Source organism: Gadus chalcogrammus, chromosome 16, assembly GCF_026213295.1.
Source record: "Gadus chalcogrammus isolate NIFS_2021 chromosome 16, NIFS_Gcha_1.0, whole genome shotgun sequence".
In the NCBI taxonomy this organism is placed as follows: domain Eukaryota; kingdom Metazoa; phylum Chordata; class Actinopteri; order Gadiformes; family Gadidae; genus Gadus; species Gadus chalcogrammus.
In genome coordinates, this window is record NC_079427.1 from 14,254,425 (window position 1) to 14,326,513 (window position 72,089).

The following is a 72,089-nucleotide window of genomic DNA, read 5'->3' on the forward strand; positions in this document are numbered from 1 at the left end:
TGATATCGCATGGACATTTCCGGATGTTATATTTATTTTTCTGTTAATCCTGTCCAGTACATTCATCAACACAGTTTATATAAATTAAGAATCACACAAGTGAATCACTCTGCTCACTGTCATTGTTTGCCGGCACAATTACAGTTTCAGTAGTTGCATTGTTTAAGGACTTTCATCTCTGATCTTAATTGTATTTTGCTAGCATTATACTCTGTATAAATATCAAGCCATAACTGTCATAACGGTCAGCAAGCCGTTATAGACAGGAGAGCCAAAGTAAAACAACTGATCACCATTAGTAAACATGTACACAATGAATAGTAATAGTACTGTGGTACTAATAGTACTAATAGTGTGCGCATTAACTGTTAGTTAATGCTCACATTAACTAAATTATTGTTAATTAATATACCTTTATTGTGAATTGTTAGAGACTATGGAATCTCAAGGCACGGTCTGTGCAAACAATATATTTTTCTTCCCATACTACTAAGTTCTATTTTAATAGAACTTAATATGCATACATTCTTTTTACACAAGCCGTATCCCGGCCCTTGTGGATGGCTCTGGGGTTTGTCCCTTCGGTGACTCCGGTGCGGGGCCTTAGCGTGGCTCCTGCAACACGCCACAATTACAAACCACTTCCCGTGTCACAACAGAAAAGGAAATCAGCGCGGGCTAATTGCTCCAGCGTGAGCTGAGCTGGCAGGTGAATTTTTTGCGAAGGATGCCCCCGAGGGTGAAGGGTGGGTGGGGTGCGGCGGGTGGGGGGTGGGGTGCGGCGGGGGGGGGGATTATGTGTGAGGGGTCATCGGCTGGCTGTCGACTGAGCTCTCCTTATTGGCCTCCTCGCGTGAAGACCCGTGTGTGAACTTGACAAGATGACTACAGGCCGCCCTCGTTAATGGTCACCAGTTTGTTACTGCAGGGTGGGTGGAAGGGGGGGGGGGGGGGGGGGGGGGGGGGCTCCTTAAAGTCTGTCTTACTTCTCCACACAACAATTAGCCCCGGAGAGTTCGGCGTGGCTTGTGGAGACCTGCAGCTAGACCTCGCTGCACCGTCTTTGGCCACAACAGGTTTGTTTTGTCTGCAAGAAAAACCTCTTGCATTAATGAGCGCTTGAATAGGTAAATGAGCGGGATCAGGGAGAATGTGGCCCCCACGTTCTGCAAAATCGGACGAAGCATTATACCTGGTTCTGTTAAAAAGATAATAAATTAATCTATAAAAGAAAATATATTTTAGCCTTTTTTTGGGGGGGGGCCAAGGGTCACTCTTCATTATCCAAGAGCTTTCTCTTTTTTAGGATGTCGTGTAGACATGTGAAATATCATGAGTGCCAAACCAATAACCAATTATAAATACTAAATTAAAAATAATTGAGGACTGCACCCAGGTAGATCCACAAGTCAGAATGCATAATTGCTCTCCACACACAGATTAAAGAGCAATTCATTGAGTAATGATTACGAACCTGAAAGCTGTGTATTGTCTATTGGCTATTAAAGATACAGGTGGGGGAGCAAAACTGTTGACATTTCGACAACAGCCATAGCACAATCCAACACAACACAGGGACTTGTGCTTTGAATGCTCACACGTACTAAGGCATGCTCAGAATGTTTACACAAGGCGTTTCGGCACAGTGCTCCACACTCATGGCTATCTCGTACTGTTTGCTTAAGAAATCATCCGTGTCCGGTATCAGGCACTAAAAATACACTTAAGACTCTAACACACTCCTTTATGGTCAAAGAAAAGGCTTTAGGTGCACTGCAGGCCAGCTTGTTTGCTGTACAGATACAGTTGATAAATGTCACATTATGTAGTTCTTTGTTCTCTTGAATTTGATTTATAGTTCAATACAATAATTCATTTGTTAAGGCTTCCATCCTGTACTGCTACTGGCTGAACTCCTCCAACCTTGCCATGCCGGTTCAACTGTGTAGATTTAAACAGGCATCTTTGAAAAACCTAATGAGTTAAAGTGTAGCTCCAAATCCTTGTTGAATGTAATGACAATGCTTAATTTAAACCCAAAATATAATGACGTTTCCCCGTTTTTTAAGATTTGGTCATATAAAAGTAATTCAAAAGAAAACATAAATCATGAGATGAATCTTAGATACCATGATTACTTAATTAATTTAACCCCCAATGATAGTCATTCAGTCGAAAGCAAAATGATTGTCATTTTATTAGGTGTTTAAATATGTAAAACACACATTTGTTGTCAAAATACCATTTACTCAACACAAAAACAAAATGCCACACAAGCTTAATAAACAATCTACATAAAAAAAAATACTGCACTTTTTATATGAAAGAACCACTGATGCAAATTGTATATTCATAAGCGAAAAACAGTTTGTAATTGCAATAACCTTTTCAGTTAGTTTTTGGGAGCGACTAGAAATTGATGTTCAACTAAAAGCACTTAGAGACGGCAGATCGTTTTTTGTTGATAAAAGTCTGGCGTATTAATATGGAGCACTTATTAAAAGCCCACAGGCTGACAATCATTTTAAAAAGATTTTAAATGTTCAGCAGTTTCCATCTGTCTTTGGCACAGTCAGTGATTGATTCCCCTTGGAACCGCTGACAGCTTCAGAATCTTTGCTCGTGGCAATATAGTAATTCTGTACCACCAATCATAACACACCCCATCCCTTATAAAATACATACGGGTCAACAAGCACAACATACACTCGTTTTTCAATTGTTTTAAAAACCACAGTTGGAAAAAAAATCTAGTTTTAAACAATTATCCTAAAGACCATTATTTTTGGTTTGAAGGTATTCCATTTTATACAGTGCATTACGTTGAGATAATACATTTTTCTTGGTTTTACTTTTAAAAAATATATACAAAATGCAAAATAAATTTTAAAATAAACATGTCTCACTGGAGAAAAGATTTCCCAAAAAAGTTAAACTTTACTCGTATTAATCTGAAAATGTGTGAAATACTGTAAAAATAGACTTGGGTTTTTGGTTTCTGAAAGCTTTCCTCTGAGACAGACAAGGCACTTAAGCCATTTATTAATATCATTCTTTGGCAGAAAACAGATATATGTACATAATACACAATAGGAAGGGAAGTTATGTGTACCTTTATATAGGCCCATTCCCTATGTGAGGCTGATCTCGGGACGGACAGCTGTCACAACTGTTTAGACACTTACTAAATCTCTAAAATTATAAATATTGTTTCGTAGCTTTTCGTGTTGGACTCTGTAGTCACTTTGCTGTAAAAGTACCCCATAGCCTCGGAAACTAAATGAAAACAGCATCTTGTGTTAGGTTGTTATTCTTTTCTTTCTTGAAGGCCGTGCACATCAGTAACACAAAGAACACTGCAACACGATGGAGCAAGCTTAAATGCCTCCAAAATGTTTCCATTCGACACCCCACGACAAATGTCTCAACACCAGACCACTCTTTGATCGCTGATGGTGATCCTTAGGCACTAGTGTGTGTGTGTGTGCCTGTGTGTGTGTGTGTGTATCTGTCCAGCTGATCGTCTCAGTCTTAGGTGGCTGTGTCGGGGGCTTAGCTTGCTAAGGGGCTGCCCGGCTGCATGGGGAGGGGGGACTCATGGTGCTCCACGACCTGCATCCCGAGGGCTAGACTGTGGACGTCCTTCTCCTCCGCCGCCGCCGCCGGCCCCGTCGAAAGGCCTGACCCCACGACCACCATGCTCAGGTCCTGAGGTTCCTGCTGGGCCTCATCTCCTCCCCTCCCCCCGTCCCCGTCTCCCTCCCCTCCACCGCAGGCCAGGGCAGCGTCCCCGGCCGCCCTCCTCATCCTCTCCCCCTGCTCCAGCCTCACGCGCCGCTCCTCCGCCTCGATCTCCTCCGTGGTGGGGATAGAGTTCTTCTTGGGGCGTCCCTTGGGCTTGGTGGGGGCCTCGTGACCTCCTTTCAGCACCTGGAGTTTGCGGACACACACACACACACACACACAAATGAGCTCAGAGGAGCCTCCTCCAGTGATGTATGGCAACAGCAGTCAAAGGCAACACCGGTTATTATAGTAATTAAGGGAAGACGTATTGCCACTGGCTTCTCCTTTTTTACACTCATTCGTCTTTAGATTTAACGATTTCAGGTCTTCTCTCTCTTTTGGTTCTCGGGAGTTGATGGCCCAAATACACAACGTTTGCTCTCATTATCGTCATCATCCGTCAAGGCCTAGAGCGCACGCTCCCCTCCCCTGTTTCACTATCTCCTTCCACTTGTCCTCTTTCCCTGCTTCCCCTTCCACCACCCTTTGGCCTTTCAGGTACTCTGTCTGCCTCGCCGGCACTTCACCGCGTTAACAGCTGTGTTTGAGCCTTTTGAGTGTTTTAGATTTAGCATTAGCTTACGGGAAGAGAAGCACTTGATAGCTAGACATATACAACGTTACGGACAACATGCTGTTGACTTATGGAGGTTAAGCCAAGTTGAAGAAGCGGGTTCTCTTACCATTTTCTTCCACTTCATGCGTCTGTTCTGGTACCACGTCTTAACCTGGAGCTGTGTGAGGCCAAGCGATTGAGCCAGGTCTAACCTGTAGAAGAAAAGAAAAGTGGCACATTTAGAAATTATGTGTTTTTAAGGCTTAAGTAGAAAAACAATACGCTTATATATATATAGTATTAGTTCTATATATATATATAGTAGTAAATAGTAATATATACATATATATATTTTATATTTATATTATCTAAATATATTTTTAAATATATTTTCATTTCATGATTTTTCTGATTTATCCGATTTTTTATCTGAGGCTCCCAAGTCCATTTCACAGTGAGACACTCATAAGCATTCATCGAACACCTGCAGCCGAAGGAAGCTCTTGTTGAGCCCTATGTACAAGGGCCTCTGATGAAATAACATTGTGTTGTGCTGTTGCCGGTTGATTGTGGTGGGTACAGTGAAGGTGGGAATGCATCCACCACATGTACCCCCAACCATGACGAATGAAGCTATTGGTCTGTCGGGGTAACACTACACCTCAGGAAGGAGCAGATAAACGAACAAGGGGATCCGTTTTGTCAAGGACGAGGGGTGGGGGGGGGGGGGGGGGGGGGGTACGGGAGTACGGGGGTTATCAAGGTTCTGAAATGTGATTTCCCTTTAACTTGTCTTTGCTCCCTTCAAAGCCATCTGGAGGGAAAAAGCTGGGATTGGCTCTCACTCTCTTCAGACATTTAGAGGGAGCTCACTTTGATTTGAGGAAGTGGAAGAACCAGAAGGGAGACAAAAAAGAAAGAGAGACTTCCTCTTTGTGAAAATAATAGTGTGTTTGACCCTTATATTAAAAACACATGGCGGTGAGTGCATGCTACCCTTTAGAAAAGAAAACTCACGGACAGAAACACAATCGATCTAACCCTGTACTGCTGTATTATGTGTGTAGTAATAGTTTCGGGGGGGGGGGGACGCAGGGGGGAGATGGCTGCACCAGTGGAAATAGACTGATGTTCTTTTAACAAACCACACACTTTTGAAGGAAATATTGAATATTAATGAAAGACCCGAGCAAAACCATTGTTGAAGCTGTAATTACTGTCATTTAGAAAATACTAAAACGATTAGGACTTGGCCAAATAAATGTGGCACTTTTTTTTAACATATTTCACTTCTCTTTTGGCTCCTCAAAAGATTAAACGAATAAAGACTCGTTAGTTTCCTTAAGAGACATGACAACGTTATCTCAGATTCGCCCCCTAATCGAAGTGGAAGCCATGCCACGCCTTTAAAGGTTATGAAGTGAAGCGATAAAAAGGGGGATTTTTATGTTTTTGTGTTTAGCCGACTGCCAGGGGTTTAATGAGGGGAGTTCTGAGTGTCAGAATCAGGTATTTTGACAGGATGTAGTGCTTTAGCACTGTGGTCTACAGGGTCTCTTGGTTAGGTTTGATCACTGAGTCGTGCCGTGCCCGGGGCTTGTCCTATGAGATGAGGCCTGGCTGACTGCCATCAGCTAACAGGGTGGGCCTTCCATTGAGGTATTCCTATTGGGATTCCAGGTGGGGTCTTTCTCCCCACATATTTAGGGTCGGGATTGCGAAAGCAATGTTTTTTTGTATATATGTTTGAAGCGGTGATACAACTGTATACTGCTGTATACACAGGACATTTCTGGGTACAATAGCAAAATAAATTGTATACTGCTGTATACACATGACATTTCTGGGTACAATAGCAAAATAAATTGAGTTATACTGCATGGGGCATTCAAATGATTTAACAGCCCGTGTGTTTTCATTCATTTTATCATGTAAAAGGGAAGGCAAAAGCGAAAAAAAACGAGCCGTACTTCATGTACACCTGCACCTGTATAAGATACTAGTTAGATTGGCATTCAACCAATGCAATGCAGTTATGTTCGTTTGGATTGGCATGCGACCATGTTTGACTCGAACAAGGCCGCGTTTCTTGGTATAAACCTTTAACACTCAAAATGTGTCGGGTTAAAATGTTACTGTTGTCAACGAGACGGCTGATGTAATACCCTGGCAGAGACCAATTCACATAATGAAATACCTTCCCTACAGAATAAATCAAATAGGTACAGTATAGTTAAACACTAGGCTACTTAACCATGTGTGTGTGTGTGTGTGTGTGTGTGTGTGTGTGTGTGTGTGTGTGTGTGTGTGTGTGTGTGTGTGTGTGTGTGTGTGTGTGTGTGTGTGTGTGTGTGTGTGTGTGTGTGTGGGTGTGTGGGTGGGTGTGTGAGTGTTCATGCATGCGTAAATGCGTGGTCTTGCGAGATAATGCATGCCTGAGTGTGTGTGTAGTTGCATGCCCACGGGCGCGCCTGCACGTGTGAACTTGTTTACGATGTTTATGTTGACCTTTGACAGCGAGCATCTGCGGCAAGTGTACGCCAGGCCAACATCAGGCCAGCGTCAGTCAGGCCAGTGGACGTCAGGCCTGACTTAGTCAGGCCAGCCTACGTCAGGCTAACATCAGGACAGCGTAAGTCTGGCCAGCCTACTTCAGGCCGACATAAGGCCAGCCTACGTTAGGCCCGCGTACACCAGGCCAACATCAGGCCAGCGTACGCCAGGCCAACATCAGCTCAGCATACATTAGGCCAGCGTAAGCCAGGCCAGAGTAAGCCAGGCCGACATCAGGCCAGCGTACGTCAGGCCAGTGTAAGCCAGGCCAGCCTTTAGCCATGAGGCCAGCATACCGGCATCAGGCTTGATGTCGACCTGACGCAGTGTGTGAAGCGGGGCTGGCATCAGGCCCGGCGGCACAAGGGTACCAACCTGTCGGGCGTGGAGAGGTACTTCTGCTTCTGGAACTTCTTCTCCAGGCCCATGAGCTGCAGCTCGGTGAAGATGGTGCGGCTGCGGCGCGGCTTCTTGAGGCGCGGCCCGCCGTGCTCCGTGTCCGACTCGCTGCTGATGCTGACGGGCGTCTGGCTGGGCGAGGAGTCGGAGCCCCGCGGCGGGCGGTGGTGGTGGATGTGTGGCTGATGGGGGTGGGGGCTGCCGCCGGAGAGCAGCGGCAGGTGCTGGGACACCCGGCCCGGGGACGGGGGCTGGGGCTGGGCGAGGTGGGCGGGTACGATGGGGGGCTGCCGTGTGATCACGGAGAGGAGCGGGTAGGAGCGCAGTGAGGACGGGCCTGGAGGGTGGGGGGGGAGGGAGAGAGAGAGACGGTACGTCAGTTGTTGCAATACACCCGAGTTGAACACAGCGGTCAGGTTAATAATGTCTTTGGCACCCCCACACTCTTATCGACCGTGGGTAATTGCTCAGACAAGGCTGACTATTTAATTGCTTGGTTTTAAGTATGAAAAGTGTTTTGCGTCGACCCCTGCGATGCCCGGGGTGGTGATCTCGATGACGCAAGCCGTGTTTTACAACGCTCCTCTGAACCCGTCAGATGAACCATTAAGTGTCAGGGAAGGTTTCCAAAAACACTAAATAATCGGTGGTCCCACAACCGGCGGACACACATTGGCATCATGCAGAGGTTCAATTCTACAGTCACACACACACACACACACACACACACACACACACACACACACACACACACACACACACACGTCTACAAACACTCCTGTATAAACGCATATAGTTCCTTCTTTCCCTTTTTTCGCTACCACTTTCAAACTTCACACACACACATGCACACACTGTAGCTCTTCACGGGGCAGACAGAACCTACAAAAGGGTTTTTTTGTTGACGCCAGGATCAATAAAGCGATTAACAGAGGACTTCACTGGGGACTAGGTGTCTGGGAGGGGGGGCGTTATGAGGGGAGGGGTAGAGATCAGGATTATGGGTCGAATAAAACAGGATGTCTGCCTGTAAAATCCTTATGCCCTGTAAGACCACTGGCTTTCAGTAATTTACTATATGCCTGTAGTCCATGCTAGGTAATGCATGTGTGTATGCTGCACATTGATCTGTGTGCAAATATTTTGGATTTGCTTATTCATTTATTAAATCACAGGGGGGAGTTAAGGTGTTAAGGCAGCACATCAGAAGCAGAACCAACAACTAAAACATATTCATCTGAACATTTTACGAGCCACACCACAAACGACAAATAACTTACTGCCATCGACACACAAACACACATTGAACCAGTTGTCGCACACGTTCACACACACGCCCGCACATACAAGCACACGTACGCACACACACACATGTAAAGCAGGCTGACTGTGGCTGGAGGGAGATGACGGAACAGGACTAATATGTTGGAGGTGACACACTCCATGAGAGTAGCGCTTGCCCTGCCTCTGATATAGAAGTGAAGCAGACAGACAGAGGCATGTGTGCGCACTGCGCACGTACACATCTAAGCATCTACATGCAAGACGTGTGTACTAGTTGAAGATGTTATCATGCACGTTTTTTATGCTTTCATGCTCTTTGCTCTCTCGCATTCTCGGGGTTAGAGAGAGAGAGAGAGAGAGAGAGAGAGAGAGAGAGAGAGAGAGAGAGAGAGAGAGAGAGAGAGAGGAAGAGTGTGGGGGGGGGGGGAGCGTGCAAAAAGCATAAAAGCATGAGTGGAAGCAACTAGCGAGACGGAGAAACCATTTCAGGGCACACAAATGCTACACTTTACATCGCTGTCTAGGACAAACCATGTTATTATTATTCATGCTGTTAGACCGGCTGGAGGAAGTCAGTCCATTCTGAGAGGATGGAGGATACATAAAATATCACGCACATATTATATAGCTGTATGTTCCCCAGAGACATCCTCACAGGTGCAGCCACACAAAAACACACACACACACACACCCTCACACAGACACACACTCACAAGCACACCCTCTCACACACACACACGCACGCCCTCTCACACACACACACGCACGCCCTCTCACACACACACACACACACCCCAGACACTGCCTAAGGCTCATCATGACATCATGCTAATACGCTTAGATCATGGCTAATCTTCCAACGTGAGACTGCTGCTGCTGTTGCAACAGGTCCAGACAAGATGATTTCCTTGGTAGTAAACTCTCATAATTTCCAGTTACTGTTTGTCTTTTTTTACATGTGATTCTCCTCTTTCCCCACATTTCTGGCCTATCACTCTTATTCGGATGTATAAAGTCAAGCTACTGCCCGGCTTGGAGCAACTGAAAATGGTTCCCTGTGCAGGTTTAAAAAATAATTACAAATACCTTTAAAAAATGTCAGTGCACAAAGACTTTTGTGCTTCTCAAAAGAGAAGCACAACTTCTCTTGTGATAATTGTAAGATAAATAGAGTAAGGGAGATGCCTTCGCTGGGGGGGACTTTACACTGCCAGCCAGTTCAGTTCACGAGGCCCAAATCCGCCACATTGTTGACAAGCACCGAAGCCCCTTCTGTAGTCTACAAATAAACCGTTTGAGCTGGTAAATGCTGATCTCCAATGCAGAAAGCGCCGTGATACTCTTCATAAGCACAATCGGAATGCGAGGATCGGCAGAAGTGCTTACGGTAGTCGCTGTAGAACACATACCCGATAAGAATAGACCCTCAATAGGCCGTTTGCAGAGCATTCACTTCAGCAACAACTCCTACCGTTAAATACCCCGAGCCTAATTCCATCCCTAATCCCCCTAACCCATAACCAATACAACCTTTTGACCTACTGATTATAAATGTGCAACAGTACGACACGACAACAGAACTATATTTGTTGTAAAAAAAAAAGAAAAGCGTGTTAAATGACTCATAAAATTGCTAGCACCAAGTACAATCAGTCCTAACTCCTAAACTCATTAAAGCCGCTGCCAAATGCTCTCTTTTCTTCGAGTGGATTATTCGCGGCTGCGTTGTGACATGTGGTTGGGATGAACTTTTCATTGTTTTGGGTATAAATCCTGCGTTGACAGCTTTAGGGTGTTCAACGTTCAGTCAGACAGGTCTATGTTCTGGCCCTTCACTCAACGGGCTCGAGCCTTGCCCTGTGTGTGACAACCTCTTCTTCTGCCCCAACCTGGTGCTCTAATTAAAACCGTTCACCTGTGTTGAATGACAGATCTCCACTGCTAAACGCCCGTCCTGCATGGTTGGCTGAACGTAAGGTGTCAGGAACGTGTTACCGAGTTCTGAGCCCCACTCTCCTTCTTTTCCCGAGCCCGCCGCACCGGGCCGCTCTGCCCCATCGCTGTGTTTACTGTGATGGTGTTGCGTTACCTCTGAGTGTTAAATAAGCATTTAGACATGAAACCTGATCCAAATCCATTCTCCTGTCATAGCTGGGAATCAGCCCTGAGCATAAGCTACATTTATCAATGGTTTTATGAATCGTTTTGTACATGTACAGGTATATATGACACTGTTAATGTGGGAACGATGTTATCTTCATGTTATCTTTAAGGTGTGTGTGTGTGTGTGTGTGTGTGTGTGTGTGTGTGTGTGTGTGTGTGTGTGTGTGTGTGTGTGTGTGTGTGTGTGTGTGTGTGTGTGTGCAGGAGCTTATGCATGTGCATGCCTGCATGAATCCATGCGAATGCATGCGTTTGTGTGGGTGTTGTGTGTGCCCGTCCATTCCTGTGTGTGTGCATTAATGTGTGTGTGTGTGTGTGTGTGTGTGTGTGTGTGTGTGTGTGTGTGTGTGTGTGTGTGTGTGTGTGTGTGTGTGTGTGCAGACACATGTGGGTGCGTGTGTGCTTAAGCTTTCAGATGTGCCTGAACACCAGTCTCAAATGTGTGTGTCAGTGTTTGAATTCAATGCAATGCGTGTTGACATGGGCGGATTCAAGCTCTTAACCCTAACTTTTTTATTAACGACAGGCTTTATTGTCTGTTCTGTGGATTAGGAGTTTAACATGGAATGGAGAAAACACTTTACTCTCTGCCATAATCCACGGCTGCATTATGGAAGCATCCAGGCCGGCCCTACAATACCACAGCCGTGCCTCAGGCCCTTCAGGGTACGCACACTCCTATTTTGCAATTTTTCATCACCCTGTCAGGTGAGATTACACCATAGTTGATCTTTATCTTTCTCACCTCATCCAGAAAATGCCACTAAAAGCCCTGCCGTGGATCCCGCTGAGAGACGGGCCTCCAGATGAAATATCGTAACCTTCAATTACCCTTTTTCCTGCTCTGCCCACGCAAGAAAATGAGCCGCTGTGTGTCAGCGGGCGAAGCGTCTCGGTCTCCCTGACTCTCTGTTATAGAACAGAAGACAATAAATGATTGTCACTGTGTCCGCCGAGATTCTTTATTGTCTGCGCTGAAGGGGTCTGTTTCCTGACACACTGGCTCCTGGGACTACTGTTTATCAGCAGACGAGAATGGCAACGATCATAATAGCAGCAAGAAGCAAGAGGCCATGCATAAGTGGAATACCAACAGTAAATTATCCAAAACAAACTATTTGTCAACAGTTGAGATGACCCCCTTTCCCCTGGCAGGCCCCTCTGTGTTTTAGCGGCCCCTGCTGGACGAGAGGCAGCATTGCACTTTTTAGGGCAAAGAATGCTGAACTTTCAACTTTCCCTGCTGGGGGGGGGACCATGAGTTGCGGCGGTCCACTGTTTGGCCCTGGTCCTATAGGAGCCTGCCAGCTTCTATATCAAGCACTAACAGCCATTGAAGTTGGGGAATATAGTGTGTCTCACACCCCCGCAGCCACAAATAAGTGGTGGGCACAGTGTTCTGATATGCAAGGCGGGTTACTCTATCCATTGGAACAGGGAAACGGAGAGGTGGTGGGGGGTTAAACCCCAGTCATAGTGCCCTCTAGCATACGCCCATCCACATGAAAGAGATGAGAGAATTGCTTCCTCTATTTTTATCCTCTTACCGATGTCATCATCGAGTTGCAGGGGCAATTATTTCTGAGTTTAAAGCAATTATCATAATGATTACTACTACAGCATATGACAGTTTTATTGTTTTGTTGTGTTCATTTCACATTGAAGTACACTTAAGAAATCACTTATTTCTTATTTATGATATGCAGATAGAGCTGGCAATCCATTCTCAAAACGTTGTATTTATTTTGTGTTATTTTGTGTTATTGTGTGTATATGTATATGTGTGTGTGTGTGTGTGTGTGTGTGTGTGTGTGTGTGTGTGTGTGTGTGTGTGTGTGTGTGTGTGTGTGTGTGTGTGTGTGTGTGTGTGTGTTTGTGTGCTAGAGGGAGGGTTAGAAACACAGAAAGAGTGTGTGTGTGTGTGTGTGTGTGTGTGTGTGTGTGTGTGTGTGTGTGTGTGTGTGTGTGTGTGTGTGTGTGTGTGTGTGTGTGTGTGTGTGTGTGTGTGTGTGTGTGTGTGTGAAAGAGAGAGAGAGAGAGAGAGAGAGAGAGAGAGAGAGAGAGAGAGAGAGAGAGAGAGAGAGAGAGAGAGAGAGAGAGAGAGAGAGAGAGAGAGAGAGCGGGTTAGGATGCTGTGGAGTGTGTGTTTGTGTGTTTCATTGAGTTAACAAATGTATCAACAGCTCTCTAGGTAGGACTGTGTTTGATATCAAGCCACACTAAACCACAAAGTGAATTCATGGCACCAAAAAGTGCAATGTTGAGCTGTGTAGTTATATATTCAAACTTAAGCAAATCAAAGACGGCGCGTAATCAATTATAACAGACATTTCATTTTTCATGGATGTTATCACAAATCAAATTAATTTAATATATACATATATAATATATATATATACTCAAAGACACAGAATCTTTTATTGAATATATATTTTACTCCAGCCTTATCTCTTTTTGTGAGCATGTTGATAGCACTTTTAGTTGATGACCCATATTAATTCTAGTAAAGTATAAATCTAAAGTTTTGTAAGATAATTAAAGTCTAAGATTCATGCAGAAGATATTTTTGGCGGGACTTTTAATTGAAACAATAAATCGTAATGAGTAACAATTAATTACTAACAAACTAGGCCAATTAGTCAAATAAAACCAGCTACAGCTATGGAATAGGGTGAGGGTTTTATGTCAGTTAAGGAAAAATGTATGCAAGCACAATTTACTTCACTGAGTTAAATCCTTACGGGTTTGTAAGTCCCAAAAATATCAGTATTTTTGCGATAAAATTTAATAAATGTATATAAACTTAAGTATTGACATCGATGATTGTCATTTACTTTATACATCACTACGCTTTTCAAACTAGCCTATCTGTTTTGTGCCAATTATGTCATGGGGAATGTTGAACGTGAATGTTGGCCAATTGGCCCCCCTACCTATTTTCCTATTATACTATATATTACCTTTTTTCACATACAGTCCTAAACCATTATCACCAAATGATCAAGTGTCCCGCATAGCCCAGTGAAAGAACCCTTTCAAATATCACTTAAGGGGCTCCTCTCGATGATCAGTCAAGGAACGTAAACGAGCTTACCCGAACACGAGTGGAGAGGCTTCGGTCGAACGATCAGCGACGGACAGGCCGAGTATAGAGAAAGTTTCTCAAAATAATCACACGTTTCCTTGGAGAGTATCTCGTCGATCATGAAAGTTTTGTAGCGCCTCCTCGCCGCCTTCAGCTGCCCGAGGGAGGCGAGCCTTAACTCGGCTTGGCAGTGCATGGCTTCCCGCTGCTGATCAACCACTGTTCAACAACAACAGATTTGTTCAACCTAAAATGGTTGAAACGTGATAGACGAAGGGCTACAACGGGATTCGTTACACTAAAATCACGATTTTTGATGTGTGTATTTGTAAGCAGATCTTGTGGTAAAGCTAATGCCTCCTGCTCTATCGCAGTGGAGTGGAGAGCGTCAGGCTGAGCAGAGCGCCGCGGTGTGAAGTGAGTACAACGTGCTCACACCCACCGCTATATAAACCATCCCAGTACACTTCTTTACTGGTCCATCCCTGGACAGGCCAGATTGTCAATCATACGCTCTTTCTCTCTCAATCACTGTCCATATCTATCTATCTATCTTTCCCTCCCTCTCGCTCTCTCTGTCTCCCCCCACCGCCCCCCCCCCCCCTCTCTCGCGCTCGCTCTCTCTCTCTCTCTCTCTCTCTCTCTCTCTCTCTCTCTCTCTCTCTCTCTCTCTCTCTCTCTCTCTCTCTCTCTCTCTCTCTCTCTCTCTCTCTCTCGCTCTCTCGCTCTCTCTCTCGCTCTTGCTCGCTCTCTCTCTCTCACTTTTTCTTTTCTTCCTCTCCTTCCACATTTGTTACAACGCTCAGCGTAGACGGCCACTATCGTAGGAATTAGAAGGTGTTGGGACAATTTGGTTGCACGGATTGTTCATTTGAATCGTATTCGGCCTATAATAATAATAATGAAAAATTATTAATTCTGACAAGATCATGGATTAGGCCAGGTATGTTGCCTTTAGTCTATTTATCTCCAACTTTTGACTAGCCTGAAAAGTATTGCTCTTGTAATTAAAGTGAACAACAAGGTTTGAAATTAATTGAGTCAAGGTTTGCCTACAGAACATACGGCTATTGCAGACATTATTCGTTGATCTGTGGGAGTAATTCTCAGGGTTAAACCATCAAAAGGATAATGCTGATTATTGAAAATAAAACACGATGATACAGCCTTTTTTGTCAAACCGGATGCTCTTTTGTAATTTTATATGAATGACTTACATAAATATTACTATTAAATAATCATTATTATTTATAATTATAACTTATTTATTATTTTAATAAGAATCATGTATTATTAGTATTAAATTGTGGTTGCATTCCTCTCTGTAATATTTCTCAAAGTTGAAAATAAACTTGTAAATGTACACAGGCCCGGTATGGTGTATTTTAGACAGGCTGCTTAATAATAATAACTTGATAGAAGTATAGGCCTACGATGATTTAAATCCGTTTTCCCCTTTTCATTTTTTTTTTATGCCATTGTAAAGAGTGTGAAATTGCCTATTTATTATTTATTAAGCAAAAGGCTGGGCTAATATATAGTTTAAAAATAAGCTGTATGCAGAAGAAAAGGCTTTCAATGGAGTTTACATATTTCTTTATTGCTGTATATTTGCTTTCAGCAGAAATAGAGGATAATTCATCGCAGAAATCTAAAAAAGTAGGCCCACATAAAAAGAGCAGGCCTCCAGCAGCATGTGCTTGTGGCACAGGCCTATAGCTTGTAGGCCCGCTTAAAACAAACATGAACAGAAAACTATTGAGAAAATCTGTGCTGTGCTGCTCAAATAAGATCTATAGGCCTAGTTGTTTTAACCTTTCAAATACAACCTCACATTCAGGCCTATATGCTAATCAACGGTCCTATTTTTTAAGTCCCTAACTGGTTTGTCCTTCGTTGTATACCAAACGCTTCACATTTTGAAAAAAATCATCTCATTGCAATACAAACAACACGACCATTATTGATAATTATTATTATTATTATTATTATTATTATTATTATTATTATTATTGTGTGTGTGTGTGTGTGTGTGTGTGTGTGTGTGTGTGTGTGTGTGTGTGTGTGTGTGTGTGTGTGTGTGTGTGTGTGTGTGTGTGTGTGTGTGTGTGTGTGTGTGTGTGTGTGTTGAATGACTTTGAGCCTAAGATGAAGGCAAGGCAGTGGCTGTTTTGCTTGCATGGCATCATTACAGGCAGGACATGGCTAATGTGTCCACATGCCCCCATGTGTGTGTCTGTGCCTGGAGCCTGACTGACGGACCTGGATGGGCCCCTGAACACGCGCTCCCGTCTCAACTCAAACCAGAGACAACCAGAAGGACTCCTCCTGCATCCTGCGTTCAGCCTTTTGGGCTTCTCCTGGTCGTAACAATCGTTTCCAGAATCCTCTCCAAGAAGTCTATACGTAAGATTGATTGAGGACCGATTGTTACATGGAACTTGAATATAAAACACCACTGAGCCGTATTGAAAACCTCTTTCGTTCGCTAGGCTACCATTATATAACTTGTTGCATTCCTAAATGTATCCACGCAATTAACCCCTCCGTGTCAGGGTGGGGGGAAAATAATGAAGGTGGAAGAAATACATCAGCTTTGCAAGACGCTCAGGTTATCTTGACGGGGGTGATGATAGAAGATGAGAACTGATGAACCGTTCAGGATACTCCCCTCCTATGTAGCTCATTTCGCGGGATGGGGTGGTCGGAGGTGATTGGGATGACCTGACGGCACCACATGAACCCAGCAACCTAAGCTTAAGGGTCCAAAAGATGGTGGCGCGCGCTCTGACTACCATCCCGCGGGCTCGGCGCAATGCTGGGACAAGGGAGGGGGGTCAGGGGTGTTGGCGTCTATGGTACTGGAACCTCCTCTATACAGACACGTTACTGAGTCTATAAAAGTCCACACAGCAGCAGCTCCTGAACCCTAATCCGGAGGCTCTGTTGCGGGAGACGCCAGGAGAGATCACTCAATTAAACCAGTTATGCTGCGCATCAGCAGCAGCAGGCAATAAGGGCCTTCCGAGTACCGCGGGCCCGGTGTCGCGGAATAGGGGATACCCTTCATTAGGACGCGACTCCGGGAGCATCGCGGTTGCAATCCGACACGGGGCAGATTACAAGAGAAGATATACGGGTTGTGAGGGGAGGGGGGGTGCCAATGGACCTCCACATTTGGATCCTCGGAGCTTTATAAGGGACACGCTTGTTGCTGCACCGCGGGAGCTGCTGTTGGTGGGCCGTAAGCACTTTCGGAAGGGTAGATTATGACCTCAACGTGGACATTAAGGGATTTGATTGGCCCGTGGTGAAGCAAGCCAGGGGCAGAGGCCGCACCATGATCAGCAGCTTAGAGTAGCATATTTTTAACATCAGAAGTTGAACCAATTATGGGACAGAACAATGCTTTTTAATTATAGGCGAGAATGTGTGCCGTCCAAATCGTGATGAAATGATAACTCATATACATTTAAAAAAAAATACTATTAAGACTTGTTAGGCCTACTGCAAAACTTTAATTTTTGTTATAGAATATGGGTCGAGCTTTAGCACGCTGCATCACTTTTATACTAAGTGGCAAATATGGTAAAATAGAAACATGCTATTTGATTTAATTCAGGGGTATGTGTGGCGCCACCTATAGATTAACTCATAACATCTGAGAAAACGTATTAGTTTCACATGTGACATTTATAGAGAAGGCTGTGTTGTTTTGAAACAACTGCATGGAGTGCCGTACAATAGCCAGCACTCCACTTGATCCAACACAAGTAATCTGACCGACCTGTAAATAACACTAAATTAATAGCTAAGCTAGAAGGCATTCTGTGTACTGTAAAGCTGCCACAAGTCACGTACACAAAAACAAGACACGGTTGTAGTGAAATTAACTTTGTAATATACAGGAAGTGTTTATAAAACATGTTGCAATATCAGGAGTCGGATTATATAAAAAAAATCAAATAGTCGATTAACATAGAAAGAAAAAATGAAACCAAGATTTAAGCAAATGTCAGGGAAGTGCTGCTGGTTGATTCTGCTGGAATACCTGAAGTATTGTAAAGACAACACCCACAATTTTAAGATGCCCTTTTCATAATGTCCATAAAAAAAAATCCAATGTCATTATCAAAATGATTAAAATACATTTGAACAGTATAAAAAAAAAATCTATACCAACAGCATGTTTTTTTGTTCTTTTTTAGGGCTTGGGGTATATAGCCTTGTTTTCCCCATCAATGTTTCCCCCCCCCCCCCCCCCCAACACATCCACTCCAAGGATTAGGAAATCACATGGAATACGTTAACAATTGTATGAATTTAAAATCACCTTAAAAGTAAACACTTCAATTCTCAAACTAGTATCAAAATATACAAACAACCTGAGTATACACATATCTTGTCCAAATAAAACTCAGGATCTCCCTTTTCAAGAAGTCCCAATTAAAAATGAAACAGACAATCTTTTTTTCCCCCTTCCAATACAAAAGAAGCCTCTCAGTAGCGTCTATGTCTACCCTCCTGATTTCCACGTTGTCCACCCCGGTGGGTGTCGTAGGGACGGCCTCCGCTGTTGTCATGGTGACGCCCAGTCCGCCGGTCGTTGTGGTGATGGTTGTCCCTATTGTGAGTGTTCTGCTGGTGACGGCTGGACTCCTCTGTGTAGCGCTGACTCCGGCTGTGGTGGGTACTGCTGCTGTCGTTAGCGCCACCGCCGCTGTTGTTGTTGTACTGCTGCTGGGACGACTGTCGCTGCCAATTTGAAGGGTTGTCCTGTTGCCAAGAGCCGCCGCCGATGCCACCAGGGGCCCCGGCGCTAGGCTGGTTCCTCGGTGCAGCGCCGGCTAAGCCCCCCCCATTCAACTGCTGAAGCTGCTGCATGTGCAGCTGCAACATCATGTTGTTCATCTGAGGGGGCAACCAGAATAAAATGAACAAAATGTAACAAGGTGCATGTGTACAGACCTATTTTAAACAAGGGCATCAATATGCTTTTAAAAATCATCTAATAGTTACGATATAGAAGATGAGCTGCATGTCCAAAATTGGTCAAAAATCATGTATCAAGAAGGGATCATTAGGTTACTCTGGACCATGCCACACGGGACGAGGAAGGAATAGAAACGTACCACAACATGCTTCTGCAGGCTGTCTGGAGAAGAATATGTCCTTTGATTTTGAGGAGAAGGGGAGTAAGGAGGGGAATTCCACTGGACCGGAGTTCTGTGAAGATCAACAACAACCAAACCGTTAAATATTCCCCAAACATCTTACATATTTTGTGCATAACGTTATGGTAGAATAAATGTATTTTACGTATTTTTTGTGCCGCTTCACCAAACTGTTAAATATATGTAGCTATATTAAAAAATAAATGTAAATAGTCATTGCTGTTTAAACCATTATGGATTTGGATTTTGGACAAAAAAAAAAAAATGTATGGGTCATCCATGTAACCAACTTACATTCGGCCATGGGGGTTGGGAGTGTTGCCAGGGCTCGTGTTTTGCTGCTTCCCGGGGCTGTTGCTGTGGCTGCTTCCTGTGGTACATCAGACAGAGGGATGAGAGGGGATGAGCATTACGTTCAATTGATGAAGACATAACGCCGCTCATGAATGCAATCTGAAAGGGGCATTTCAGCCCAAATAAAAAACGTGAGCTTCCTAAAACACCACATTGTTAAATGCTTTGCTACAGCTAAAAAATAAATAAAAAAGGCTTTGCAGGGTTGCCGACTCCCACACGCTTTCATCTTCAGCCTCCCGCTCTCACTACCAGAATAATTCTCAAGGCACAACACTGCGACAGCAGAGATGGACAGGCAAACGTTTTATGGTCAACTCTATACTCTAGTCTTGAAGATATGTAAACGGCATTTTTCATATGGCCTTGCCATGGAGCTGTATCTTCAATTACTTTGTTTGGTGAGCGAGTGTTGATTGGACAGTGTGTGAGTATTTCCCTGGGTGATAGTAGAAGTCAGGCTATATCATTAGATTTTAGACCTAAGCTCACACCAAATGTTAAAATGCATTTTATTTAAAGCACTGATTGTGAATTCACAAAGTCAAAACATGGGTACGTGATTAAGTGCAACCCTGGTCTGCTTCAATCATTTAGAATAATTATTGTTGTATACATCTACCATAATAATCGTATTAGACAAAGTTTTCGACCAGCCATCCTGAACGATTCACTTGTTAGACACTCACCTGATCTAAACTGAACACCGATCGTCTTGCCGAACAGCGTCGTCCCATCCAGCAGCTGCATGGCGTAAGGCACCGACACTTCATGTCGGTACACAGCGAAGCCGAACGTCTTCTGTTTTCCTTCATTGTCTTTGGGAATCTTGGTTTTGCAGAGAGGTCCAGCCTGCGAACAGCGGACAGGCTCAGAACACAAGAGGTACCCATTTCCCCAGTACACCACACTCAGGAACCTAGATATTATTAACCGTAAGTAACTGTTAACGTTGTTTGTACTCCATGCAACTTAGGTCTTGCACAGCCATAATACTGAGATAAAACGAAGTATTATGTAGAAAAAAAAAAAAAGATAAACGTCAAAGTATTAGCCTCCAATTAGGACACTAACGTTACAGAATATAATGTATTATAGATTCATATTAAACTATAAAAATATACACGTTTAAGTTTTATGGAATCATGTTGAACTATAGAAAATCAACTCTGAACAAGAAGCCTTATGCTAGTTAGCCGCACCAAGCTAACGTCACGTTACCTGTACAAACAATTCAAACAATATTTCCTCGGACACTCTTTGGTCCAAATTTCGAATAAACAGAGTGCGATCGGCTTCTTCTTCAATTCCCATTGTGCTAGCAGCAATACAGCCCCAAAGCAATGATGTATCTTGTGTAAACAAACGATGGCTAAAATCTGTACGAAGGGCCTTCGATTGCCATAAAATAAAATGCTGCCGTTATATCCCCGCATATGTCGTAAAACATTTTCTGACTTTATGACGTAAAATAAGGCAATATTCAGACCAGCCTTTAGGAGGCGGTAAAGTAACGTGCATTGTATCGCTTTGAAGTTAATACAAAGAAAATAACGAATGACTAATTATATAATTGTCAAGGTACGACGATCACATTTGTCTGATGCATTAAATATATGTATTCATATTTCTCAAATAAAACAATTTGTTGTATGTGCCTCTTCAACTTATAAATCCGGTTCAGTCAGTTTGCTGATGCAAACGCTCATACAAAATATCTCAAATCTAAATATATATATACAGTATATATATATATATATATATATATATATATATATATATCCCCAACTTTTGCTATCATGAGTTTGTCTACCAATGAAAGAGTGTTAAGGTTCATGCACATGACATTTTTATTTTTGGTGAGGCTGTCTGATCAATAATAGTTTCACATTCCCTTTTTTGTTTATTTCATCATAAACTTTGCAGTGTGTGTTCTGTCAAGTGTGTGTATGGGGGTTTTGTGTGTTTGTGTGTGTGTACCTGGTGAATATAACATTGGGGAGCAGTAGAGGTCAAGAGTGTGCGTGTGTGAGGGGCTTGACCCCTGCCTTAATCAGATGGGCCTGATCCTGTGCCCTCCATATTAATGAGATTGATTGGAAAGGATAATGATTCTCCTTCATGCCTTCGAAACATCCTCCATGGTTTTGGCGTGGGGGTAAATCACCTATAAGCAGGACAGATAAGAATAGCACGTCAATGTCAATTTGAAGTACTTTGTCCTTGTGGTACCCTTCTGGTTGGATCACTCATAACCCTCAATTATCCAACCCTATTTTTTTCGCCTTCACAAATCTGTATGCATCATTTCAGACTAGTAAGTTTTAGGATGAATTACAAAGCTTACTCTTTATTTATGAAAATTAGCTTCATTGTATTATACAAAAATATGTTCGTCAACAGAGCTTTTTATTATTAATTTATGCGTATGTCTAATGAGCTTGTTGCCTGCAAGTTACACTCTCGATCTTTTCAGAAGTTTGCAGTACTTTAAATTACAGTAGGTGGCGGCATTGATCTGAATGAATTTATCTTACAATTACCCGCACTTGTTTACACCTATTTTTTTCCTTTTTATTTTTTTCGTTGAATGTGCTTCGAGCCTATATTAGATCCTATTTTTTTTCATAATAAGGCATTAAGTACTTCTGACTTTGTAGAAATTACCATAATAGGCCTATGGTTCAAAGAGAATGACTATTTTGAGTGATTCATGAACATTGAATTGTACATTGTACAGCATTGGTTGGTTGATTCATTCATTAAAAAATGCATTCCCGGATGTTCTAGCAAAATTGTAACAGAATGACCATGAAACCACTGCCCTCATTAGTCATGCAAACTCAATATCCCACCGAGGACACCTAATTCAGATGATTTCAGTTTTTCCATATTAAAATGCTGAACCCTTCAGACTGCAATGTTGACCAGCTGATGAAGTCCACAGAGTAAACATTGACATTAGATTATTGCATGGAAAGCTTCTGATGATTCTATAACTATGAGACTCTATAAAAATGCACAACAGTTCCCCTTCTATTCTCCCAGCAATTTAGTATAACCTTGTGCAAACAACAAAATAAGAAGTCTTAACGTCAGTATCAGGATATAAATATTGAGTTCATAATGTCTTAAGAGGAGCTATTTCTTGTACCCTCAATTACTGCTGTTTAAAGGACTGGAGTCTTCACATTAAATTTGGTCACACTGTTTTAGGTCAAATTAGAAACATGGCCTAATAGGGAGCAGAGGCCGAGGGCCAGATCTCACACACACACACACACACACACACACACACACACACACACACACACACACACACACACACACACACACACACACACACACACACACACACACACACAAAATCCTTTGGCTGATTGGGCATAATGGGAGCAGGAGGAGAATGGGGACTGGTGGCTAACCACATCAGGTTAATCAGCCTTCTTCTGCCTTCAGCTCCTAACCCCTCCCTCTCCCCTGCTCTTTGCCAATCCCTTTCCTCCACATTAATATTCATAAGCCATGTGGAAAAGAGCAATAGGGTGGTGTGTGGTCGTGTAGTTGTGTGGGTGAAGTGGGGGTCATCGAAGCGGACATCAATATTCGCCGGACAAAACTTTAATTGCGCCTCTGTGATGTCATCGAGAATCATGCCGCCCAGTGTGTCAAGCGTCCCATTCAATTGACTGCACACTCACACACTCACACACTCACGCACACACTCCCCCAACATCTTAATTTAAACCACACTAAACCACTATTGGACAGCGGCCTGATAGAGAGGGTCTCCTTCTTGAGTCGCTTGTACTCTCTGTGTGTCAGGAATTGGAATTCCTCTCGTTTGAGTAGAGCAGGGGTGGCACATGTCAGTTATTATTCAAGAGCGGGGAAGTGTATTCTGGAGGTCCCCCTGAGCAGGGCCAGTGCCATCGACTCGGCACACAAGACGATCCACACTCTATTCCCTGGAAGGATAGTCAACCAGGGACTGCTGCTCTGTTCTGATCTTGGTGGCTTGGATCTGTGCATCAGTGCAAAGATACACTTAGGATTTGCACAGTGCCCCATCCCGGACGTTGTTAAAAATAAACATGATAGGATTTAGAAGAAACACAGTGACACGCACGTACACACAGACCCCAGTCAAGTGGCGTCCATTTTTTTTTCCCTCCAGATTTCTCTCCCATTGCAGCATGCTTATTATCCCGATATCGGCCGTCCATGTTGCCGCACCACTGACAATCTGTGACTTCGTTCTATTGCACGGCTTTTCTCTTTTTACTATCTCTTCCCTTCTCTTCTTCACGCATGCAACACAAATACATGCATATTCATGGGGCACAATGCAGACACTTTCGAGGTACATGCATGCACACACATTTCGTACACACATAAGACAAAAACAAACAAACAAACATGCACACACACGAATATGAACACACACATGCACACAAAAATGGACACTTGCTTGAACACACACACACACACACACACACACACACACACACACACACACACACACATTCACGCAAACATGGACACTTGCGCGAACACACACCCGTGATCACATACAGAGTTGCATGGGGGAGGCTACACCCTGTTGCTCTTCTGCTGCAGTGCTAGAACGCAGTAACAGCATGGGAGACAAATCTGGCCCCAAGCCCCACACCTACAGCCTGACTGCGGCAGGGGCACCCCGCTCTCCTCCTGTGCACCCCACTGCCATTACAGCACCCATATGACATGACTCCACCCGCTCCCCAACCCCACCACAACCCCACCATCCCCCCCACCTCCACGCCTACGCCTCATTTCCACCGAGGCTTCTAATGACTCAAATTAACTAAAATGATTAAGAGCAAGAGGGAGGGGGATGGTGGATATGCAGGGGTCATTAAAAAAATGGAGTCAGAGGCAGCAGTGGTTCTATCTCATCACATGCTACTCCACAGTGCTCCCCCGCCCCATACACCTTACATTGCAACACACACACACATTCACATACACACACACACACCTTTCCCTTTTTGTGCTGAATGAACAGAGGCGTCAGCACATTGTAAAAGGCTGGGCCATCCAGAGCACAGCACCCCGCCTCTCGTAGTCCTTTTCCCAGCGCTGACATACAGAGGGGGCTTTTTTAATCTACAGAAAGGCCGCCTTTCCTATAGGGGGAAATAATGGTTGTTGTTTGATGCTACTACAGGGCACCGTTCCCCATATGTGCATGTTTCCATTATGGTAATACAACATGTTGGCGGTTCTTTTTTTGAGTCGTACAACACTGTTAGAATACCCCCAGCCTTGAGACCTAATGTCCGACCTCTAAAAAGTCAGTGATGCCAGTGGAAAAGAATTTAGCGTGCAGCCGTGTTATTTCACGCCGAGCCTATCTGAATTGCCAGAGTGTTTATGACGTGCGTGAGAAGGTCAGACATTTCTCAATCTTGTTGGCAACGCTTGGTTCACCCAATTAATTCCAGAATTTGTCCGGTTTATGGAATAAATGAATGGACTAGACTTTTGAAATTGGTATTCAACCTCAAAGCAAAACTTCCAAATCTACTGAAAGCTCTCTGGAGACTTTGGAGTTTCTGTTATTTTTTATATCATTTTTCATTTTTTTTTCATTTTCATTTCCTTCCCCGCCTTGCCCCGCGCTCCAACCCTTTATCTTCACTGTCAGGGTAAAGCACATTACTTCAAACCAACACACACGCGCAGCTTCCGGCAGTGTTGGGTTCCCTCGAGCGACCAAAGCACAAAAAAAGATCTAATTCAAGAGTAGTTTGACATATCCGGCAAGATGGTCCCGTGTCAGATCCATTGGATGCTATTCCACAGGTTCAGATCTGTCATTGTCACAACTCATATTCTGACTGTTGCTCTGCTATTCTTGGCTTGTCTGTAGTTTCTCTGTAAAAAAACAAAAAATGTGTAGTATTCCTTGTGAATATATAAAGGGAACACATGTAGGATTGGACATGCATGAATCACTTTAAATTGCCAATATATGAATAGGTTGGAGGTGAACTTAAAATATGTGACCTTTCCCGGACTCCCTCTGTTGTGTAGAACAGCCTGTGAGTTGATTGCTATAATATTTAAACCAAGACGGTTTTTCTAGGAAACATGAAGGAAAGGGATCTTTAAGCGCTATCCGAGTGCCCTAAAGAAGAGCTAGCATTAGCCAAATTGCATTATTTTGTAGATAGCAGCCGAGAAATTGAGCGACTGCCTCCGACCCCAACCCAATCAAGGACTCCAACAACAAAGGGTTGGTGGTGCGGATCACTTGCGGCCAAAGGGGCCATGAGGAGGAAAATCTCTTCCACAGTAGGTCTTACACAGTACCTTTTAAATTCATGTATTTGTTATAAATAAATTAATGTTACAACTTAATGGTGTGTGTAATAGATAAAAGCCGAAAAATTGGTCATAGCTGATTAGATTTTAATACCATGAGCGCATCTAGTTTAATGAGATGTGTCATAGTACTGGCATAGATTCAACTGGTTTGCAGAAGACATGATTATGTTAATATCTGCATATTTTCAGTTTATATGATTGAGCTGCGATTGTCACCATACAAAGATTTGGCTGGTAACATTTTAATGTTTAAACTCTCTATCGCTTACATTGGATGTGATATAATTGTAATTTTTAAGCATTATTGGGTTTTGCGGCATTGAAATACAGCCATTGAAATGTCTTTCACAGGGTTGGAATACAATTTCAGTACAGAGTAAGCAGCCAAAAAAAAAAGATGTACAGCCAAAAGATGACACAATAAATATAAATAATATTGCTTGTACACTAAATTAGTTAGATTATAAGTACATTTCTGAAACAACTGCATAGTTTGTAAAGTGTTGAAAAAGTTATACAAGTAAATGGGTACAGACATAAAAAAAATAAATTCTTTCACTCTGAATTTAAATACTAACGGAATCTCAACGGGAAAGGAATCATTAATCATTAATACATATTTGAACTGATTTAAAGGGTGCATTTATCAGATCAACATGTTTACTCAGAGGCGCAGAGGAAAATCCTAATTTAACGAATAATTTTAAAATTGCATTGGAGAAATGTACTGGACTGCATTTCCAGGCACCAGGCAGATACCACAGCATCACATTGATGATGAGGAGTAGAATTCCTCTCAAAATAGGACCTTGTATCAACAACACGCCCACCTCCTTGCCCATACTCTGCCTGGGGACGAGTCATTCCATCAATCTTTCAGCCAGTTATTGACGGAATGTCTGCATCAATGTGTCTTACGGGTATCCGAGTACCATGAAATATTAATATTGTATTCTCTGGCCCTGTCTCCGCTATGTCTCCCCCCACGGCAATGAAGAGCAGTGGTTTAGACATGAGCTAATGCTATGATGCTAGGTGATGCTAGCAAACAGTAATGGACATGGAAATTGATGGCACAGTTTGCTTCATGGAGAATGATAATAGATTACCATTACAAAGCACTTCTATCCATTTACAACACCTTCCAACCTTAACTGTAAGGGAATACAGATAATGATTGACATGTTGAGAAGGGTTTTTGAGCAAGGCACTATATTGCCGTTACATCTATCAAGGCAGTGGGTGGCTACAGCACATAAAAAGCTGTTGAGTAAAACTGTAAAGTTGTGAGTAAAGAGTAAGTGCCACACACACACACACACACACACACACACACACACACACACACACACACACACACACACACACACACACACACACACACACACACACACAACATCGCTTTAATCTCCAAGGGCCTCCGCACTGCGCATCATGCACACGGATGCGCACAAACGCAAGCTATAAAGTTTCATATTCAAAACATGAAACAGCATTTGATGTGGTGGCCCCAGCACTGCAGTGCTGTTTACTGGCAAGGGTTATTGATGCTGCTATAGCATGGGGGGGAGGGGGCTCACAGACCTTACATGCAGTGTCGATCAGCCAGACTTATAAAGTAAAGCAATTTCACGTGCCCACGCTCCCTCCTCTATTTCCTGATGCAGAGTGACAATGTTTTAAAATGCTGCTCGGATGCGGCGCCAAGGTTACAACCACGAGTTTGATGTTCCTTATTTAAAGGAATCTACCAGAGAGAGAATAAATAATGCACTATCAATCCACGTCACCACTACATGAAAATCAGCGTTGAGTGTAATCATAGCAGGGGTGGGTTATGCACGGGAAGTGAAGGGCTAATGGTGGCGTCCCATTAACCCTACATCTGCCGTGTACAGCCTTGCATGGGAATCCAACAGTGTCACACACTATATGGCAAGGCGCTTGAGTCACCAGGGAAATGGACATGATTCAGGCACATCACGGCACAGGATGTGTAAACAGAAGATTCATGGCTTCCCCTATGGATGCTTTTACAACAAGCCTGGCGAAAGCCATTAAATGCACAGCGGTCACTGTAAATCCAGCGGGCCGCATTTGTGCTTACGGAGCAGAAAGAACCTACCACCTAATACACAGTCAACCTACAGAAGCGTCCCTAATCTATTTATACATTTTGCAGTTTCATAAAAAAATATTTGAAAAAATGCATTTCAAAGTATGCTTTTGAAGGACGTCTCCTGGGCCAGTTTCTATGAGCAACACTGAGACGTAGGGGGGAGAGTGGGGGGGGGGGGGGGGGGGGTGTATCGATCGGAATCCAGATGGAAGACAACAAGACAGGGGCTGTAGAATGAGCTGCTGTCAGACACCTACAGTGGAGAGCCAGTGATGGCTGCCCTGCTCTTAGCCTTCACAATGACACAGCACGGCTCTGATGTCTGATCACTTGTTGGAAGCCACAATGCTAGGGTTGTTACCAAGCATGTGTGGGGGGGGGGGGGGGGGTACCTTTGCTGTGTTTTTCTGCAAACCCCCTCCCAACACACTCCTTTTGGTCGGCAGGATGAGACGGGAGACCGCCTTTGTAGTTCGAGTCCCACCTGGAGAGAAAAATCAATGGGGCTATTTAGAACACAGCAACCTGCCGGTGGAAACGGAGGCGCAGAGTTGATTAGAATTGAATGAAGCAGAATAAGTCGTGTTATCATGTGAAAGTGAGCATGAGGAACAAGCAACAGGGGGGTTAGGTAGGGAAGAGGAGGGGAAGGGGTGGAGTCTAACCAGGTTAGGAAGCAGAAGGCCAAGGCGCCGCATATATCAGATGACATTTGAAAATACATGTTTTAGACGTGTTTAACGACACACACTCGATGGCAACATTTTAATGCCATGACTTGGAATGATTTTTTGTTTTCCTCAAGCTTCGTTCCTGACTTGCCAGGTTGGGTTTTTCTTATAGCTTCCCCTTTATTAAGATGAAATAAATTAGACTTCTGGTCTGGTTAATGAGCGCAAAATCAAAACCATATTTTAGTCTCCACCTCGTTCAGCTTCATGTTTGGGGGGAGGTGTACTTATTATCTTATTCTAATCATGTCTATCTGGCTAATGAGGCCCGTATTTAAACGGCACCCAGAGGTGCACTTGTTAGTATTGTTCTATTTTACCACTTGGTTAATGTTAATTGAAGTTTTCATTTCATTTATGTAGAGCTAATGTGTGGCTCCAAGGGGTTGCCTCGAATTAGCTTTAAGGGTCTCTGCAGGTGCCGGGACTCAACTCGCAGGGTAGGGTTACGTGCATAATGGTGTGGTACTGAACCATGTATCTCTCCCTAATGGGCTGTCTGGAGGCTACAGGATGCTCCAAGAGCCTGACCTGCATAGGCCCTCCTAAACTATCTTGTCCAAAGAGCATGAATATGTTTTTTATTTATGTATTGCATATGCATTCATAATTTATACTTTATCATCCGTACCATTGTCTTGTCTGGATATTTGACAACCGCATGTATATATTTGTTTGCATTGATATTCATATTGTGTCGGCACGTCGGCATAATCAATGGAGTGGTGTGCATCACGGTTAGATTCCGGTTAGAGGTGACACTCTAATTATGCTGCAATATTCAGCCCACAGCCTTATCAACATATGCCGTGATAATAATACATAATAAAGTTCGTAAGTAAGTAAATAAAGATTTATTTACATATCATTACTTTTAAAAACACAGTAGCAAAGTCAATGACATTAAAACAAGTAACAATATAAAACACAGCACAATGAAAGACTGAAATACAAACAAAATAAAGATTTTTAGAAGATTTTAGACGTCGCCTAAAACAGTTCAAACGCCCAGGAAAAGGAGGTTGGGGAGGATTGGGGTAAAACAACAAAGGCGCGGTCACCTTAAGCTCTGTGGCTGGAGAGAGGCAGTGATAAAAGGCAGAGCGTGATGGAGAAGTGGAATGAGTAAGGAGGAGATCAGAGGTGTAACTGGGGGCAAGGTCACGCAGTTCCTTTTATGTAATCAAGAGGATCTTGTAGTCTGTTCAGTGTTTTACAGGGCACCGATGGAGGGATGCCAGAACGGGGGTAATGTGGGGCCAACGGCAAGGGGTAGTTAAAAAGCGGTGCGTCTGCATTCTGAACCAATTGGAAGCAATTTGGAGCAGCTTGACTGATGCACGCGTAGAGGGAATTAAAATGAGGAGACGGGCAGTAAGGAGATGGAGTAAGGAGATGGACTAAGGAGACTGAGGGTAAGGAGACAGAGGGTAAGGAGACGGAGTAAGGAGACGGAGTAAGAGACGGGGGGTAAGGAGACGGGGGGGTGAAGAGACGGAGTAAGGGGACGGAGTAAGGAGACGGGGTAAGGAGACGAAGGAAGGAGCGGGGGATGGAGACGGGGTAAGGAGACAGGGGAAGGAGACGGAGTAAGGAGACGAAGTAAGGAGACGAGGAGACGGAGTAGGGAGACGGAGTAAGAGACGGGGGGTAAGGAGATGGGGGGGGTGAAGAGACGGAGTAAGGGGACGGAGTAAGGAGACGGGGTAAGGAGACGAAGGAAGGAGCGGGGGATGGAGACGGGGTAAGGAGACAGGGGAAGGAGACGGAGTAAGGAGACGAAGTAAGGAGACGAGGAGACGGAGTAGGAAGACGCAGTTAAGAGATGGCTAAGGGGATGGGGCAAGTGTGGGGGGGTAAGGCTACAGGGTAAAGGGACAGGGTTGTGGGCAGCTGGGAGCATGTCATGTCTGGGATGGGGTGCAGAGGAGCGTGTACCAGTAGGTGTTACCCTGGCAGCAGCAGTTGGTATTTCAGCAGAACATTACCTCCCCCCTCCCCCCCTCCCCTACTGCGGCTTCAAATCATTTCCAAGCTTTAAAACGCAGTCGCTCTGTAATATGATCCGGTCTCGTTCCCATACACAGGTCCTATTTATATGTCTTTGCATGCCGCCCCCCTCATATAATGTTTAACAAGGTGTGGATGAAGAATTATAGCACACTAATTAGCCTTTTATCTGCTCTTTCAAACCTTACATCTCCGTTTGAAGAGCACAGGTAATTGGTAATTCAGTCCTGGAAAGTGAATGTTAAGTATGGAACGAAGCAGTGGAACTACTAGGGGGGGTTGGAAATACGATGTGCAACGCATGGCATTTGTTTGCAAAGTAGTGAGGGATTTGGGGAATATAACGGCTGTATAAGTTATACAGTATGTGTGTTCCCTGAATCCCCATATGAAAGAAAATGTATGTTACAAGCCACTTCAAAATAGCTCAACGTGCATGAAGATGGTAAAAGCTCTATGTGAATGTATTTTTAGAGCCCCCCCCCCCCCGACCTCACTTGTGCTCAGTCATCCCCCTGACGAGTTGACGCATGTACTGAAACCACATCGCTGCCTCCTTAACATCTAAACAGTAAGACATGGCGGAAAAACATTTTCATGCTTAAATAAACAAATATTTTGCAAAGGAGCCATCTCAGGGCTAAAAGAGCCTCTGCCTTTTGCTCATTCTTTCTCCCCCTCCCTCACCCCTTATACTTCCCCTGTTTACGTCTCCCGCTGCAATAAAATGGGATGTCTCCCGCTACCTTGTGCCATTTTCCCTTGGATGCGCATGCAAACACAGTACAACTGCTCTCCATGTGATTGGTTTCAAGAAGTGCGTTGTTTCAACTATACACGTTTAAACTCACAATGTGCACATCCGTCCACACTCACTCACCACTCACCACTCACTCACTTACTCTCACACAAACACACACACACACACACACACACACACACACACACACACACACACACACACACACACACACACACACACACACACACACACACACACACACACACACACACACACACCATAAACACACACTTAGTTCCAAGCCACACACACACCCCCCCTCACAAGTGGCCGTTGGTCATACGTCTGGCAGCGGGACTCATTTCATCTACCATGTGCAAACACGGCAGCTTTCTGCAGCAGCAGCAGCACTGTAAAGCTAGGCTTCATAAGAGACGGAGGCTTCAGCCACAAGCCAATCGCTCTTCGGACAGGCAATCATCGCAGCGCGCTCCTTCGTGAGTCGGGAGCCAAGTACAGCAGCAATTCCAACCCGGACGGAGTGCAAATTAAAGCCCCCACTCAATTACACAAGCATGCCAAAAAAAACAGCGCGTTGATAATTCTCTCAGGGAGATTGAAATGGCAATCATCAAAATAACTCAACAGCCCCCCGAGAGGAGAGAGACGGCCAAGTATATGTAGGGTGTGTGTATGAGGGTGTCATAAGACCTAGCATAAATCATGCTCTTCAGTTCTGATTCTGCAGTCCGTAGCCCCCCAGAGAGCGGAGATCAGACCCTTGCCGCACTCAGTGAGAGGCGGATTTCAGGCGGGTGGCAACGGGGCCGGCTCCTTTAATTAGCGGCGCTCAGCCACGCCAGAGATGGGTCGGCTTCAACTGCTAAATGGTGGACAGTCTCCCACTGTCTGCCTGCCTGTCTGTCTGTCTCACTGTTTGTCTCTCTGCCGCTGGATGTAGCCATCTGATAAGCGTGCATCTAACTGTATTGTTCAGTAATAGTATATATTATTAAGCAATAGACTGTTGAATCTACTTCAAAATAAAATCACTTGTAATATAATTACACACACACAAACACACACACACACCAAAAACCTCTAGCTACAGCAGTGGCTTTTGTGTGGGTGGATGCGCATCCACACCAATGTTACTGCCACTCTCTCACTCTTGTAGCAGGTTTCATGATGAGTTTGGTGTGCAGCTTGGTGGCTGGAAGGGGTGTGTGTGTGTGTGTGTGTGTGTGTGTGTGTGTGTGTGTGTGTGTGTGTGTGTGTGTGTGTGTGTGTGTGTGTGTGTGTGTGTGTGTGTGTGTGTGTGTGTGTGTGTGTGTGTGTGTGTGTGTGTGTGTGGTTGCTAGTGTGCATACAAGATTGTGTTTATGTTTGCGTGTGATTTCTAGTTTAAGTGTGTGTGGTTGGTGGTGTGTGTGTGTGTGTGTGTGTGTGTGTGTGTGTGTGTGTGTGTGTGTGTGTGTGTGTGTGTGTGTGTGTGTGTGTGTGTGTGTGTGTGTGTGTGTGTGTGTGAGCACATATGTTTGTGTCTAGTGTGTGTAGAAGTGTCATGGGTATTGAAGAGGAGCAGAGCAGGTGTGAACGGGATGTGTGTGTGGTGTGTGTGTGGGTAGCGGGGGGCTGTGTGTGTGTAAGGCAGCATACTGCTTGACAGATTGATACCTAATGTCATTTGCGATCCAGTTGGGTGGCTGGAGTTTAGGAGCGGGCCCAGCAGAGCTGTGCTGCATGACGGCTCTGGAACAAAGTGGAAGCCAGAGACCGCAGCGGGAGTCTGCATCCATGCCCAGCTGGCATCTGCTCAAGTTCCCCCCCGCAGCGGGGGCATACACACACTTTTAACCAGAATTATAATGCCCTATGTAGACTATTTGTATTTGTTAAAATAAGTGTTAAATAAGCTCTATTTTCCGACAGCCCACATTGATACAGGAGGGTTCTGTCTGTAGCTAGATCTCTCAATCCCTCCGCTCTGAAATAAACAGAAACGAATGTTTCAGATATCCTGGTCATAGGGTTAGTAGAGGAGGAGAGAGGGGAGAGGTAACTGCAACAAATGGACAGGAAGTGAGCCAAACTAAGACATGGCCCACAGTGCAGTTAAATGCTGCACTGGGTTGATATTTTAGTCCTCCTATTTGAAAAATAGGGGAAGCGATGAATCACCAGTGAGTGGACATACAGTATGTGTTTGGTCTGCGTGTGTGTCAGCGCACGTCTATAAATGAGTCACTCTCATGCTTTACTTTATGACAACGTGTCCACGATGCTATAGGGTAACAGCTACTGCCTTCTATAGGGTATATCCAGGTTGAAGAGTCCATAGAACACATCGAGTGCTTTGATGATCGTCTTGCATTTCTTGTCCCTGCGATCCGCACCTCAGAGGCGCGCCCCACCTGCTGTGCATCAGAACGCTGGGGTTAACACCTGGACGCCTGCTCCACGGGGTAAAACATGGACACGTAGCATGACACCTGTGGAGAACTCGTCCAACGCATCAGCTGGTTCTACAAATCTGCATAACATTGTTGTATCCATTTTCTACAGCGATACTTTCTCCCCTTGAGTAACAAGAAACAGACACATTTTGAATTGTTGATAAGAGTCACTGCAGGTCGATAGATTTAAACAAGCAAATCAAAATGCTGATGGTGAAGGGAAGAAAAAGAAGATGTAGAGTGAGAGGGAGATGGAGGGAGGGAGAGATGTATGGAGAAAGGGAGAGAGGGAAGGGGAGGGAAGGAGAGAGAGAGTGGAGGGGGAGAGAGAAGGAGAGAGAGAAAGAGCGGGAATGTGAACAGTAATGCCCTCTTTGGCCCTCTGCATCTCCTTTCGTTTCTCCATTCCTCCTTCTCCTCCCATCCCTCCATTCCTCCTTCTCATCCCATCCCTCCATTCCTCCTTCTCCTCCCATCCCTCCATTCCTCCTTCTCCTCCCATCCCTCCATTCCTCCTTCTCCTCCCATCCCTCCATTCCTCCTTCTCATCCCATCCCTCCATTCCTCCTTCTCCTCCCATCCCTCCATTCCTCCTTCTCATCCCATCCCTCCATTCCTCCTTCTCCTCCCATCCCTCCATTCCTCCTTCTCCTCCCATCCCTCCATTCCTCCTTCTCATCCCATCCCTCCATTATTCCTTCTCATCCCATCCCTCCATTCTTCCTTCCCCACCACCACATGTCACCCAGAGAATCCCTGGTCCCTTGGGCGACCATTTGAAAATTCCTCTCTGCGCTGGCGGCCCTGCTCGACTGTCACATCACATAACGAGATGTGAAGACAGTCAGCAAGAACAGTGTTGAGGCTTTTTTTTTTTTCATATTTCCATGCACAGAAGCTGTAGCTCAGTTGATCCCCACACTCACACGCATTGTTATCCACGCTCTCTAATCACTCTCCCTCTCACTGACCAGTGAGCCTTTCCCCATTTCCTCCATAAAGTGCCACTACAGCAGTTTCGCAAAAAAAAATTTCTCTCGTCCTCTCTTTCTCTCTTTGTCGTGCTCTCTCTCTCTATCTCTCTCCTTATCTTGCTATCTCTCTCTCGCTTCCTCGCTTTTTCTCTCTCTCTCTCTCTCTCTCTCTCTCTGCCTTTAACACACACACACACACTCACAAAGGCATGCATAACTAGCCACGCTTTGTTACACTGTTTCTCATATTTAATTCAGTGGCAAAAATGTTGGTGAGAACCAGACCACGCAATCCAGATTCTGATTGAGAACAATAAGTATTCATGGAAACTACACAATCCCGCACAGTAAAGTGATTTACCGTGCTTTGTTACGTGAATTCACCAAATGTGACTTCACGTAACATTTGGTGAAAACACTCTTTTCCACTGCATTCTGCCCTTCTTTAAGATCTCGAGGAAAGTGTTCTCAGTGGATTTTACACGAAAAGCATTACAAAAGGCATAAAAGAAACAGACAAATTACCTGTCTGGTGGACTCCGCTAAGGGCCAGCACGTTCCTTTCCCGGAGATGTAAGTGCTTCAGTTTTGCACTAGTTACCTTTGAAACCGAAAGTGGGTTGTAGAAAACCAATAGAACATCAAAAACTTTTTGTCTCAACCCCTTAGGGATTTGTGTTTTAATGGAAGCAGGAATATTTAGGCCACGATGCTGAAGAACAGCCGGAAACAAAGGAAGGGGAAGACAAGAGGAAGCGGGAAGTGCTTTTTATGAGAGCTGGTCAAATGGGAAATATCATAGGAGAGGAAGCTCTCTATCTATCTCTCTGTCTCTGTGTTTATGTGTGTGTGTGTGTGTGTGTGTGTGTGTGTGTGTGTGTGTGTGTGTGTGTGTGTGTGTGTGTGTGTGTGTGTGTGTGTGTGTGTGTGTGTGTGTGTGTGTGTGTGTGTGTGCGCACACAAAGGCCATATTTGAGAGATGTATGTATTTATGAGGGCAATATGTTGGCAGGGTCTTGGCTTGGATCCCATCTCCCAGATCTCTCCTCATGTTTAGACAATCTTAATCCAATCTACCCCAACCCTTCTCCCACAAAGACAAGAGAACCAAAGAAAGATATATTATTAAAAAAAATAAGGACCATCTAGAAAGCCTCTCCATTAAAGACAGTACACAAAGGCATTGTGTGCGAGCTTGTACACAAATGTGAGCTTGTACATAAATATTCTATCATGTGTGCAATATAAATCACACGCAGGATCTGATAGAAGACTGTTTGAGAAGCCTTGATTTGCGTGGTACAGATCTTAATTGGACTGCACAAAAGCTCCAAAACCCTACAATTTGACACAAAATCATACAATAAAAGCCAATTTATAGGACGAGCAACATCCAAATGAAAGTGGCAAACAGGAGCTTGTTGCCAACATGTCTAGGGCACTCTTTGTTTCGTCTTACATTACCGGAGCCTCCATGAGTTCGGATACATGCATTATTTTGCGGATAAAGACACACGGAGTGGCATTTGAAGACGCTGTCAGTATGAATTACCGCAGGGACAGGCTGAACTACTGGATTGTTGTCTGTGTTGCGTCCTTTCAGGCTGATAGTCATTTTTGCTGACAGTCTTTCGCCCCAAAACCCTTTATTGCCTATCCGCAACAGACAATGTTTTCTTCTTTATACCGTGGCTAAGGAACGTCTGCCCAGTGCCCAGCACCATAGGCCAATCCTCTTTTACCAAACAAAAGTTGTTTATTTTGATTTAGGATTTTTAAGTATTTTACTGGAACTTAGCTCAAGAAGTTGTTAGAAATAGGTACACATACGCACACACAGTGTGTGTGTGTGTATGTGTGTGGGGGGAGGGGGGGGGGGGGCAAGGGCGGGGGTGTAGATAAGACATACGCCATCACTTGACTCTGACGAGCCACTCAAAGTTGTTATTGAACTATGCAAAGCTGACAAAAAAGAAGAGATGAAAACATTGTATGTCAGTTCTTCAATTTCACGCTAGAACGGCCCGCATCATTGCAGCCGATCCGCGTAATAAGGAGCCGTGTGCAGGGAATTGTGATTACCTTCTCCCTGCGAGCCGCCGTGCCATGCAGTCCCCTACCTGCTCACAAAGGACACCAATCAGCAGCCAAACACTCACCTCCAGAGGTGTGTGTTTTTGTTTGTCTGGTTGTAGGTGTGTATGTATGAGTGTCTCCCCGCAGGTGTTAATATGTGTATTCGGTGTGAACGTTATCTAAGAGGTTTTACAGCGGTCACACGTGCATTTGCATGTTATCCTTGAAAATCATGAGATACACATTTAGCGTCGACTGCCAATGTCTGTGCTGCATCGGACATATGGGAGAGGAACAGGTGCCTTGTGAGTTCATTTTCTATATCCCGACAGAGACCAGCTGGCACAAGCATAGGCCCCTGGGGTTCGCCTTCCTGCGATGAAACAGGAAATAGGAAGAGGAAAAGGGCGGGAAAAAAACCAGACAGAACAAAAGGAATTAAGCATGCAAGGACACTTTGTCAGACTAGCAGGCAGATCGCCTAATCTTGTCTCACAACTGTGAACATGATCGATACGGGGCCTGACGTCAGCGAGCCAGATCAACACGAGCGCACATAGCAATACACACACACACACACACACACACACACACACACACACACATAGATAGATAGATATATGCACACACACATAGATATATGCATCCACAAACACACACACATAGACCAATTCACAAACACACACACACATATACAAGTATACTCACACACATGCACACACACACACACACACACGCAATCTAACCCTGCGCTGCAGCAACTGTCTCTAGTCCGTGATTAACCTAACCCACTTATTTACGTATCCACTTGTGCCAGCAAGAAAAATGTCCTGGCTCAGCAGTGTGCCGCTGGGCCGTGTCCGTCATTAAGTTTCTGATTGCATTATGGGACATAAGCATGAATGATGCGTGTGGGGGTATCGGGATGCTAGGCGGAGGTCGCACTGCACGCGGCGCTAGATAAATTGATCTATTTGCAGCAAGCTATTTGATAATTGAATGAAAACATGCTCAGTGTGCAACCGCTTTGATCGAAAAAAAAAAGGTTTGGATCCTAATTAAGATGGATGTATTAAAGTATTTGAATAGACTTAAGCCTTTGTAACACGTTAACTCTTCTGTTTCTCTGGAAAAGGTTGGCTCTGCAGTGATCAAGAGGGATCAACAAAGGCAGCACACAAAGATATCCTCCTTTTTTTTTTTTTCTCATCCTCAGTCGGGGCCAACCTTAAGATTCTGTATCATCGTCTCACCCGGGGCTGTTCTGCTATTACTAGTGATTCGATATGAGGTCTAAAACTTCTTCTATTGTGTAGCGAGGAGACGTCAGACCCCATCCTGTCTATAATTGGGAGGAACCGGACCTCATCGCGAAGATCTCTGAGCGTCCACGGTTAACGCTCATATCGTTTTGAAAACGCACCAGAAAACCGATGATGAATTGGATAGGGAAGGGTAGAGTATTCAGCTCCGTTCTGAATGGTACTGGTTGCGATCCCCACTGCGCACAGCCAACCTGTACCCATCCTTGTGCCAGATCCCTAACCCCTACCTGCTCCTTAATGGGATACGCATTCTCCGTAATTCGCTTTAGATGAAGGCGGAGGAAAATGACAAACTAGTCTAGTCAACTAGAAACTCTATGCTTTATTTTTTTATTGTGCATTATAGGTCAGATGATCACTGTGTATTATTGTATAGACCCTGACAAAAAAGAATGCATCCAGTCTCTGACAGCACTATGACTGAAGCCAGACTCCTGAACCAGAACTATTAGAGGGGAGGGGGGGGCATTAACATGATGCTGCCCCCAGGCTCAAAGTGCACTATCAGGTAATAAAGCTCACACGCATTGCCTCCAAAATAACCGTACACCAATTCATTAACTATGTTTGCCTGATCAACTCGAAGGCCAATCATTTGCTCGTATAATATGGCATGTGCCCTTTTGCATGAAGCTCGGATATGGGAGCCAGTCCATTACTGTACTCCTGTAATGGCCTGAATGTGTTCCTCAGGGGGGAGGGGAGGGTCCGCAGACGACGACCAAAGACGGATGGCTTGGTCATCCCGCTTCTATTTTTTCCTCCGTTGCCGAGAAGTTAAACAAAGGGGATGACTTGTGATTCAATCAGATGCATGCCTGATGCTGCGCCGTTGTCCGTCCCTCTGATGGGAGCACTGTCACATCCACTCAGCGTAGCTGCTTAATTCACTCCACAGAGCCGCTCCCCCATGACGAGATGCTCTTGTTTTGTTTCGCTCCAATGACCACAATAACCTGAATCTGCAGTCCACGCCCCGGCCGGGGCCCTAAGTCGATTGGGCGACATCTGCAGTGGAGATGTGGATAAGTATGGTTCACTCTCTCCATCGCCTGTTTTCACAGACCTTCGCCTTTCATCTTTATCCTTCTGCTTTTCCTCAAAGTGAACCAAAGAAAAAAAGGAGAAAAAGAAAATCCAATGTTTTGGACACAATCCAGATACACTCTGGTGGGTTGGATTGTCTGAGTGACAGCTGCATGCTAGCTAGTCCTGGATAATCAGTAGGAGCAGAAGGGTGTTAGAAAGGCCCAGAGTCCACTCACTGGAAACCAATGGAAACACACGTTGTCCCATAGGTTGGCTTTCTGATCCGGCTGAATGCACGCACGCACGCACGCACGCACGCACGCACGCACGCACGCACGCACGCACGCACGCACGCACGCACGCACGCACGCACGCACGCACGCACGCACGCACGCACGCACGCACGCACGCACGCACGCACGCACGCACGCACGCACGCACGCACGCACGCACGCACGCACGCACGCACGCACGCACGCACGCACGCACGCACGCACGCACGCACGCACGCACGCACGCACGCACGCACGCACGCACGCACGCACGCACGCACGCACGCACGCACGCACGCACGCACGCACGCACGCACGCACGCACGCACGCACGCACGCACACACACGTACCCACAAACCATTTTCTTCACCAGGCAAGGCATACATTTTCTGTGGTACGGTAGAAAATGTATATGCAGGTAAGAATGTAGGATGGTGCACAAGGCATGCCAGAGAATGCAGGAAGCGTAATTCCTTTCTCTCTGCCTCTTCTCCACCTTCTCGCATTCTTGGCGTGAACCGACGTGACCTCCCCATTCTTCAGTTAGGCAAGGCAAGGCAAGGCAAGGCAACTTTATTTATATAGCACTTTTCATACACAAGGCAGACTCAAAGTGCTTCACATATAAACATTGTTATACATTAAAAAAGAAAAGAAAACATATGCAAAGAAATTAGTAAATTAGTAAAAGTTACCTCGGACGGAGCTGGTGGTCATTAGTTACTGTCAGCTCATCCGCCCCTTCCCTCTCTTCCTCCCCCCCACCCACCAAGTGGCAGCCCACCCGAGGAACAGGGCTCGTCCCGGTATAAGCCCTGACGCCTATCATACCGCATCTCCAACAAGAACGGTGATGGCCTTGTATCTCCCTGTTCACCAGCGCTGCTCTCCACTGGCCCCCCCGTGGGCACCACCAGCCCGGGCCAGTGTCCTGAAAATCCCTGACACCTCTTCCAGAGGAAAAAAGGAAAGTCAAATCCGTAAGGGTTGCGAGGTAGGAAATGCAGCGCGGGGGGAGAAGAAAGGTGGGGCGGACGCGGCATTGCTTTTAGCCGGATCCCCGTCTCTCCTGCACTTTGACGCTCGGGGGGAGAGGATCAAAGTCAACAACAAGAGGCTCTGTGAGCGGTAACCAGACAGAGAGGATCCGGAAAGTCATGATAGTGAGATCGCAGGGAGACTTGTCACATTTTGTTTGTGTGTTTTTCCCTTGAAAGGACTCCATGGGAATTTACGTCTTCAAAATCAGAGTGATGCATTAAGGCGGGAATTCCCTCGTCGGGGCAGTCTTCCGAGCCACCCTGCCCAGCGAGGAGTGAGATCTACTTTTTGTTTTTGGTTGCCGGTGCACCGGTTGCCCACGGTGATGACCCATATTGTTGGATTCCCGCTTCTGCGGAAGTGTGTACGAGTCGTTTATTAAATAATGAACTGTAATGGCCGCTTTTCACGAGTAACACTTAACCCATCATTGATGTGGCCCCTGATTTCACACATCTGTGTCTGACACTCCCCCGCGCGGGGCCCTTGAGAGCCGCAAGTGAGCGGTTAAAATGGGAAGCATCTCTGCTGTAATGCGGTCTGTGACGGGCTTTTGGATGGGATGAATGAAGGGCGGTGTGTGCGCCTGTGTGCATGCATGCTTGTGTCAGCGTGTGTGTGAGTAGGTGCATGTGTCTGTGTCGACGAGGTGAGCTGACTCTCCACATGCCTCCGATGCAGACGCCTCCCTTTTTAAATGCAAGGAAGCAGGAATCCAATGGTCTCCGAGGCGTGATGCGCTAACAGCGTGTGATCTGTGTGCCAACCAGGACGCCGCGAGTGTCTCCTCCAATCACTCTGTTTGCCTTCATCTGCAGTCCGGGGGAGCGTCGCGCCAGCCCGCGCTGGAACCCCCTTTCCCCCCTTTTGTTTGGCACCGCGAAGCTAAGTGGTGCAATTACAGGTTGCGCCGCGGCGGAAGGCTAACACGTGTGCTCGATGGAGGGAAACACAAGAACACAGAGGGAGGGACGGAGGGAATGAGTGAAACAAAGAATAAGGACAAAGAACGAAGGAAAGAAAGGAAACATAGGACGTATAATGGTTAAGAATTAATGGTTTCTTTGTGTGAAGGCAGCCCAGCTTCAGAAAGGTTTACTATTCATCAGATTTCCAAATTTACAATTCAGAGAAGGCAGCAGATTGGTGGGTAGGTGGGCAGAGCTAGCTTGGCTGTGGCGGAGCCTACTGCCCAGAACCGTGGCCAACACTATTTTTCTGTCAATTCGGCTTCCCTCCATTACCTAAAGCAACCCTCTGATGTCCTACCAATTCTGGTAATTGGATCTACCCCCTTTGGCACATGATTGTTGCTTGTCATATTGCAGCTTTTGATTTGCTTTTTGAGTCTGATATTTTAATTGTACTGAAAAGCAAATAAACCCAACATTAAGGAGAATGTGAAGGATAATATTAAATATGTATGAAATAACACATTGGGATTGTTATTATTCATTTTTGTTTATCTTTTTCCTAAATACAAACAAAATATGTATCTTGATTATTAACACATTTTCGATCACTTACCATTATAATTATTTCCTTCATAACAGTTATTAGCATTTAAATGTCGCAATCAAACTGATTTCCATAGAATATTCATAACTTAATCTTCAAAATAAAGTAAACAGAACGGCACAACGGACGTCATTGCTTGAAATTCACCGGAGCTTGGTCTAAATAGCCAATTGAAGTGAAACAAAGTTGCATATAATTAGAGTGCATAGCAAGGCTTAAACCGAGCTGAAGCGTGACTTCAGTGTAAACAGGAGAGTTCCTGCTTCCATGCCTGGGTCTGGCAGCTTTGATTAGTGTCACATAACATGTCATACGAACCATTCACACTGTCACAACCCTGTGGGAAACGTGAAAGAATATCAGCACATACAAGACAGAGCTTCTTTAAAGGCGACCACGCCGCCTTTTCACCCTTTGTCCCGCTGAGTCCTGGGAAAACAGGACAAACGATGAAGATGACAGTGAAAAGGCCTGTGACTGTTCGTTCGTGAGTGTTTCAGAGAGCAGTTGGCACAACAAGTCTTCATCAACACCGGGTTGCACTGTTCTTTCTGTTTGTCTATGGTTCTCAAATTGGCACGAAGGACAAGAATTTAACAGCGCTATGGAGCAGCACCACTAAGAGGGCAACCCTGTCTCGTCAAAATTACGTTCCCATAGAACTATTCGGCATTCTCAATTACGTTTGTCATAAAACGTATTTTGTCCGCGATTACGTTTTATTGAACGTATTGCAAATACGTTCGTCCTCAGCCTATTTTTTGCCATTCATTAACCTCTAGGATTATGTTTGGTTGAAACGTATCCCAGATAGGTTAGATGTCAACGTATAGCACATTATTGTCATTAAGGCATATCTTCCTTTCAGGGAACGTTTCATTTAACGTATTTTGTCTGAAAAACGTATCTTGGCTGTGGATACGTGTTATTGAACATATCGCAAATACGTTCGTTGTCAACCTATTTTTTGCCATTCATTTACCTCTAGGATTATGTTTGGTTGAAACGTATTCCAAATATGTTAAATGTCAACGTATAGCACATTATTGTCATTAAGGCATATTTCCCTTTCGGGAAACGTTTCATTTAACGTTATTTTGTCCCTGATTACGTCTTATTGAACATATTGCAAATAGGTTCGTTCTCAACATTTTTGTTGTTATTTATTTAAGCTACCTCTTGGATTACAGGCTACATTTAATTGAAACGTATCCTTAATAGGCTACGTTAAATTTCGATAACACATTATTGTCAGCATGTAGGCATAAGTCTACCTCTCGGGGAAGCGTACGTTTGATTGTAATGTTTATAGTCCAACGTTATATCAACATGTCACAAGAGGAGAAATTAGCTGCTGACGGGGTAACTGTAGGAGCGGGGGTTGCTTTGTTGATTTCTTTATCTAGGGCTATAGCTGTGGTCAAAGCGGGAAGTGTGCGTTGTCTGGGCGGCTGCCTGAACTGAGCTGCAGGAAATTATGTTCACGTTTCTTCATTCATTCATGAAGGCTATACCGGTGAACGGTGACGTCAGACTCACGCCCACCTACAAACCAATCAATGTCCACTATCAGCCTGTCCTCTCGGAAAATACGACCACGTAGGTGGTTTGTTCCGCCACAGATTACGACCCATTGGAATTTATCCAAAACGAGCGAACGAGGCCCTCTACATGTGCGGGGAACCCTTTCTAATCAAAATTACGTTCCCAGAGAACTATTCGGCATTCTCAATTACATTTGTCTAAAAAACGTTTTTTGTCCGTGATTATGTTTTATTGAACATATTGTAATGACCTCGCCGGTGACATAACGATGTCGAGTCATTAGTAATTGAAGGAACTTTTAATGGACCAAAACCAGGTCACTGAAACCCGTAACCAACGGCAGAAATCCCACCCAAAACAAACCCCGGTTACCCCGGCAACCCCCAACACGGTCTCACTCACGTGCAGGCCCCCACCCTCGTGTTCTTCCAAGGCCCTCCCCCAGCTGACCTAATGATTCGCCCTCACACTGATTGACAAGAAGAACATTACAATACATGCACACAGACAACCCAGTCGCCAAGAAAAAACGTCAGTGGTGTACGTTTCCATGAACACTGGATACGTAGCATTTCAACGTACAAAATAGCGTGTTATACCTACAGTATCCACGTGTGCCGCTGTGGAGGCGGGTTTCGGGGTTTGGGTTTCACGGGGGGGGGAGACTGTTGTTGACCGGGGAGGGGGGGGGGGGGGGGAGACACGTTTGTTGAGGGGGGACGACGACACACGATTGTGGGGGGGGGGGGGGGACGACGACACGTTAGTTGAAGGGGGGGGGGGGACACGTTTGTTGAGGGGGGGTGAGACACGTTTGTAGGGGGGGGGGCACGCTCGACAACGAGAGTTGGTTTTTATTGAACGCTCGACAACGAGAGTTGGTTTTTATTGAACGAGACTTCAACACGGAACAGCTGCGCGAAACGATGGTCACGTCACTCTCGGTGACGGTGTCGACAATAATGAACACACGGACAATGTTAATAGAACAACACACAACCACATAACATCCCGAACCCATTAACCCCACTTAATCCTAACAACAAAACAAGTTAACAAAAGCCCCATTTGTCAACTGAGAACCCCAATTCCCAGAATCCCCCGCGGCTCCGGAACACGGCGTAGCTTATATTAATCTTTATTATCTGAATGGGAAATGCAATATTTCAGGACAGATACACCATTAAACGCGTTTCTAATGACATTTCTAGCGAGAAATGTACATTTTCCTTACATAATCTTCAGTCAGTGAATGTGTATGATCTTTATTAATCTTTATTATCTGAATGGGAAATGCAATATTTTAGGACCGATTCACCGTTAAACGTGTTTCTAATAACATTTCTAGCGAGAAATATACTTTTTAATTGCATAATCTTCAGTCAGTGATTGTGTCTGATCTTTAGTTTTATAGTTATTAGGAGTTGATCGGCTCGCTCGCATGTTTCAACGACGTCAGGTTGCTTTCGCTAAACTAGCAGCTCACGTGCTTCCTGCGTTTGTGTTATTAAACTGTTACTTTATGTAACTTTTAATGATATCATCTTGTTAGAAACACGTATATCTGAGAGCCAACCCAGTCGCCAAAAACATACCTACGTTGACAGTGTACGTTTCGTGAACACTGGATTACGTCGCATTTCAACATAAAATAGCGTGTTATACACACACACACACGCACGCACATGCACAGACACACACACACACAAGCACACACACGCACGCACAGACACACAGACACAGACACAGACACACACACACACACACACACACGCACACACGCACACGGTGCATTTCGCTGCTAAAACAACAACAAAAAAATATTCCCTCAAATATTATTACTTTCAAAACGTTGGCCAAAATGGCCAATAATATCTTTTTTTTTGGGATGCTTCCAGGACATTTTGGGTGGATTTTGAACGGTATGTGGGGGGCACGTTTTTTGCAGGACCTGGCAACCCTGCGCTGTTGCCCGAGATCTGGATCCACCCCGGCGTGGTGCTGTCTCCTTTTGACCTTTTGACCCCAGACTTCTGGGGGAATAGCTGAATCAATTCATTAGTCAATCAGAAGCATATAAATATCTTTCCGGTGGGGTAAGAGGACGAACAAGGTGTCCTTCAGCATCTACGCTTCCAGGCGATTGCAACGGTGCCACACATGAGCATATTCGAACATGTTTAATGGTAGTAATTAGCTGTCGAAATTGGAGGCCTTAATCAATACTGAGCAGCTATTGATTTGCTTCCCGATAAAGATTTGTCACAAATGACATGTTATTTAGCATCTACACGTTGAGCTGAGTCCAATGACACCAAGAACGACACTCTAGCTAATGGTAACATGTATTTGACATGGTACACCTAGGTCTAGGACATGATCTCGGTGTAGCAAGAGGCCGAGCTTGATCTCATTGGACTCAGCTTAACGTGTAGATGCTAATTAACATGTAATTTGTCAAAAATCTCCATCGGGAAGCAAATCTATAGCTGGTCATTATTGATAAAGGCCTCCAAAATCGACAGCTAATTACTACCCCGAAACATATTCAAATATGATCATGTGTGGCACTGTTGCAATCGTCTCGAAACGTAGATGTCAAAGGACACCTTGTTTGCTCTGTTGAAAGATGATATCAAGAGATTTATAGAATATTCCCATTCACATTATGATTCTTCGTCGTAACATCCGACCAAACATCCTTCACATTCACAGAGCGAAGATTATGAAAGTCCAGGCTCAGCAAGTGCTCCATCTCGTTGCACCTGCACCCAGCGGCTCGCTTGCAAGATTTTGGCCTGAAGATCTTCCCAGACCAACACCCTATCCATCCAACATGCATATCTGAGAATCAGGCCTCTCTTTAATAATGACATAAAGTTATGAGAGAAACACACATTAACTTTTTGTTATCTCATAAGCGGCGTGGTGCCGGCTCCTTTTGACCTTTTGACCCCCGACTTCAAAAACGTGGCCACAGGCCAGCTGTGTCTACACACCTTTAGCCACAAATGTACACCTCCATCCCACAAAAAATGGGGACTAGAAACTAACCTCTGTCTTACGTACATTTACTGTACTGTTGGAGGTCACGCCCCTTTGCCGACCTTTTCGAGATAGCTAGGGATGCTAAAATGTTTACACACATTTCCCGGGGCCCCGTGTACGACATATCCGAGATTTGGAGTTCTAGCCCTTAGAGAAAAAAAGTTTTCCCAAATGGAGTGTCATTTGGACAAAGCCCCTCAGAAGTGTAGCCTGCAAGACCTAATGGTTCAGAATGTGGTGGAAAAAAAGTTTTTGAGATAGGAAGGTCCTACTGCCCTGAAATTTGAATACCATATTCTAGGGCCTAACTGGGACCCCCGCACCGAAACTTGGCCCGGTCGGACCCCGAGGGCAGGAAGGGGGGGCCTGCCCTCGGGGTCTGACCGGGCCAAGTCTCGGGCAGGAAGGGCCCCCCCTTCCTCCCCTCGGGGTCCGACCGGGCCAAGTTTCGGTGCGGAGGTCCCAGTTAGGCCCTAGAATAAGGTATTAAAATTTCAGGGCGGTAGGACCTTCCTATCTCAAAAACTTTTTTTCCACCACATTCTGAACCATTAGGTCTTGCAGGCTACACTTCTGAGGGGCTTTGTCCAAATGACACTCCATTTGGGAAAACTTTTTTTCTCTAAGGGCTAGAACTCCAAATCTCGGATATGTCGTACACGGGGCCCCGGGAAATGTGTGTAAACATTTTAGCATCCCTAGCTATCTCGAAAAGGTCGGCAAAGGGGCGTGACCTCCAACAGTACAGTAAATGTACGTAAGACAGAGGTTAGTTTCTAGTCCCCATTTTTTGTGGGATGGAGGTGTACATTTGTGGCTAAAGGTGTGTAGACACAGCTGGCCTGTGGCCACGTTTTTGAAGTCGGGGGTCAAAAGGTCAAAAGGAGCCGGCACCACGCCGCTTATGAGATAACAAAAAGTTAATGTGTGTTTCTCTCATAACTTTATGTCATTATTAAAGAGAGGCCTGATTCTCAGATATGCATGTTGGATGGCTAGGGTGTTGGTCTGGGAAGATCTTCAGGCCAAAATCTTGCAAGCGAGCCGCTGGGTGCAGGTGCAACGAGATGGAGCACTTGCTGAGCCTGGACTTTCATAATCTTCGCTCTGTGAATGTGAAGGATGTTTGGTCGGATGTTACGACGAAGAATCATAATGTGAATGGGAATATTCTATAAATCTCTTGATATCATCTTTCAACAGAGCAAACAAGGTGTCCTTTGACATCTACGTTTCGAGACGATTGCAACAGTGCCACACATGATCATATTTGAATATGTTTCGGGGTAGTAATTAGCTGTCGATTTTGGAGGCCTTTATCAATAATGACCAGCTATAGATTTGCTTCCCGATGGAGATTTTTGACAAATTACATGTTAATTAGCATCTACACGTTAAGCTGAGTCCAATGAGATCAAGCTCGGCCTCTTGCTACACCGAGATCATGTCCTAGACCTAGGTGTACCATGTCAAATACATGTTACCATTAGCTAGAGTGTCGTTCTTGGTGTCATTGGACTCAGCTCAACGTGTAGATGCTAAATAACATGTCATTTGTGACAAATCTTTATCGGGAAGCAAATCAATAGCTGCTCAGTATTGATTAAGGCCTCCAATTTCGACAGCTAATTACTACCATTAAACATGTTCGAATATGCTCATGTGTGGCACCGTTGCAATCGCCTGGAAGCGTAGATGCTGAAGGACACCTTGTTCGTCCTCTTACCCCACCGGAAAGATATTTATATGCTTCTGATTGACTAATGAATTGATTCAGCTATTCCCCCAGAAGTCTGGGGTCAAAAGGTCAAAAGGAGACAGCACCACGCCGGGGTGGATCCAGATCTCGGGCAACAGCGCAGGGTTGCCAGGTCCTGCAAAAAACGTGCCCCCCACATACCGTTCAAAATCCACCCAAAATGTCCTGGAAGCATCCCAAAAAAAAAAGATATTATTGGCCATTTTGGCCAACGTTTTGAAAGTAATAATATTTGAGGGAATATTTTTTTGTTGTTGTTTTAGCAGCGAAATGCACCGTGTGCGTGTGTGCGTGTGTGTGTGTGTGTGTGTGTGTGTCTGTGTCTGTGTCTGTGTGTCTGTGCGTGCGTGTGTGTGCTTGTGTGTGTGTGTGTCTGTGCATGTGCGTGCGTGTGTGTGTGTGTATAACACGCTATTTTATGTTGAAATGCGACGTAATCCAGTGTTCACGAAACGTACACTGTCAACGTAGGTATGTTTTTGGCGACTGGGTTGGCTCTCAGATATACGTGTTTCTAACAAGATGATATCATTAAAAGTTACATAAAGTAACAGTTTAATAACACAAACGCAGGAAGCACGTGAGCTGCTAGTTTAGCGAAAGCAACCTGACGTCGTTGAAACATGCGAGCGAGCCGATCAACTCCTAATAACTATAAAACTAAAGATCAGACACAATCACTGACTGAAGATTATGCAATTAAAAAGTATATTTCTCGCTAGAAATGTTATTAGAAACACGTTTAACGGTGAATCGGTCCTAAAATATTGCATTTCCCATTCAGATAATAAAGATTAATAAAGATCATACACATTCACTGACTGAAGATTATGTAAGGAAAATGTACATTTCTCGCTAGAAATGTCATTAGAAACGCGTTTAATGGTGTATCTGTCCTAAAATATTGCATTTCCCATTCAGATAATAAAGATTAATGTAAGCTACGCCGTGTTCCGGAGCCGCGGGGGATTCTGGGAATTGGGGTTCTCAGTTGACAAATGGGGCTTTTGTTAACTTGTTTTGTTGTTAGGATTAAGTGGGGTTAATGGGTTCGGGATGTTATGTGGTTGTGTGTTGTTCTATTAACATTGTCCGTGTGTTCATTATTGTCGACACCGTCACCGAGAGTGACGTGACCATCGTTTCGCGCAGCTGTTCCGTGTTGAAGTCTCGTTCAATAAAAACCAACTCTCGTTGTCGAGCGTTCAATAAAAACCAACTCTCGTTGTCGAGCGTGCCCCCCCCCCTACAAACGTGTCTCACCCCCCCTCAACAAACGTGTCCCCCCCCCCCCTTCAACTAACGTGTCGTCGTCGTCGTCCCCCCCCACAATCGTGTGTCGTCGTCCCCCCTCAACAAACGTGTCTCCCCCCCCCCCCCCCTCCCCGGTCAACAACAGTCTCCCCCCCCCCGTGAAACCCAAACCCCGAAACCCGCCTCCACAGCGGCACACGTGGATACTGTAGGTATAACACGCTATTTTTTACGTTGAAATGCTACGTATCCAGTGTTCATGGAAACGTACACCACTGACGTTTTTTCTTGGCGACTGGGTTGTCTGCATGTATTGTAATGTTCTTCTTGTCAATCAGTGTGAGGGCGAATCATTAGGTCAGCTGGGGGAGGGCCTTGGAAGAACACGAGGGTGGGGGCCTGCACGTGAGTGAGACCGTGTTGGGGGTTGCCGGGGTAACCGGGGTTTGTTTTGGGTGGGATTTCTGCCGTTGGTTACGGGTTTCAGTGACCTGGTTTTGGTCCATTAAAAGTTCCTTCAATTACTAATGACTCGACATCGTTATGTCACCGGCGAGGTCATTACAATATGTTCAATAAAACATAATCACGGACAAAAAACGTTTTTTAGACAAATGTAATTGAGAATGCCGAATAGTTCTCTGGGAACGTAATTTTGATTAGAAAGGGTTCCCCGCACATGTAGAGGGCCTCGTTCGCTCGTTTTGGATAAATTCCAATGGGTCGTAATCTGTGGCGGAACAAACCACCTACGTGGTCGTATTTTCCGAGAGGACAGGCTGATAGTGGACATTGATTGGTTTGTAGGTGGGCGTGAGTCTGACGTCACCGTTCACCGGTATAGCCTTCATGAATGAATGAAGAAACGTGTGAACATAATTTCCTGCAGCTCAGTTCAGGCAGCCGCCCAGACAACGCACACTTCCCGCTTTGACCACAGCTATAGCCCTAGATAAAGAAATCAACAAAGCAACCCCCGCTCCTACAGTTACCCCGTCAGCAGCTAATTTCTCCTCTTGTGACATGTTGATATAACGTTGGACTATTAACATTACAATCAAACGTACGCTTCCCCGAGAGGTAGACTTATGCCTACATGCTGACAATAATGTGTTATCGAAATTTAACGTAGCCTATTAAGGATACGTTTCAATTAAATGTAGCCTGTAATCCAAGAGGTAGCTTAAATAAATAACAACAAAAATGTTGAGAACGAACCTATTTGCAATATGTTCAATAAGACGTAATCAGGGACAAAATAACGTTAAATGAAACGTTTCCCGAAAGGGAAATATGCCTTAATGACAATAATGTGCTATACGTTGACATTTAACATATTTGGAATACGTTTCAACCAAACATAATCCTAGAGGTAAATGAATGGCGAAAAATAGGTTGACAACGAACGTATTTGCGATATGTTCAATAACACGTATCCACAGCCAAGATACGTTTTTCAGACAAAATACGTTAAATGAAACGTTCCCTGAAAGGAAGATATGCCTTAATGACAATAATGTGCTATACGTTGACATCTAACCTATCTGGGATACGTTTCAACCAAACATAATCCTAGAGGTTAATGAATGGCAAAAAATAGGCTGAGGACGAACGTATTTGCAATACGTTCAATAAAACGTAATCGCGGACAAAATACGTTTTATGACAAACGTAATTGAGAATGCCGAATAGTTCTATGGGAACGTAATTTTGACGAGACAGGGTTGAAGAGGGGGGAACGGGAACCCTGCAGAGTATGCGGGCTCTGTCATTGCCCCTCTCTGTCTTTTCATCTGTCTGTCTCATTTCCTGCCTCTCTCTCTCTCTCTCTCTCTCTCTCTCTCTCTCTCTCTCTCTCTCTCTCTCTCTTTTCCCCGGGTCCTGTGTACAGGAGCCGGACCACCATCGTCCTCGGCGAAGGACAACCACCGAAATAAACGCCCCCGCGCCTCCTTCACCGAGGGGTCCATTTCTCAGGACGCCCTCGCCAACAGATGTCATGGGATTACATCCCTCCCCCCCACCAGCCCGACACAGCCCCCACCCCGACCTCACCTCACCCAGGCTGAGCGATACGTGCTCCCGCGTGGAAAGACTTATTTCTCTGGAATACATCTTCGTGACATTGTTTCGCATTCTAGGGAAAATGTCAGGTATTTTTAGAACGAATGTGTGTGTGTGAAAGAGTCGGCAGCACCCATCGTACATAAACACATGCTGGTTGGTCTTCCGTGTGTGTGTGTGTGTGTGTGTGTGTGTTTATAACTGGGGGCAGCTGGGCTGGCTCCATATGCATGTCAAGTCGATGGTGACCTGGCACCACCAGAGCTCACACCAGTGACCTCATGTTCGCCTGTCACAGCCATGTGGCCCGACCGCACCAGCGCCTGGCCGGAGTGTATCGGGCATGACTGGAAAATCCATCTATTTGTATTATAATGTACTCAAACTGCTGGGGCGTTTGTGACACCGCATGGTTAGCGCTGGCTAAACAAGGGTGGTTGTGATTTAAGGTAAATTCATGTCCAATGTGTCGGTTTTAGTAAAAAAATATATTATATAGTGTTGTTAACGGAAGCATTTTGACTCTCTCTTCTTAGCTCGATTTCAAAAGAGAGACATGTTTTTCTCAGTGTAAACAGGTGGGGGCAGTTGTACGAAAGATGTTGCCTACCGTTGTCCGAACCCCTTCCGGAAGGGGTGGACCCTTCATTTTAGTATGACGAGAGGATGGGTATTTCTCAACGAAGCGTTGTCAATGTCATGCGCTTAACTCTGAATTCATCAACCGATATATGGCAAGAGGGCGTCATATTCAAATGTATGTGAAACATCTGTATGTAAAACATAATTTATTAAACAGGATATGCAGCATTATCTTAAGCCATTGCTAAATCTCCACCCATTGTCATTCCCTGTAAATGGATGTGTATCCAAATCTGAAAGCTGTAGGCGCGTGAGCATATCAAGCGGGAATCTCACTTCAATTGCCCCTAGCATTCTGAAACGCTTTTTTGGAAACAAATGAGTTTTTTTATCTAGATAAAGGACAAAAGACAAAAAAAGACGAATTTCTAAAACGGTTGTGGGAGCTTGATAATTCTCCAACGTAAAGAAAGAGGGCCTTTCTTTTATTTTGATTCATGTAATACAGAGAGACCGAGATGGTTTATCTTATCATATTATGACAAGATGTGAGCATACACATTTGAAAGACTACCGTTTTAGAAACGTGTACTGTAATTATTTAATTCAAAATGAACAGCAAGGAATTCACCTGGGCTTACTTGGCCTACTGTCTGCTTGAATGGATGGAAGACATCTTTCACATGACAATCAATTTACCTATTAACCTCTTGTGGCACCTAATTAAATTTTCTTAAATGATGGTGTGCTCGAGTAATTGTGAATCGACAGGAATGTAAAATTTGTACTTTGAAGCGTAAGACACAAATGTGTCACTATCTCTGTGTGTCACACATCCATCCCACAAACATAACATTCACTGATTCACACACACAAAAAACAGATACACACTCACACAACCGATGTAATTTTCACACATGCAAGCAACAACACAGCCAACAAGGTGTTTTTCTAAAAGGGCTCTCTTATGCACATAGGGTAGCACATGAGGGTGGTCAAATCCATTATGGAAGTATAAAACAGTCTTCCATGCAGGAGTAGCATATACGACGTTGAAGATGTTACAGAAAACACAAACGGTCTCATGGGGACAAACATTTACCTTCCTTAGATGAAGCTGTACGCTCGTGCTAACCTCGGGCATGGGGCTGCTTGCTGAGATACACGGCTAATTTAGACCTTTTTTCTTATCATGCCACAAAGGCCTTACCTCGCCCTCCTCCTGCTACTGGGCTGTGGAGAGCTAGGGGTATTGTTTTCAGGGCACCTTTAGGATGAGATGAAAACGGTTCTATTTCTATACATCTTGATCGGGGGGAGAAGCATCACTTCGGGGCAGGTTTTAATGGTGTGTTTGCATCTCCTCCTCCTCGTCATACGGCATGTGAGGGTTTGAGCTTTGATATTTCATGTTGAAGTCGAGGCTAACGGACGTGTTCTAGCCACGAGTAGCTATGAGCCCTCGCGGCCTCGTAGCTACTGCCTTGGAATCTCAAAACATTATGTCTTTACTATCTAAGATGAGCAGACTGATACTACCAGCTTCGGTGGTAGTATAGCGCTCGTCTTTATAGACATTAATAGTAGTGGTGAGGCTGGACGGGTTTTCTTAATTGTGTAAACTGCAAGTAAACAATGCTCTGGATGGGAAATTGCCTGGAGGAAATGCGTAAACAAAACGGGTCCCTAAGCTTGTTAAGTCTTATAAGAGAAACTAATTACAACAAAGTACAAACATCTCCATGAACTGGACTCCTTTTGTGTGTGTGTGTGTGTGTGTGTGTGTGTGTGTGTGTGTGTGTGTGTGTGTGTGTGTGTGTGTGTGTGTGTGTGTGTGTGTGTGTGTGTGTGTGTGTGTGTGTGTGTGTGTGTGTGTTTGCTCTCTTTGAGTGAGGCCTGTCAGTAGACAATGTTTTCCTCTCTGTTCATACTGCAGGATACCCTGCCCAGCCCGTTCCCCCTTGCTTTGTCCTTTAAAATCAAGAGAGCAAAGAGGAAGAAAAATCAATGCAGCTTTATCTCGCCTCTGAATCCCCACATGTGACGGTAGAACGGGCCAACGCCTTTTAGCCGCTGGCGGGTTGGGGGGAGGGGCGACCACAACGATCAGGGTGGAGCTGGTGGGTATAGGGTATCTGGAGAAGATCAATACAGACGGCAAGAAGGGAAAAAGAGAGTGAAAGGGGTGGGGTGGGGGGAGAGAGATGTGTTTGCCACTGGAAACATTTACAGAAATAATGCATCCAGTTACATGTAAATACGGGAGCAAGGATGTTTGGTTTAACCTACTGAATCTGAACCTTATAACCCCCATCCCCGCCCAACCATGGATGAAGATATGGCTATGTTCTTTTATGGCTGAAGGAACGGCCAAAGAGATTTGATTTGGCCGTTCAGAAGTCCCATTATAGCTGCGGAGCCCCTACACAGCCTGCATCTGTGAACTCCTCTCTCAGAGGGCGAGGGGAAAAAAAGCAAAAAGGAAAACGATGATGGTAATCACCACTTGAGTGAAAAGAGATTGGAGGAGGAGAATTTAAGAGGCTGGCTCTTAAAGGTGAACACAATTGACCTCACCGCCCGTTCCCCGGATCAGGCGGCCAAAGTCGAGGCGGTGGGCCCGGCAATTGGGGTGACCTTCTCCCCGGGGAGGAAGGGTGCTGCTGCGGAGAAGGGGGGTGAGGGGAAAAGAGGATTAAACAAGCAAGTCTGGCCGGAAAAAAATAAAAACCTCAGGGTTTCATTTGTTCCACGGATGGAAGGCACTTTGCTTGTATTTGTGTGGCACCGATCTTGAATGAGAGCGAGGTAAATCCAATGTGTGGAACGGAGAGCATCTTGAATACATCCTTTCATTTACTTCCCCATCCACTTACGGCTGGATAGCGGGGAGTCTGAGGCCTTTCTTCAGGCGTATAACGAACACGGGATGGGATCCGCGCACACACACGGTGGTGTGGACTCGACAGTTGCGTACCGGGAGCAGCAGGCTTTATCGTTCATCTATATGAAGTGTTCTATTCACTTAACCCTCGTCTTTGTCTTTGTGAAGGTGGGAGAAGGGTCGGAGTAGATTGGATTAAGATTGTCTAAACATGAGGAGAGATCTGGGAGACGGGATCCAAGCCATGAATGGAACCTGTTCCAGGTCACTGGAGCTGCCAGACACGTGTCCTCCATGGACCCTGCCAACATATCATCAATACTGTACATCTTACAAATGTGGGCGTTGCGTGCACTGAGAAGGAGAGAGAGAGAGAGAGAGAGAGAGAGAGAGAGAGAGAGAGAGAGAGAGAGAGAGAGAGAGTCTCCAAAGGTTTGTGGTTGCCTTTTTAAGGGATATTCTGAATTACCTTTGCCTCTGTAAGCACTTGGTGAACACTTAAAGGTGCTGTCTAAATCATGTTTATTATTATTACTATTATTAGCCGCTGTTACAACTATCACACCTAAACAGTGGCAATAACCTTAATGCGTTGAAGGTTCAGTGGGAGTGATATTGATAGCGTAAAAGGCTTCTGGCAAAGGTACAAAAGTGAGGTACATACAATGAGGTAAAATCAATAGCACTCCTAGAAGAGAGGCCAAATGAAGAACAAGACATGCAGCAATAACCACACTGCTAGCAGTCTTCCTGATACAAACTAGCCGCCAGCATCCCACCTTTGGTATAAAATGAATCAGATCTCCCAACATTATTCATCGAAAATGTTTCTTACTTTTGTCGACTGTAAAATTATCAAATCTCCAACGGAAATGTGTTTTTTCATCCCCGTCAAATAATAGAGATGATAGTACTTCTAAAAGCTTCTACCAATAAACTAGGACATCAAAGGAATCCATTAAGACGTGATAAGTGATCGGTAAGGAACATCCTAAGAAGATGTAACTGCAGCGCTTCGTTCCTAATGTCAGCCTGAGGTAGACCCCCTCCATTAAGTAGCCTTCCCTGGAGGAGCCATAGCTACATTGACTAAGCAATATGACCTTTATCATTGACTTTACATTTCCAGCCAGCACCTCTCCGACAATTCAGCCGTTTGTGACATCGAATTCAGTTGGAGAAAATGAGAAACAAAGAGGAAGCAGGACCCATTTGTTTAGTGCATTAATAATTTATTGAAGAGGTTGTAAATACTGAACATTGTATTTTTCTTCAAATCCTGCCTTGCGGGCCAAAGAAAACAATCGCACTCAACCCATTAGGTAGTCATCGATTTGAACGTGGCTATATAATCCACGGTGGGTAATTATGAAAAGATTCAGATAATGGATATCTGATGCTCAAATCATTTCGGCCTACTAAAACACAAACCGCCCAGATTATTTTCAAGAACCAGAGGTCATACAACACAGATGTGATATTTGTCTACGACAATTATGTTCGGGATGTAAGGTAAAACATGTCCCTATTTGCTAAATTTTTTTCACGTTTCTGTTAAGCTTTTAAGACCAGGCCATGAATCTCTGTGTATTCTATGGTCTGTAGTTCCATGGTGCACACAGCATCATCAGGGTTGTCGCAGTGTCATTTTGAAGGACTCATTTATGAATGGACCCAGACATTTCCTGTTGTTTTCTCTAACTACAGTCCGCCCTCGCAACACAACAAAATTCAGCTCTTGTAGTAGCACTCTCAAGGCTTAAAATAGGAGGGAAAATATATAGCGTTTAGGGAGTAGCCTTCTTGTTGGCTGGACTTTGTTGTGGTGCACTCTGCTTGTAGGGGTGAAAATAAATCTTGCCACTGTCATTGCCATAATAATAACCCCAGATGAGACCATCGAGGACCATGTGGTGGTGAAGACTGCCAGTTTAAATCTATGTTGAGGCTAGGTAAATCTTTAAAGTATGCTAGATGGGGAGCATAGAACGGCAGCTAGGAATAAAGCATAACAGCAGATGAAACGATATATAATAAAGATTGGTGCAACTTAAATGTGACAAAACTTGAACAAACCCGAACTTAGATATATCAAACCCAGTTCACCTAGTTTCTTTGGTATGTTTAAGTATAAAGCTTGTTTGATAGTGTGCTTGAGCAGTGTCCTTATTACTGTATCCTAGTTACAATATTTATATTTACAAGGTCATTGATGTAAAAAAAAGACATAATCCCTCCCTCGCAGCGCCCCATTTAGAGTTACGTGCCTTAACTATCAAACAATAACAAGCTTTGCCTCTGAGACTGAACATTGCATTTGCTGCTCGCTAGGATTTTGAAGTTTGAAACCCTGCAGAGGACCAGACCGGAGGCTGGCGGCAGCTCCGCTAACAGGAGCTTTATTTATAGCAGTCTGAACAACAGGAAGGGGAAAAGGAGGCCAATTCTACCTGGCAAGACGTGTAGGGATGATGACACGAGCCCAGCGGAGTGTAAACTGGAGGAGAGGGAGGACAGAGAACTGTAGGGATGGATGGCAGGGACACTTGAGAGGGAGAGAAAGAGAGAGAGGGAGAGATTTGAGGTCTAGGTGAAAAAGTGATAGAAGACAGGAGGACGGAAAGTCAGCGGCTGGGCAATGTAAGCGTGAATGTGTGTTGTTCGTGAAGAGCAACCTCTCTGGCCCATACGCCTTGCAAAGTATGTAGCATAATAGTGGATCCTAATCATCAACCCACGTCTGAAGTTTTGCTTTAACTCAGTTATGACGATACTTTAGTTGGTTTCAAAACTGTTTCATGAACCAGTTTACATACATTGTGATGTCATTTTCGGAGCTGGATGCCAACCTCGGAGCTGGAGGTCGGCATGAGTATCATGTTTGTATGTGTTCAATGCAACCTAAATCCTCCAACTTTAAACCAACTGAAGTATCTGAACTCAGAGAATGTGCATGTGCATGTAAATGGGTGAGATTTACAATTTGGGTCATCCATCCGCTTTCAAATGCAGAGAGCGCCTGATATGAGCCCCTTACTGCATGCGGAGTGTGTACATCACTGGAAGTCAGTGATAGCATTGTTCGTTTTCCAAGCTGGCAACAAGACCAATCGCTACGTCATGCTGAGCAGGGAAAACATGTTACACTGGTTCGAAATGATTGCGTTTTTTCCCGGCCAGTTGAGATGTTCTTGAGAAATTTGAGAAGATGTTTAGCTGCTTACAAGAAATTCACAAAGCTGAACGCAATCCACATCTCAAAGAACATCTCTTTTCCTTTTGCCCAGTCATTAATTTCAGGTAACCAAATGCTGTTAATTCCTGTTCTCAGACACACTGACAAAAAACAGCCGCAACTTAACATGCAAACATCCTCCCAGACCAGCCTGTATGTGCAGAAACCTGTTAAGGAGACGTCTTTTCTTATGTAGATAAAAACATTATTGAATAATTTATTGGCAATTCCAATCCCCCCCAGCCACAAGGGAGGCGTATAAAGCGTGAAGAGACTGAGAAATAACAGGGCTTACCAGACAGAGCTGCAGGGGCGCGGCCTCCCATCCCGCTCATTACAAGAATGGATGTGAATCCGCACACTCATATTCATTAGCACAGGGAAAGGAGTGCGATAACCGCGCAAGGACTTTCAATAAATCGCCTGTCAGGGGATGTTCACACAGGAAGGTATCTATCGAATGGGGAAGAAAACGAAGAAAAACAGAGCGTAATGAGTGGAACACCTTATTAACACCTTTTTGGTTTTGACATTTTCTAAATAGGACGGCATTAGGGGCAATTGATAGAAATGATGGGGAGAGATTCAGCTTTTATAGAATAATTCATAATTCTGAAATGGTAAGGGATTGGTTTCAGACCGGATCCAACCCCCTACTTAATGGTGTTGTAGGTCGGATTCTAGAGAAAGAATTGAAAAGAGCTGAAGAAAGTAAGACCTCAGAGAAAGTTTCCCCAAACCAATCAAGAGGAGAAGCAACAATTGGTCTTAATTGAGCGGGGAGCGGTCTAAAAGAGGAGTGGTCTCATACAGAGGCAGGCGGGGTCAACTCCAAATGGATAGTCATACATGGCGTCTCACTCACTAATAGATCACGGATGACTGGGCCATTTCTCAGCAATTACTCAAATAATGGCTCTTAAATCATCTTACCTACAGCACCTTTAAGCCTGAGTAACCCCAGTGGCAGTCATGGAAACTTGATACTACTGATAAGATGAGGAACAAAGGTTTGTAGAGAACCTTTCCAGACATGAATACCCCCGGTCCCCCCCCCCCCCCCCCCCCCCCCAACCCCCCCGGTGGCTTTGGAGAATCATACTAGACACTCCAAACATCCTCTTACCCACCCAGCCATGGAAGTAGAGCACACTTTTCTTTTTTTTTATCTTATTAAAGTTTATAATTAATGCGTCATATTGGGGCTAAGATAACTTGGATTTAATGGATGCCTTTCGGGCAGCGACACACAAAGCAACACAGTAAACATCTGAGGACTCGCGGCACTCCCCCTTCCGTGTGTGTTTTTCCTTGTCGGAAAAAAAACTATGTCAATAAGCAATGCTGTTAGCGTTGCTTATGTTAGCGAGTGTGACTGAAATGGAAATGAGATTGGGTTTTCTCTGGCGCCCACGATCCTCCGTCAGTATCTGGTCCTTCTGGGGAGTTATTTTTCCGAGGCAAATTTGGGTCACGACTCGCAAGGTGTTATTTTTAAACATCGGCCCCTTTAGCCAATGTCTGCGAGCTACAATGAATCCAACCAGGCTTTGCACCATTTGCATATTTCAAAAGGACAGCGTTGTTCTTTTTTGGTGATGAGAATCCTGTTGTTTTTTCTCTGCTCTTCCTCCGCTTTTGAAGAACGGCTTGGACTGAAACAGCCATTTGTTATCTGTGCAACACACAGAAGAAGCTGCTCCTTGGTGCCCAATCCACCGAGGGACTTTCCTCATTTATTCCACATACAAGCCAAAAGGCAAATCTTTAGTATTGTACCCCATTTATTTTATTGTTACTCAATTTTAACCAACCAATGTATGCAGATAAGATGATGACGTCAGAATGTGGGTTATTTTGCTTTTCATATTTTATTACATTCAATACTATTCACTTCACATATTACTTATAGTTGTAGGCCTACCTGATTAAAATGTTGAAAGGTTCTCCAGACATATATTGCAGACATTGCAGCAGCGTTTTCATTAGTTTCTTTATCTTTTATGTTTCACTATAGTGTACGGCGGTGTAGTGTTATTTGTCCCCAGTACTGCTGCTTCTTTCCTTACTAAATGGGTTTTCCAGGTCTTCAAAATGGCAGCTTTCTAACAAGTCTGCTGCGCTGTTTTTCATAACAATAATTGTATGTCTCTGGTGAATGACCACATCTTGGCAAGTTGCCAAAAGTATGTGAAAAATGACTCTGGAGCCCAGAACACAGGCAAGGGGTTTATTGATGGATTTTCCACTTGACTCCTTTCCTATTAACCGAGTATGACTAAAGTGTAAAAGTTCCTCACACAATAACAAGCCTTTTAAAAATCCAATTAGCCCTGTGGATTTTATGGGATTATGATACGGGCAATGGGAGTACAAAACAATTTGTTTACAATCTGTCTCAGGGATGGGTAACTTTCATGACAAAGAGGGCCACATTTTTCATCATAACCATCAGAGGGCCATATGACTGCACACTTCAACTGAACGTGAGCTGAGAGAAACTACACAATTTTGAATTTGGTGGATATGATTTCCTGTATTCTGGTGCATTTTGGGGATGGCCACTACCTAAAAAATCTTCCAGATTCAGGGGCCTTCAGACATTTGTGCCCAGGGGCCTATGATTTGTTAATCCGGCCCTGTTCTTGACATGTCTATTTCCATTTTGTAATGTATCATCCAGGACTGGTTTAATCTGTGATAATTGAGTTGCTTCAGAACTAACCTAAAGATCTAAAATGCATACATGGTTTCTTGAATGCTAATGGACGACTGTAATGCTGGTATTATTTTCATAATATTCAAACAATAAAATGTGTTCACACAGAAATATATAAAAGTGTGACACATTCAACGTGTAGTCTATTCTGTTATATTTTATAATGGTATGTCAATATACTCAATGAATGCCTACAGACATTTCCATGGAAATATTAATAAAAAATTGAACAAGGGAAGCAATTTCACATCTCCCTTGGATAATTGGGACGGTCGATTTCCACCATATTGTATTATAAAACCGCATTGCTTGTACAAATAACATTTTTCATTTTATTGTAGACGACCATTCAGCTCAAAATTTTCATCTCCTGTCACAAAATCGGGTCGGCTCCTTTCAAATACAAGGTATAGAGATGTTCAGCGTCTCCCATTCTCCCTCCATACTGCCCGTCGCAACCCCTTGTCTTGTGTCACACTTGGTATAATTTGTTGTCCTTCAATAACAGAAACTCCACTTTCACTTCAATTAACCTCTCTGAGGTTCAGCCAGGAAAAAGGAGAAATAAAAACACTACGCTTCTTCAAGCACGACTCTTCCGTCCGTGCAATATTCCGATAATTCCTTGGTTTGTTTGGCAGGAAGGGGGGCGGTGAACACGCTTTGTGTACTCACCAATCACAAACGGCATGTGACGGAGGATATTCCGCAACAGTGGCCAAATATGTAAAAATATCTGGGAAATGAATTTGTGAGGGTGCTGGATGCCAACATCATCTGCAAGTCTAATGATACTGGCCAGTGTTTATCCAAACTAAGGATGGGTACTTTCTAATAATTTAAGGGAACATTGATGTTTATGAGAGCGTTGTGAATTGAGGGGTTACTGTATCGTTTTATTGGACTGCATTTCCCATAGTCGGGTCAACTTGACCAGGTTGTTAATGCTTTAGCGGAGCTTAGGAATGAAGGTAATCATTGTGGCTGAATGGGATCGCTATGACTCATACTTCTCTCCTTAAGGTTTGCAGGGTATCCTCCTTATTGAGGACATGAGCATTATCGAGTCGGAAACTCAGGGTACAATTTCTCAACCCCCGGGCCTCCATGTCATTTGATGTCATTTCAAAATGCCCCCCCACAGCGTATACTGTGAGAAAAGAACATACATTTTACAACACACGTAGGTCAGAGATGACGTGTCCCCACTTCCGACGTCCAACCTCCATAAAAGAACGCAGCCTATGTAGTGTGACAAAGATGAGAAAGAAGATGACTTTGATGATGATGATGATGAAGAAGAAGAAGAAGAAGAAGAAGAAGAAGAAGAAGAAGAAGAAGAAGAAGAAGAAGAAGAAGAAGAAGAAGAAGATGATGATGTATAGCCAAGTGGGATTCCTGTTTGTATAATTCCTGTCTCGAATTCTGGCGCTCCCCCCAAGTGAGACCAAAGCGCAGGACAGGATTGACGGTCCCTTCGAGAGAGGAAGCCTTCATCCTCCAGACAGATCCCTGTGTGTAGAGCTGAGAACCTTCTGCCCACTGGGTTCACGGTGGCTTTCAGCCCTGCGTGGCTTTGGTCCCGGCGTGTGTCTTTGTTATCAGCAGTCAGACGTCTGGGAACTAAAGTAAGACGGCAGGTATGACAGCCTTTCTTAAAAGCCGACATGTGGCATCCTTCCTGCTCTTTGTTCCTCCCGTGATGTTTTAATTTATGTTTGCTGGATGCTGCAGCTGCATAACCCCTACATGCAGCTTAATGACATTCGCTGAATTCACTGTAGGTCACTCTGGATAAACGTGTCTTACTGAGAGTTCATGGGTTTTCTTGCCTGGGGCAGCACCCCCGTTAATTATCTTCTGACCTTTGCCTATTTCTGTTTTCTTGTGATACTAGATTGCAGGTTGTCAGCCACCTCTGTCCGTTACCTTGTAAAACCTCATCAGCACAGGGGCACACAGACCGGATGAAGTTGGCTGCACAGAGAGCCACCAGGGAGAGGTAAAGGGGAACCAGAGGTTTATGTGTTGCAGGCTATTTTTAGAAGACTTATTTTCCTTTTAATTCAACTCTGGCCAGTGGCTGATGAATGAACCGCATAGCCAGGCGTCTTAAACAGTGGTCTTGCAAGAGCTATATGCAAATAACCCTTCATACAGTCAGTGTACTGTATAGTCTCCTCATTGACATTGCGGTGGTAATGCAGATGGGGGGAGAACTAGTCCTCTTTATGATCAGCCACAGGAGCTTCTATATATATATTTATATATATATATATATATATATATATATATATATATATATATATATATACTGTCCGTGTCTTACCCCTTGGAGCAAGAAACCTCTCCACTCTTTCCCCTCCCCCATCCTCCCATCTCTCCCTCTATAAGAGAGGAGAGAGAAGGCACCCATCCCACCGGACCACGTGATGTCACCCTGCATGTCTCCACTGTGTGTGTGTGTGTGTGTGTGTGTGTGTGTGTGTGTGTGTGTGTGTGTGTGTGTGTGTGTGTGTGTGTGTGTGTGTGTGTGTGTGTGTGTACTGCTACACGCTCAAAGGCCACGGCGTAATCAACGACTCGACGCAGGCATCGGATCAGGATAATCACTCTGATTGTGCACCCCCTCCATATTGTTCTAGGATCGGGGAGGGGGGGGGGGGGGGAGAGGTTGTTGGAGACGGTGACAAGGAAAGGAAAATGATATGACGATGATGATACCTCCCACACCCCCAACCTTTAAAAGAAAAAAAAGAGATCCAATTACCTGCCTGTCATCCTGTAGTGTATCGTCGGGGTGGGCTCCCCCCTTTCTCTCGCTTACTCCGATCCCACTCGACAATTGCCGCAATTGCGGCCCACCTGTCACCGGTGAATGAGAACATATCCCTTGATTTAACTGTTCTGCATCTCGCCGTGTTATTTCGGGTGCCGCGCGTGACAGGGATAATTATGGGCGCCATATGGCCGTGTTCTTATCTGTATTTTGACGGGGAGGTGCAGAGGTCAACCGCAGCCACCCGCGTTTCTTCGGGTTCGAAATGAACTGCGTTGTCAAGGCTACCACATGCGCGGCTCCTTGCCACAGCACCGCACGGCGTTTTTCTCTGCCTGTTTTTTCCCAGGCTGCGACCACACTGGCCGCGGGGACCTCTTTGTGTTGGTGCCCCGACGGCCCTGCTCTATGCTCCTTTATCTGGATAACCTGCACCTCTCCTTCCACACAGTGAGCGTCCAGGGAAAGAGGAAGGAGAAGGAGTCGATGAGGCGGCCGCAGGGCTGAATCGTCGATGGCTGTCGGCCAGGTCATTAGAAATTGGTGTCTTTAACCCTGTTGGCACCTGTCCTTCATTCGGTTACCAACGACCGGTGAATTCAATGGTGGTCCACAACTATACTATGAGTAGTGAGCGGCCATTGAAGACACAATAGAACGGATAAAGCCAATAGCTGCGGAGGAGCATGTGGAAGGCTTTGCTCTCGAAGATAAAGAGTTGGCGGGGGGGTAGGGTATCACTGAGTTAAGCCGGGCAATTTGTATACTTTGACAATAGTTGGGTGTTAAATGGGGATGTTCTTATTTTTTTGTTTTTTGTTTCATTAATGTCTAGTCTTAAGGGTTTGTTGCATGTTGGTAAAGCTTGGAGTAATTGAAAGCAACTAGAGGTGATTGTATGTTTGTTTGGCCTCACCCACATTTGAGTTGGAGTTGGAGACACGCTGTCCACGATGGCCTACCAGCGGAGAGCACCAGGGGAGGCATAAACAAATAAGAACAAAGCAACTAGGGACTGTGTTCCGTTAAAGCCTAGTTTAAGGTAGTCCTTTTCGATATTTTCCTTGTTTATTTTTGCATTCCCACAGATTCATGGACTTCATAAGCTTCATCCCGGAATAAACAGTTTAAGTTGTTTATATTTCTTCCCTTTTCTGTTATTAATTCAACATCGTTTGACTTCGCATTCCATTTACTTGGATGCAAAGAGAAATACAAGCAAATTGAATGCAAAAAAATAATCAAAGTGTTTCTGTTGAAGTTTACAAAATTGTAAACCAAGCAACAACATTGCTGGGGCATCAATTATGGATTGTGGGTTCAAGCATGATGTTGGGTTTATTAAACATGTTATAAAGGCACAGTTAACAGCATTGAATATCTGTGTGTTCTCTGGACTAAGGCGGAGTGTGACGGACTGTATGTGACGCAGACCAGGTCAGTCATGCATAAATGGCAACAATCCCCTCGGGGCATGGGCTGAAACATAAACTAACCTTGATTTTCCAACCTTATCCGGTGCCCATAATATCCAGCAGAACCGATGACTTTATTTATCATAATCATATTGAATTTGAGGTAATTGGAATCTGGCATCTCAATTCAAACGTGAATATCCTTGTGTTTAAAAAAGAAAAGAAGATTGGTTTTACTTTGATCAAATCACAAAGCTTCAATCATGATTTCATAAAATATATAAAAAACAAAAATGTGTTTGTTTTATGGTATTGGTCCAATTTATTCTCATGTTTCTATTTGTTATTGAATATGTGTCTACAGCAGGGTCTATGTTTTTATTGTAGTGTTCAGCAACCAGCACACTTTACTGGGTAATGAGCTATGTGATATCTAGTGGGTGGGCCTCCTGAATAAGGCAACGTGACAGCTACATTCAAGGCTGTCATTTGATTCTCATAAAGGCATAGTTCCGTGCCCAAGCTTATTACATTTCAGGATATGTCAGATGTTGCATTTCACTGGTTTGTAAACAGCAGGTTTACATTTTTCAATATCTTTGGATGATGCGTGAAGCGTAAATGTATTACATTTTTTGTGCTCATAACAGTGATTCTATTTTTGAATGATTCAGAAATCAAAAACATGGATTTCTCTGAAATATGTAGGCTTATTAGATACATTTGTTTTGTTTCATTTTTATTTTTTTTCAAAACGGATTGCATCACAAGCCACTATGCAATGTCTCAGGCCTTATCAATACGTTTGGACATGCGTGTGCATAAACGCTGTCGTGTTTTTGTAATAGTATTCCAACATTCAGCGACAAAAAACGAAGAGGCAAATCGATTTGTTCTGACTTCATTTACATTTTGACTGGGCATGGGAGCCCCAGAGGATTCTGGGATATTTGTTTTTTTTCCACTGCATTTTAGTGTGTGTCCTCAATCATTGTCCCAGGAGCCCTTGCATCAGTTGAAGCTGGGCAGTTCCCAAGGCACGTAGCACTTTCTGTGATTCTAACATGATTGACTTATGGAGAGGGCCAAGCAGCCATTATCATATTCATTGCACGCGTGTGATTGGAATACATACAGTGGCGCTGTGCACCGCCCGGCCTTCTGGTTTTGGCTGACAACAGAAGTCACTTCACCCACGGCCCACCCTTCTGCTACGGTTTCACCATAGAACCGTTTTCATCCACACCATCCGTCTCCAGAACTGAACCCCCGGGAGGGGCTTGGTGCGCCCACAGAAAGAGAAAACGAGTCATACAGGAAGTGAGGAGGTGGATGAATGAATACAGACAGCCAGTACTTTGCTCTCATTTCAGGGGCTCGGACCCCCAAAAAACACGGTTTGACGACCTAGTTCACCCCGATGATTCAGCAACCACACCTTGCCCCTTGTTACAAAGAACAAGGGGCAGGGGTCCGTGGGTATTTTTTATTACAATTTTTTATTAGCCATGGCCGGTACCTGAGACATGGAAACAGACTTGGCGGCAGGCCTGTGTTTCCTTCCCAGAAAGCTGTGAATCAAAACGGGCGCGGTGTGAGATAAAGTTGCTAAATCCGGAGACGGGTGGGTACGCAGTTGGGCGTGCGCTCTTGGGCAAAATTGCTCACGGTGACACCGACTCGTTCCCCGACAACAAATGAATGAGAGCAACCGGTGATATGAAAAAAATCTATGTATCGCACAGACGACTAAGTTGATGGATAACACGGGGCCGTGTTCTGACAACATTCTAAAGATTAGAAATGAAAACACAGCATAGAACCCCTTTCCTTTCATTTTATTTTTTGTCCTCTTTTTTCTTGAAACACGATCATACATTTATCCTTTCAGGCGAAGAGGTGTGTCTGTGTGTGTGTGTGTGTGTGTGTGTGTGTGTGTGTGTGTGTGTGTGTGTGTGTGTGTGTGTGTGTGTGTGTGTGTGTGTGTGTGTGTGTGTGTGTGTGTGTGTGTGTGCGTGTGTGCGTGTGTGTGTGTGTTTCTGCTTGCATGCATTTGTGTGGCAGCAGCGGTACTATGTTTTGTCTGGTGACGAATGCCTTATGGATGGGAGATCTCAGAGATGAGATTACATACAATGGCTCAGCCTCTTCATTAATGAATGAATTGATCAATCCATTGATTTGTCTAAATGACTGCATTTGTGCTCTGTGCAGCAGGAGGGGGCCCGGCCCCTTACACCCAGCTACACGATTAGCAGACCCCCGCTGAGGAGGCTGAGCACTAAAGGCACACATGAGAGAGGTTGGAGGAATATTGTGTTTGTGTGTGTGTGTGTGTGTGTGTGTGTGTGTGTGTGTGTGTGTGTGTGTGTGTGTGTGTGTGTGTGTGTGCGTGCGTGCGTGTGTGCGTGTGTGCGTGTGTGCGTGTGTGTGTGTGTGTGTGTGATTGTGTGTGTGTGTGTGTGTCTGGGGGAGGGGGGGGGTGAGAGAACATGTGTGATTCTGTTTCTAAGTGCATGCATATTCATGGTTCTCTTGGATGGCTGCTAGTGTGTGCATGTGCCTCTGTACTTTACTATTTGTGTGCGTGTGAGAGCATCTGTGAGTGTGCATGTTTGTGAGAGTGTGGTTGATTGTGTGTGGATGGGGTAGTGTATGTGTGCATGCACATTAAAGTTTCTGTTCATATAGTTTTTTTGTGTGTGCATTTGCCTTTGTATATATAAATGTGCCTTTGCAGATGTATGCATAAATCAGACGTGTGCGTGTGTTCCAACACATGCGTGGGTGGGTGTTCTGGACGCGTGTGTACGTGTCGGCATGTGTGTGTGGGAATGCCGCACACACATGCGTGCTCGGATGGGTCTGTAAGCCTATATGTGTGTGTAACATTAGGAACCTTTTGATATTTCCCCTAAAAAGCCGGTCCTTCTAATTGTAATATGGGTACCATGTGGGTGACGATGTCACAGCACAGTAGCATCGCCTTTAACCCCCGATGATGAGGAGAAGGAGGAGGAGGAGGAAGAGGAGGAACTATTTACGGATGACATTTCAGATCACAGTAAGTCTGACTCAATGAGCGATGATGGAAGAAAATCCCGCCGCGTGCTTATTTGCGTGTTACATAGTTCATGTCGCGGGGATAAAGAGTGTGAGTGTTTCTCATGATGTTTTTCACCCTCTATCTTGCACAGGCTTGTCAAGGAAAAAGATAATGTGAATGCCTCCCTTGGACATTGCATTATCCCATTATTCACCAAAACAATATGGGATGTGTAAAAGAATATATCTATCTTGGGCTTAGGTTGCGTCATGTGTTTTGGTAGAAATACATTTTCTTTGCCTTTTTTGGAGAGGTTGCCCGGGAAGACTGCCCACAAGGCATGTCAAACTATAATAATCCCATTTTATTATGTGTTAAGACTGCCACTTGCACTATCCCAGCACCGTTGTGTTATTATGCTCGAACCCTAACCCTTGTGTTGTTATATTCCTACTCTATTTATGGAGACTGCATTTAGACAGAGCTTTTCTAACAAGTGGCAACTGAAAGCACTTTAAAATTGCTGCCTCTCATTCACCCATTCATGCACATTCACACACCCACGGTAGTCTCAATGGTGGTGCTCAGGGTTAGGTGTCTTGCCAAGGAACACCCTTGACCCTCAGTAGTAGGCAGGGATCAAACTACCAACCTACCAGTTGCAATTCAACACTCCCTACCTCCTGAGACACTGCTGCCGGGTTTTTATTCTCCAACTCTTACTGTAACCATTGTGTTGTTAAACTCCAACTCTTACAATAACCCTGCTGTTGTTAATCTCAAATTCTAACCATTAACTTTTGTGTCGTGTCGTGTCGGCATGGAGTGCATTGGAGATTTGGTTCAAATCATTCTATTTTAAAAGAAAAGAGAAAGAGAAAAAACACTCATTGGCTCTGAAAGCTTACTCTGCATGTGTGTGTAACTGACGAAATTCTCATTTTATAATGCATGAAACACGAAATCTCAAATGCTCTTTGAAATAAAAAAAGAAAGTTTAGCCTTATTACTGACAACTAAAAGTGCAGATGAGCCCATTATAATTTACTTAATATTAATTAATGACATAGTTAGCATTAAGGGTAACTGCCGAGCTGGGTTATGTAGCCTATGGCATTAGTGGTCAAAATAAAGCTGCCATGAAAGGCAGGAATACGCATACACATTTTTACTCCATTCGTTCAAATTGAGGCAAAGTATATTTGTCCTTCTTAAGAGGGAGAGTAAACACAAGCTTTCATAAGCCACCCACTTTTATTAGACTGTAATGGACCATAGGCATCGGAGAAATGTAAAACCAGAATACTTAACCTACTAATAACATGGGTTTTACCGTACACTGCTTTGTGACGACAGAGAGAATAATGAACCCTGCATACGCAGACTGCAATCCCACCATTCTAACTTTACAAACAAACCCTTCATCATGTGAACAAACACTTTAAAAATGCACTGTGTGTTTCTGTTGAGGGCGCAGATTGCTCTAGCCATGTGTTAATGGTTTTTGGTAATACTATTATTAGCCTGGCGGTAAAAACTTCTGAATTGTGCCATGTGTTTTTTTGCGTTAAATTGATTATGCGGAACTCGGATCACACACAGGCAGATGGACGGAATCTGCGTGTGTTCCAACACACCTGCTTTAGTTTACAGAATGGCATGTGATGACGAATCACCAACGCTCGATTAATGCCTAAACCTGCGCCATTAACTCCTCATTGGTGCTAGCGGTTACTTTTAGCAGTAGGGTTATATGACAGACAGAGGTATGGTTTGAGTTATGAAAGAGGTTTCCTTTTCCCTTCAAAAGGGCTTCCCAAGCAGGCTTTCCTGTCGATAGACCAAACAAGGCAGAGGCAGATCAATGCCAAGGAAGGCTTTCAATTTACGTTTGAATCCAACGCTAATCAGCTAATTAATTTGGCTCAATATAGTATCCTAAACCTCCAATCAGTGGCAGATGCTACTCAAAGGCCTAATGGGCTCACAAAGGTTGTTTTCTCCTTTCACATTAGCTGTGCTCTGACTTTGCTGGGGGCCAGAAAGGGCTTTTTTGCAATCATTGTTGCTGACTGCTGAAAATGTTTGGTTGTTGAGATATAATTGTTTGTGTCAGAAGAGGCTGTCTCTTTCTGAATAATGACAAACAACAGCAGGGGTTCCCCTGAACAGGAGGCTGCTGTGAACAGAAAGGGAGCATTACTCAAGTAATTCCTCATGTATTAATGTTGCATGAAGCAGATCGAGCTATGCCAATACAAAACAGTTTATTGCGTTTACCCATTTTCTCTATACGTTTGTTGTTCACTTAAAAAAATATTTTAGTTATGTTACAGGAAAGATTTCTGTTTCCATTCCACAAGTTATATATTTTATTTAATTTATATCATTTTAAATATTTTTGTGCATAATAGTCAAATGCCAACAACTTAATGGAAAGGTATTTCACTATTTGCTTGCTGAAAGGGAGATTGTGTCCCCCATTGCATGATTGGGTGAAGGACACAACGTACAGATGACTAATGTTGGAATCATCTGAGAGCATCAATGTCTGGTGTCCGAAGAAATGAATGAATTGAGTCTCTGGTCGCTATCAACATTTGGTAGGAGGGTTCACTGTTGAGACCTGTACGAGAGTTGCTTTGCGTTTCTCCTTCCTACTGTTGTTCTTGGAGACGGACTGCAATGGCAGTCCGTCTCCAAGATATTCTGAGCAGTCCCGGGGTGGGGTTATGCGGTACGGCAAGGAGAGTGCTTTACTGACCCATAAACAAACATCAGATTTGGATCAATAAGCCCGAGTGGCCCACGCGACTAAAGATACCGGCCAACTAATCTCAGAGGAGGTGGGGGGGGGGGCCTTCCCCCTCATTAAATTATAAAGGATCCACGAGCCGTGAAACACAAGCGCTGAGGGTTCCCCGCCGTGGCTAAGAATAGAGAGGGCCTCAACAAGAGTTCTCTCTCTCTCTCTCTCTCTCTCTCTCTCTCTCTCTCTCTCTCTCTCTCTCTCTCTCTCTCTCTCTCTCTCTCTCTTTCTCCCTCGTCCTCAATGTTACTCCAGAATCCTTTCAACCCTCTCTGCACATCTTCCACTTGTATGCCCCTCAGGGTCATGGAGGAGGGGTGCATGCCAGCCAGGCATCGTGCAGCAAAAACAATGCTTACCTTCTGTTATGTCAGGGTGTGGACGATCCATCTCAACACTATGGGTGGAAGGGGGTGGGAGGCGTGATGTGCTCTGCTGTCACTCGAATCACCAGGTGCATCCCATAACTGGCATTTAAATTGCAAATCCACTTAAAGCACACAAGTCGAGGGATCGCTGCTAAAATGAGAGCTGTGCTGCGTCTGGATGCTTTCAAAAGGTAATAGAGCTTGCACTTAAACGGATTACATTTTCACACGCAACGAAACACAAAGAACCGTCGAGGCACGCCGTTGTCATCGCCCTCACCGGATTACCGTACAGTACCGCAATACATTTAAGTTTTTATTAAATGACGATACATTTTATTTTATGTCGTACGATACATAATAACAAGTGCAACGCTCATGGCGCGTTGTTTCATATTTTATGTTTTGTGAAACTAATCGCGGGGAAAGCAAGAGCGTTTCCACACCGGTGACTTCTCAGGGCCTGTGGTATAAATATCAACCATCTGTGGGGCCATCTGCATTGGGGTACTATATCATGCAGCAAGGCCAAGACACCAACACACACACAGACAGGTTGCCC

At 44.5% G+C, this 72,089-nt stretch overlaps 2 protein-coding genes across 2 annotated transcripts; both read right to left on the reverse strand.

Annotated features, from left to right (window-relative positions):
- Positions 1 to 3,552: 3,552 nt before the first annotated feature.
- On the reverse strand, positions 3,553 to 14,338 carry barx2 (BARX homeobox 2). Its single transcript, XM_056610800.1, has 4 exons — positions 13,836 to 14,338; positions 7,271 to 7,631; positions 4,470 to 4,554; positions 3,553 to 3,930 (listed from the first exon to the last, which is right to left on the reverse strand). Exons 1-4 carry the CDS (start codon positions 14,020 to 14,022, stop codon positions 3,553 to 3,555), a joined length of 1,011 nt encoding a protein of 336 aa, XP_056466775.1. The 5' UTR covers positions 14,023 to 14,338.
- A 3,744-nt stretch (positions 14,339 to 18,082) lies between these two features.
- On the reverse strand, positions 18,083 to 20,776 carry rbm7 (RNA binding motif protein 7). The gene is made up of 5 exons (XM_056611130.1): positions 20,576 to 20,776; positions 20,044 to 20,206; positions 19,295 to 19,370; positions 18,959 to 19,052; positions 18,083 to 18,737 (listed from the first exon to the last, which is right to left on the reverse strand). Exons 1-5 carry the CDS (start codon positions 20,666 to 20,668, stop codon positions 18,327 to 18,329), a joined length of 837 nt encoding a protein of 278 aa, XP_056467105.1. The 5' UTR covers positions 20,669 to 20,776; the 3' UTR covers positions 18,083 to 18,326.
- Positions 20,777 to 72,089: the final 51,313 nt, after the last annotated feature.

What these genes read in the sequence shown, in the direction of transcription:
- barx2 (XM_056610800.1), bottom strand. Translation starts at nt 14,022, where the DNA reads ATGCACTGCCAAGCCGAGTTAAGGCTCGCCTCCCTCGGGCAGCTGAAG. An exon ending in TACCTCTCCACGCCCGACAG is followed by an intron (nt 4,555 to 7,270) that starts GTTGGTACCCTT and finishes TTTCTTCTACAG; the next exon opens with GTTAGACCTGGCTCAATCGC. An exon ending in GCATGAAGTGGAAGAAAATG is followed by an intron (nt 3,931 to 4,469) that starts GTAAGAGAACCC and finishes CGCAAACTCCAG; the next exon opens with GTGCTGAAAGGAGGTCACGA.
- rbm7 (XM_056611130.1), bottom strand. Translation starts at nt 20,668, where the DNA reads ATGGGAATTGAAGAAGAAGCCGATCGCACTCTGTTTATTCGAAATTTG. An exon ending in CCCAACCCCCATGGCCGAAT is followed by an intron (nt 19,053 to 19,294) that starts GTAAGTTGGTTA and finishes TGATCTTCACAG; the next exon opens with AACTCCGGTCCAGTGGAATT. An exon ending in GCCTGCAGAAGCATGTTGTG is followed by an intron (nt 18,738 to 18,958) that starts GTACGTTTCTAT and finishes TTGCCCCCTCAG; the next exon opens with ATGAACAACATGATGTTGCA.